The following is a 72089-nucleotide window of genomic DNA, read 5'->3' as shown; positions in this document are numbered from 1 at the left end:
ACATTAAAGTCGTACATTTATCATAAAAACAGGACAAAGACTTGAAAAAGTCGTGTTTTTCCTTCCAGGAACCACGAGGCTTCACTTTTAAAGGTGAAGTGTGAAAGAAATGGACATATTTGAAGTCCAACACCTTTTTCCAGTCACATTATTAAAGCAGACAAACTACAAGCTCATTTTCATTCCAACAAGTCATCTTCTGACCTGGACTAACAACACTGGTCTCTATGTGCAGCTGGGTGTGAGACCAGTGCTCAGGGAGCATTTACAAAGTGCAACACTGAAAGAACATCACACACTCATTTGCTTCCATCATCCAACCTGAAGAGGAAACAGAGACACCTCCCCTTCAAAGTAAAAGCTGCTCCTTTTGGACACAGTATCAAAGAAAGTCTACAGTATAACATAGAAAAGACAGAACAAAGTTTTGGTTGTATTTAAATTGTTCAGAAATGAAACTACACTAAGCTCAATTATGTGACAGACATTTCATCCCATGTCAGTTTGGCCTCATCCTGGGCCGGATTATCCAGCACACACTCTGACCACAGGCCCAGGGGCCACGCACAGCTGGGCTCCATCCAAGAGACAGGAAACAAACCAACACAATAATAAAAAGCACCATGTGATCTTCTTACATCTTCAAGACAAACATAGTAAAAACATGAGCATATTTGTTTCCTGATAAAATGATGTGACAGGTAGAACAGAGTAAAGTGGTGGTGTTACAGCCTTTCTCCCCTCTGCTGCCGAGGCTGTTAGTCTCTCCCAAACTCAGGTACAGGACTTCCAAATGAATGAAAGCAGCAGAAGTGGCTTTACAAATGAAAGAGGGAGAGGAGAAGAAGAGGAGAGGGAGGCCACCCTGACCATCACTCCAGCTGAAAACATCACACTTCCATTAAAGTTGGTGCGAAAATGTTGAGCAGGATGAGCTGCTGGCTAATCTGGAGGCTGTAGCAGCAGCTCACAGTCACAGTGGATTTCCACTCATGAAAAAGCTCTGGCTGCTTCATTTCTCATCTCATATCAGAGACTTTAAAGCTTCACTGAAGCTGTACTGTGATGCTTCCATATTCCAGTGAGGCCTCCATAATGATTTCAGCTGTTCTGTATGTAACCCATGGTAATTTTATTGCCAATTGTATTCTGTTTTTATTTTAATTTGAAGTTTTACTGTTTTGTTAAATGCTGATTTTTTTTCATGTACCGTGAATGCACCATAGCGCGTTCGTGGTGACTTTCTTTCACTGCATCCGCCTGCACGGAGCTAGATGCGCAAAGCTGTGTGGATATTCAGTCTTGTAACGTGTTGCGCTACGGAATTAATGTTTTCTATGAAGAATATCCTGGTGAGTCTCACAGTTGCAGTTTAAGTTGTGATTCATAGTCTAGTTTCTGGGCATAAAACCAGTCAGGATACTTGTCGGAAATGTGATATTTGTCTTAGAACCTGCTAACTATTGCTTAGCTGTGTTAGCCTGTGGAAAGTATGCTAGCATACCCACATGTGCTCCCTGGGCTAATGCGCTTACATGTGAAGTTTTAGCTAACACACCACGAAGACACTTTTCATGCTTCATGATTTGCATTGAAATGTATTTTTGTTGTTGATAAATTGTTATTGGCCAATAAGAACTGTATAGATGTGTGAGGGGGAAAAAAAGGGATAACACTAGAGAAACACGTTTTATTTTACAAGTGAGTGATTGCACTGCAAGTTGTGTGCAGGCTGTTTTTTTTTTTACGTGGTAGGAATCTGCTGCAAGGACCGAGCGGTGCCATCTAAGGACTGGATGCCACTGGAGGTGCCTAGAAAGGACGTTCTCAATCTGAAGGCCACCTGTTTCCTTGGAGGGTGGTAGGATACAACGATTTGCAATTTTTTTTTGGATTAACGTTTTTTCTGAAATCTCAGGACACTTTATGTTGTTACTTTTTTTCTTTTTTTGGGTCAGATCTGATTCTACTAACACAAAAAACTGATGCATCAATTAACACTTACTAAGACCACTGATTACTAAGTGCACTGAACTGAAATGGACAGCCTACCTGATACATTTATGGAGACTTTAAGTGATATATTGTACATTGTTGAGATTTACATGGTTGAAATGGTCTAAATGTTTTGTTCATGTCTATGTTTTGGAGCATTTAAATGTTGAATACACTCAAATCACTTTTCTCCCTTTAAGTTGTTGTCAGTGTCTCATTCTGAGTGGAGGGATATTCCTTCTTTAAGTTGAGTTACCACTGCCAGTCTCCTCCTAACTGAACCCAACGGGAGTAGATTCTCAAATATTGTTTTTTTCCTTGACTTTGTATGACAGATTACTGTGGATTTGACTGATTTTGGACTACTCAGTTAAAAAGGGTGACATGTACACACACTGTGTGCCCTGTATGGCTCAAAGTCTCTGCAGCCTGTTTTTATCTGCTATCATCAGATCTTCATCATCCTCATTCACATCCCTCACACACTCTACAGCCTCATCAGCACTGACTTCATCTTCACTGACTGATGGAGCACAACATGAACCTGTGGAGGCTGAAACACTGTCCTGTCAAACATCTCCCCGTCACCACTCCACTTCTGTCAGCCTTTAAATGAACCCTGCTCAAGTCGGTCACTTCTGTTTGGAGCCAAAAGGAAAAACTGTTGTTCAGTCGTTTGGAAAGACAACATTTCTGAAAGCACTCAAACTTCTTCACATTTGTCTTCAGACACATCCTGAACATTTAGGAACTAAAGAAAGTTTCAAACATCAATCAAAGACCTGAAATATAGAAAAACTACAACAGCCGCAGTCAGTGAACTCACCTCAGAGTCTCCAGTCGACAGTTTGGACTCTCCAGTCCAGCACACAGAAGCTTCATCCCTGAATCCTGCAGGTTGAAGTTGTAACTCATGTCCAACAGTGTCAGATGGGAGGGGTTGGACTTCAGAGCTGAGGCCACAACTTCACAGTGAGACTCTTTGAGTCCACACTGAGTCAGTCTGTGATGATAGAAAATATAAAATGTGTTATTATAAAAGCAGAAAATCTGCATTATAAACACAGACTGAATGTATATGAAGACAAAACAGAGTGAGGTCATAATCTGATGAATCTGCTCTTCACATCTGTGCTTCAGCTCCTCTTACTGTGTTTGACATGACACAACGATTGAGTCTCTCTCAGACCTGCAGACTTTTAATGAGAATCTTTGTTTGGCTTTAATCTGCAGATGAAGGAGGAAGATGGTGTCACATTTAGGCTTCCATAATGTCCACAGCCTGTCACTGAGATCTGATCCAGAGTCAGAGTGAAGACACACATTTGGACTGTTTCCTGTTTTGACTCCAGAACATTTTGAATGAGTTCAGCTCAGTGAAGAGTTCCAGCTGGAAAGATGATCTCTGTTTGCTACCTGCTGTCAGGTACGACTGTTCACGTCCACACGCAGGAAAAACCTGCTGACTGTTACCAAACGGAGCAGAAATCTCATCACTGGACAATAATGATGAATGAACTCAGAGCTGCTGATATCAGATCTGATTTCAGGGGAACTAAACACAGAAATGATTGGCTCATTTGAGCTTTCTGAGCCATTATCTGCTGCTGTGTCGCTAGTTGGCAGAAAATGATTTGTATTCCTGTTCAGGGCTTCAGTGTTTATGAGTCCAGATCCAGGTGACAGCAAGTCAAAATGATGTTACCTGTCTGTGTCCAGCAGCAGCCTGTATTCACTTTGAATATTGTTATAACCTGACATGGATCAGTTTGTCTTTGATTGGATTGTAAATGTCACTGTTTCCATTGGACCTGAGTGACGTACAAAGACAGAGAGGGAGAGAAAGGAGAGAGAGGATGGAGACAGCAAAGAGAGCAAACACAAACAGGTGAGAGTGGACAGGTGACCAAGGTCAGCAACCAATCAGAGAGCTTCTGTTTGACCCACAGTCACTGATGATGACTGCACATAACCAAGCAGTGTGTTACTCTGATATCAAATATGGATCCTGCTCTTATAATAATGATCATCAGATGATATTATTGTGTTATTTTGTAGCTGAATACGATGTTTGTGTGATTATCAGTGAAAGAAGCAGTGAGGAGGATGGAGAGAGAGAGAGGACAGAGGGTGAAGTTAGAAACACTAAAAGGATTTTTCATGGATTTCATGGATGATTTGAGTGATTTCCAGCAGGACACTTAAACATGTCAGTGGACGTCCTAAAGAACATATTCACTGATATGAAACGTGTCATTGAACAGGATTAATATCAGTGGAAACATGGTGGAAACAGCTGTGACTGCATGGATGTGACACACTTCAAATCTGTTCTCCACTCTTGGATTTGGGATCCATGGAGCTGCTGCTGAGTCTGTACAATAAAGGAATGGTGTGGAAGGTTGCAGCGTACGGACACAAACACTTTGTGGTTACAATCTGATTTTATTTTCTACATTAAACTACTAACCTACACTGATCAATGATGTTAGTGATCACATCTGGACTCACCCAGCCTTTCTGCAGTTCCTCACAGCTGGAATCAGTCTCTGTCGTCCCCGCTCTGATGTGTTGTACTTCTGCAAGTCAAACTCATCCAGGACCTCCTCTGACATCTGCAGCATGAAGGCCAGAGCTGAGCACTGGATCTCAGAGAGTTCCTTCTCTGATCTGTTCCCTGACTTCAGGAACTCTTGGATCTCCTGATGTACTGAGAGGTGGTTCATCTCCATCAGACAGTGGAAGATGTTGATGCTTCTGTCAGGAGAGATTCCATAACTGTTCATCCACTTCAGGTTTTTGATGACTCTCTGGATGGTTCCTGGACTGATCTCTGTCTGACCCAGCAGACCTACTAATAGTCTCTGGTTGGACTCCAGACAGAGGCCATGAAGGAAGCGAACAAACAGGTCCAGGTGGCCATTTTTACTCTGGAGGGATTTCTCCATGGCTCGTTTAAGGAAATCATCCAGAGAGGACTCGTTGTATTTTTGTCCCAAGAAGTTCTTCGGCACCTTTGTCTTCCTGTTGGTGTGACAGTGGAACATGTAGACAGCAGCCAGAAACTCCTGAATGCTCAGATGAACAAAGCAGTAGACTGGTTTCTGGAAGATCACACACTCTCTTTTGAAGATCTCTGTACAAACTCCTGAGTACACCGAGGCCTCTGTCACATCCAGACCACACTGCTCCAGGTCTTCTTGGTAGAACATGATGTTTCCTTTCTCCAGATGTTCAAATGCCATCCTCCCCAGCTTCAGAAGAACTTCCCTGTCAGCCTCCGTCAGCTCCTGTGGACTCGTCTCACGTCCCTCATGGTACTTGTTCTTCTTCCTCTTTGTCTGAACCAGCAGGAAGTGTGAGTACATGTCAGTCAGGGTCTTGGGCAGCTCTCCTCTCTGCTCTGTAGTAAACATGTGCTCCAGAACTGTAGCAGTGATCCAGCAGAAGACTGGGATTCTACACATGATGTGGAGGCTCCTGGATGTCTTGATGTGGGAGATGATTCTGCTGGACAGCTCTTCATCACTGAATCTCCTCCTGAAGTACTCCTCCTTCTGGGTGTCAGTGAAGCCTCGTACTTCTGTTAGCCTGTCAACACATGTAGGAGGGATCTGATTGGCTGCTGCAGGTCGGGAAGTTATCCAGATGAGAGCCGAGGGAAGCAGATTCCCCTGGATGAGGTTTGTCAGCAGCTGGCTGACTGATGACTTCTGTGTGACATCAGACAGCAGCTTCCTGTTGGTGAAATCCAATGAAAGTCTGCTTTCATCCAGGCCGTCAAAGATGAACAAAAGCTGAGAGACAGCCAGATTCTCTGCTGTGACCTTCTGTAATGTTGGATGGAAAACATGGAGCAGCTCCAGAAGACTGTACTGCTCATCTCTGATCAGGTTCAGCTCCCTGAATGAAAGCAGAACCACCACACTGACATGTTGGTTCTCCAAGCCCTCTGCCCAGTCCAGAGTGAACTTCTGCACTGAGAAGGTTTTTCCAACACCAGCCACGCCGTTGGTCAGAACCACTCTGATGGGTCTCTGTTGGTCAGGTAAGGCTTTAAAGATGTCCTGGCACCTGATTGGAGCGTCATGGAGGGCGTCCATCTTGGAAGCTGTCTCCAGCTGCCTCACCTCATGTTGGGTATGAACCTCTTCACTCTGTCCCTCTGTGATGTAGAGCTCAGTGTAGATGGTGTTGAGGAGGGTTCTACTTCCTGTTTCATCACTTCCTTCAGTCACACGTTCACATCTCCTCCTCAGACTGATCTTATGTTCATCTAAAACCTCCTGCAGACCAACATCTGCTGAAAGAAAGAAAAACAATGAGACTAAAGAGAAAGAAAACTCTTCAATGTCTGAACAACACAAGAAGTCCAGTTTTCAGAAATGAGTCCATCAGCAGACAGATGTTCAGTCTTACTTTGTACACAGCTGCTCTGACTGGCTGTCTGCAGTCCAGCTCTGCTTCTGGATCTTTCTCCACACTGTGCAGAAGCTCTGATGGTGACACAGAAAAGTCAAAGTGGAGATACTTCTGTCCACCTTTGATTAGACTCATTATAAAAAGGAAAACAAAGTTTTAACACAGTCATGTTTCCTGTTCACTGACTTACATTTATTCCATGGACACTCACTCTAACCTGAACCACAGCTACAACCCAACATTGTTGAGGCCTCATCTCCTCCTTTCCTGACTGTAGAGGTTAAATATGCAACAACCAACAAATTAAAGAATTTGGTTCATTTCAAAGAAATTCACACGGTGACCAAGTAAAGTAACTGTAGTAAAGGAGACAACATCCCGTTGATGGTGGGATTATTTGAAAGATTTGCTTTAGTCACGTCACCAAATGCAGTTGAACCACCCGTGGATCCATGTTTGACCATTCTACCACTCTGAGCTCTGCTTTTGAATCATTTTATTATTATCATCATTCATTTATTCATTCTTTGGAGGGGGGCTATTTCCTAATGCCGCCCTAATAAGCTGATGTTCAAGGGGAAATATAACAGAAACTCTTTCAGTGTTATTCATTAATAAATTAACAGATAAACTGTGAAGAAGAAACAAACTGAGATTTAAAGGAGAGAGTGAGAAACTTGATCATCCATCCTCATAATACATGTTTCTCAGTATCTGCTGTGACCATACTGCAGTAATAACTACAAGTCTACATTTCTGTGACTGTTGATCAATCACAGCAGGAATCTGAGCTCATCTCTGCACACAGAGCAGCTTCAGCTCTGGGATAAACTGCTCGCTTCACGTCCTTCTCAGCTCACAGACACTCATCCTGATATTTTCCTTTAACATTTGATGGTATAATTCATCTGAGTTCACACTTTATCTGCATGAATACAGAAAAACAGACCCAAACACCAGAAACCATCAGTTTCACCATGTAGAATATATTGTTGTTTCCTTGCTTTTAATTCAGAGAAAAACTCTGATTTTGATTTTCTCTGTTCTCTTTGCCACAGCCCATCCCAGCAGCAGCTGAAGCAGCTGACTGTCACAACACTGAATAACACTTTAGGAGGAATTTCAGAGGTCAGTAAAGCTCCAGTTTCAACATCAGTTAATTAATCATAGTTCATCATAAATGTGAACCTGGCTGGCACACATGTTAATGTTAGCCATTTAAATATTATCAGTTAGCTGAGGCCACAAGAAGAAGAGGCCCTAGAAGAACAATGGATGATAAGATTAGATTTTCAAGCCTAGGCAGAGACGTGTTTTCCTTTACTGTCTCTTACAGAGGAGGGAGCAGATACCAGACGAGGTCACGGAGGTACGGGGAGGATTCGCAGCAGACAGCAAGACTGCCACGTCCATGCGAGAGAGCGATGGCTACGATAATCTCTGTTTTTGTCTCCCTATATAATGTTGTACAGCCCATGTGAGGGTCATCCTCTCTGTGAACCAGATGCTTGATTTCACACAGAGGTCCACCAACTGAATTTGATCAGTTATGGAACGATTTACCTCGACAGGCTCCTTCATTCGCTGCTTTTAAACCTCCTTTAAAGCACACTTTTACTCCCTGACCTTTGACCCAGTGTGACATGTTGACTCACTGCCTCAGACAGCTTAAAAATAGTCTTTTTGTTTTTTGGTGCTGCCTAAAAGAACCGTAAAATATCTGTCCTATATACAGTTATGTTCATATATTTTTGTGCTACATCAGGAAACTCAAAAACATAGTTTGTAATATTTTAATCCTTATTTTTAAAACTGTTTTTGTCATTTTTCTTCTCCCATTGCATCAAAAATCATTATTTACACTGAATAAATGAGTCAGCAGCTCTCTTACATTGTTGCTGCAGGTTCATTACTGAAGTTTGGAGGTTTATCATTGGACCAGTCACTCCTCACAGACACACAGCTGGATGCTGCAGATCCTGCTCCATCCTCTTCCTCCATCTTCTTGATGTCAGGGTGGAGTTAGTCTGAGAGGCAAACACACACACTCAGAGGTGCTGTTGTACTGGAAGCATCACACTGACGGGTTTCTAAAGTTCTCATTGATCATTTCATGGAGTTTCTGTGGTAAACACTGTCCTGTGACGTATGTGTTATGGTGAGGGTCATGAGGGCTAACCAGCCCCACTCCTTACTCCTCATATTTCAGCCTGAAGCACAAGAACAGCCTAAACCTAACCAGGAGGCTGTAACCTCAAAGGGACTTCATGGTTACAAATAAAGGTTCAATGAAATGAAGCAGATCATAAAAACATGAGTTCCAACTTTAAAAGAAGCATCCACACGATGACGGCACAGCAGAGGAGCACTTTCTCTAACACACTGATTCAGTTCCACTGAAACAAGGACACACACAGGAAGGCACACACACACAAGCCTTTATAAGAAACAACACAATCATCTGCGCTTGACTTGTCAATCCAAGTCCTTAGCCCATGAGCCCGCGGTATCAGACCACAGATATTCCCTTACTTTGAAAAAATAAAGACAGTTTTCAGAACAGACCTGATGTTTATGCTACAGCCTGTTTACCAATATAATCAATATCAGATATCAGAGCAACAGAAACCTCGGTGATCTGGGCCGTGTTTCAGGAAGCCGGTTTAGAAAACCCAGAGTGAAAAACGATACGCAGGGTTGAGTAACCCCGAACTGTCCAACTCGGAATATTCGGTTTCAGAAAGGCTGATAACAATTAGTTCAGTCAACGCGGAGTTGCTTTAACCCCAAGTGAAGCGCGCGGATGAGGATACATAAAGCCCTGATAAGCGGAGCACAGATTAAGCGAGTCACCATGGAGACGGAGGGAAAGAAGGCGTGGTCAATGTATTTTACAGCGCTTGAGGCCGAAATTCTGATGGCAGCATATGCCGATAACACGCAAATTCCGCGGAAAAAAGTAACACAGCCACAGCTGCAAAAGACAGGGAGCATGCATGGCAAAACATAGCCGACAGAGTCAATGCGTGAGTGTTAATTTAAACATTGATCTAGGGATTTCCACCCATTTAACACGTTATTTTATCATATGTTATTTTATTTGTTATTTTATACATTTTATTTTGTGATGTGATGTGAGCGCAGGTGCAACCCAACAGGCCCCAAACGTGCCTGGCAGCAAGTAAAAATGAAATGTAAAAATATAGTCCAAACAGGTAAGGTGTAATTGTATTATGAGCCATAGTGCTTGGTCTGTTTGTCCCATGTAAATCAATTGCAGTTAGAGGCTACATTAATTTTCTTTCTGTAAGCACTTATTGAAATTATCTGAGCACATTACAAGTACATATTTGCTTACTCTGTATGCTCAAATGTGGCCCGTTATAGCCAACAGAAAAAAAGCGGAGGCCTGAAAAACAGGTGGGGGTCCTCCACCACCACCACTCACAGAGGCTGAGGAGTTGGCCCTCAGCCAAAACAGTGGGCGCCCTGTGGCCGAAGGCATCTCTGCGGGGACATCCTCTGAGTCAATAACCCCGCAAGACACAAGTGCCTACATAGGGGGTAAATTCAAAATAATACATGATGTGCATACATCCTTTCTTCACAGTCACCTTTGCAGTGCTGCTCATTCATTTGATAAACTCTTTACCATAATGGATTATTTTGTAGTGAAGTTATTTTCCGACTGATTTTGCCTTCCCTCAGTCTTGGTTGTCTTTGAGAGCATAATGACAATGAAGTGTAAGGTGATTGGTATGTTTGTTAATTGCCATTTGGTCCCTTGTAAGTTATAAGTGACCTGTATGAACCTCATATTCTATCAGTTGATGGTGGTGGTGTACTGCATCTGGTGCAGCCTCCTGTTGAGCCAGACCAACATGCAGTTGTGAGTAATACTCCACAGATTATATGAGTTTACAGTAGAACAGCAATGTTGTTAATTTCTTTACTACAGGAAAATAATGAAGAAACATTGACAGCTGTTACAGAGGAGGAAGCAACAGAGACACTTTATGAGGTTTACATCTTTTAATACTTTGTGTACAGGAAACACAGGCGACCAATAAAGCCAGTTGAACACAAAATCTGTTTATTCTTCTTTCAACATGTTGAGGTGATGGGTCAAAAGAAATGATTGTGACACATGGTGTCTCTGACTGCGCTTCCATCTTGTATGTCCGTGGGAGGGTCAGGATGTTCATGGTTTGGATCACTGCTGATGTTTGGTTCAGAAGGACAGTGTTCTCCTCTAATTGTGGCAATGTTGTGAAGAATCACACATGCCACAATAATGTCACATGCCCTTTCTGGGGTGACCCTGAGTCTTTGCAGGCACTGGAACCGGGCCTTAAGCATTCCGATAGTCATTTCAATTCTGGCTCTTGTCCTGCAATTAGCCAGATTATATCGCTGCTGTGGGCCCGGTTCAGGGTCAGAGTAAGGGGTAAGCAAATAGGGTAAACATGGATACCCCCTATCACCAAGCAAGTAGCCAGTGAACTCTCCTAAGACAGAAGGATACACTTCAGTTCAAATGTCCCTGAAGCAATTGGTCTTTATATATTTTAAAGTATTCTCAACTCACCATGTCCAAATTTTGTGTACATTCACGGAATATTTGTGAGTCATGGACAGAGCCTGGCCACTTGGCTTCCACATTTGTGATAATGTTGGCAGCATCACATATGATCTTCACAGTGCAGAGAACACAAATTAGCATCCATTACTATAATGAAATAATTTGTTAGTTTGAAATGCTACAGGGAACTATGTACCTGCACATTAATGCTGTGGAAAGACTTCCTGTTCACATAGTCTCCTTCATTTACTGAAGGAGCAATGATTGGAATGTGAGTGCCATCTGTACAGCCAATCACGCCTGGGAACCGTGAAAATAAATGTAGAATTTAAGTAGTAGTTCAAGTATCACCACATCATACATTACGTTTTGGTCACCTTGATACCTGCAGTTTTGTGGCATCCCTCTTTGATAAATCTTGTGGGTCTATGACCGGGGAACACAAACGAGTACAGGAGACGTTTCAGTGCAACTGTAACATTCCTGACTGCCCGACAGACGGTAGCCTTGGAAACGTGCTCAGCGTCACCAATATTATACAGAAAGCTCCCGTTTGCAAAAAACCGAAGTGCAATACAAATAATATGTAATGGACTGAGCGCATGTCCGCGATGTGTCACATGCGTAATATATGGCCTGAGGATGTTATTCAAATAAATTATAGATTGTGCTGAAAAACGGTAACGTTCGCACAGAAAATTCGCCTGACATTTCACCCACAGACACGAACAGCGTGGAATTATTTTATGTCATAAGAAGAAATATATTCATGTAAACACTCACCCGCCTCAGCTCCACCTTCCTCCTCCTGCTGCTCTGAACGGAGGCTCAATACTTTCACTTTCACTGCTGCTCCCTAAACACAGAGGATGCTGGGACTTGTAGTTGTTTCCTTCCGGTGAGGTCTTCCTCTTTGTTTGTTTGTGTTTGTGTTCAAGTTATTTCGATCATGTAAACATCAACAGAACACGTGAAGCCACACAGAGTTTGTGGGTAGGAGGGTTTGAGGGTTTGGGGAGGGGTCAGAGGGAAGAGGTCTCGGCAGTTGCAGGATCTCTAACATTAGAATCTAAAAATGTGTCTCATATAGGTGTTATTTTGGTACTTTACATGTTACACAGTTTCAACAACTCCTTATATGGTGCAAGTTACTCTTTTCTGTCTGGCTTCCTGTATTTATTAATATGCTTGTATATTTCTACACTAACTTCCTGTTTTTCAGTCTGGCTGAGCACTTAGTTTGTGAGTCAAAAGTGGCCTTGCTTTACAAACCTTCATTATTAAAGTACATAAAACAATATAATCAGAAAATAAGCACTAAGAATATATTAATTACATGACAGTTCTCCCGCTTTTCGTGTTTCCTAAGAAACACACATAATTCCTGATTTATCCCATTAAGTTTACCTGCATGTTAAAAGGCTAAAATATAACAAAAGAGATTATGCTAAACAAAATGAAACCTTTCAATTGCCCAACCCTATCTGTCCCCTCAACAGGTTGTATGTTTTCAATGTTTCCTTATTATTCCGTCATAATTTCTTCTATCCACAACAAATAAATCAAGCTCTAAGACAGCACCTGTGAAATGTCCTAAATCTACTTCCTACACCCCCTTTTTTACCCAGAATCCCAGTTTAAACCCACTTCTGAATTCCCTCAGTGCTCACTGTAAACTCCAATCAGGTACAAATACCTTTTCTGGTAAAAGGTCCTAGATTATTTTGTCAATCTTTGGAAACATCCTCTATAGAGTTAACCCGTTTCATCTTCAAAACTTAGTCCTGGTTTCTTTGCCCCCTTTAACGGGTAGAGCATATCCGGCCTGAATACTGTGTTTGGGCAATTTACATAACATAGAAATCCTGCAACTATTCCTAAAGTCCCTCTCATTACTCTTCATTACTTTTATGCTCACATTTAACCTGTGTCTAACGAGCTTTTAATTTCCTAAACGACACGTTTTCTGGAACTATGGTTCTCTGTGCTCTGTGCTTCTTTTTGGGTTCCCCTTTCTCTGGTTGGTTCCGTTCGGTCTGGGGCTTCCAGGATTCTCGCCACCAATGTGGTCGCTGTGGTCCTGAAATCTTCTCCTGTAAAGGATCCTATTCTAAAAATCCTTCTATCCTTTATATTAACTTTACTTAATCTTTAATTAATCTTAATTTACTTGATCTCAATGTTCTTTATGTGTGTGAGCAACACTTTTAATTTTATTAAACACACCCAGGGTAAGATATACACTGTTGTGAATTTTAGCACTACGGTTAGCATTTACAGGATATTGTTTTTGATTATATTATACAAAGGACCCTGTTTCTGCAAATGCCCTTTGTTTTAAACTTCATCCCCTCTTCTTGTGACCCCATGGCAACTTCCTTTGGCCTGCTAGTCTGGAAAATCCAACAGTTCATCTATATGTAAAGAAGGCACTTAAACTGGAACAGGCATAGCTGCATTGATCCTGCCGTGGGACAGTGCATTCCTCAGTGCAGCCTGCTAAAAATCACACACCCTTGATTATGTGCCTTTAGGTATATATGGTTAAACATTTCCTAATGCAAATAACTACATGTAGTATTCTACCATGTGCAAACTTATATCACTAAAGGATTCTAAATGTCTAGTGTTTAATGGACCTGTCAAAAGTATGTTGAGATTATAGAAGGCCCCTTTCAGAGCTAGGGGGAACTTCCTTATATGGTTGTAACTTGTAACTTGAAACTTGTTGACACACGAACCCTTCTGCCTATAAAAACCCTGCACAGAAGAATAAACTTTGAGTCAGTTTGGAATGACAATCTAGAACAGTCTCCGCATCTTCTTGTTCTTCCAAACTGCTCCCGGTACTCCGGCCGGTACCGTGATTAACCGTTGATCATGCTCGAAAATATTTTAATTTTGTTATATGTTAAAGGATGAACTCTGCTTATTGCTGTCCACGCCTCAGGAGGAAACCCGATCTATGGATGATAGAGATTTCCTTCATACACCAATCTTAATTTACTTGATCTCAATGTTCTTTAAGTGTGTGAGCAACACTTTTAATTTTATTAAACACACCCAGGGTCAGATATACACCATCACCATATCAGCATAAAAACAGACAGAGACGTTCCTCTTTCTGTCACATTCTTCCATACATGACAATTTGTTTCACCTTCCAGATGATTCCTGGGGACTTACAATTTCTTGACTCTTCTTCTGTCACTTGTTACTAGGCAGCTCAAATGCAGTTAGAAGCTAAATGAATTCCAGGCCCTCGGCCTGGCCTATGTTTAAATCATTTGTGTTTGTAAGCGTGTATGCGGTTTAACCTTCTGCTGCTCCAAGTCACTTACACAATAGATCATCGGGACATCGCGCCAAACGAAGCTTAAGACCTTGAATAGACTGAGCATCAACTCTTTCATGAGCACAATATGCAATGTGTGTATGATTATAGCTGCACCTTTAATAAAAGTTTTAGTCTAATGCCAGTAGCTTTAATAAACATTTTAATGCAGTGTTAATGATGAAGGCTATATTGTAGCAGTCCACAATAATAATAGAGCCCACTTCTTGCCCATGTTCCAATTAAAGTGGTTGTTTGGCTTACTTTGTTTGTGGCTCTCCCTGTGAGTGTGACAGAGCACCAACTTGGGTCAATCTCTCCCAACTTGTACTTTACCGTATCCGTTGAGAATTTAAAGCATGTGTAGTTGTTTTGTTTGGGCATGAATGGTCCTACTTGTGTTTGCTTGTGAATTAGGGGAAATAAGCTGGACAAGATAGTCCAGTTGCCAGTGCTCACCGCTTCTCTAGTCATCCGTAACATGCAGTCATAGCCCCACTTGTCCTCTGGATACAGTGGTGCGGGCTCCGTGAACAAACGTGGTCTAGCTGAAGCACAGGCAACACAATCAGATACATGTTGTTCTTTAGCATTTTGAGCCACCCAGTCCAGCCAGAGGTTACTGTCACTGAAGCCGGTGGCACACTCAATCAGGTCCTCAGTCCTAGTGTAATCCACCGTCAGGACTGGTCTCCCGTTTGTTTCCTGCTCCTCTTAATGTAATGGTACATTTTATTTTACTTTATCAGACTTACCCAAAATATATATGCTTTCGTTACTTTGCTCCTGTCTCCCTCCAGTACCAGCTCTTTTAATAAGTTACTGTTTAAAAGGGAAAAAACCTTGGTCACTTGGACAAGTCTTTGTAATTATTTTCCTCTATCAAATTTAATTGACTTCTACAGTGGCCTGCTTTTGTTAATAGTAACATGAGTAACATCCAACATTTTCTCCCCTTTAGCATTTGGTATTTCCCCCACTATATAATGTACTACCATAATCTACATCCAGTCAATAAAACAGAATTTTCTCTAAGCAAACATCAGCAACACAAAATCAGCAGCCCCAGAATTAAGTCTTCCGCTCCTCCTGCTCATGGCAAAAGCAAAGCAAAGCAAAGCAAAGCAAAGCATCCCCTTTCTCCAGCCAGCGTGGTGAATTATTTATCAGCATTTATTCATCCTACTCTTGGTCCAGTCTTTATCTCAGTGTCCAGTCAGTCCAACCTTTAGTCCACATCGTCAGTCCAGTCACAGTCCAGTCACACACATTCACACCAGATATTGCTGATAGTGGAGATTCCTGCGCAAATAATCAGATTCTCCACCCTCAGCAACGTGAGCTCATTCATTTGTTTTATTTTGTTTTGTTTTTTGTTTTTTAGGAAAAGAGTTCTTTATGCTCTTGGACTGGATTGACTCGCTGCAATCATTTTAGACAGGGACTTACAACCTGATCAGGTCCCCACAGGTCAGCTTTTCCTCAGCCAGTTGTAATCTGGAAAAGCTCACCTGATATTTGTTCTCCCGAAAAATTTTACAGCGCTGTTAGTTCAATATTTCAGGCCTGCTTAGAACAAAACTGAGAAAAAGAGAGCTGATTATTAGCTCATCAGAGCACAAAACATCATCACCTGACAGGTTTTCTCTAAGTGCACTGTTACCATTTTAAAGGGCCCAGTTCTAACCATGTCCATGTTTAATAAAACTCTATTATAAACCTCTATTAAAATAAGAAAACAACCCAAACCTAACCGACAGAATCAACCCATCACTAAAACAACAACCCCAAAAATCTTAATCACAGAAAAGTTTTGCCTCAAGTTCTTCAGCGTCCTGACAGTCTGAGGTCAACTGACATAGTCTCACCTGCTCAATCCACAGAAAATCTTGTTAAAAGCTGCACAGTTTTGCACACCATTGATATTCTCATTAAGCCCTTTCTAAAGACGTTATAACCATCTATCATCACTAAATTCTAAATTTCTTTTCCAAATCTGGACGACTGCACTTAGTCACAGACCTGACCACTTTATTTAATTATCTTGTCTGTTACCAAGCTTTTCTTCTCACACAGTCACAGTGTGTCGTTCAGTGCAAGCTTCCCTCATCCAGTCAGACAGGAAACACAAGTTCTTCTTTTTCTTTTCCTGTCCCCAGTCATTCAACTCATTTGCATACTGAGTCATATCTCAAGAAGTTGCCGTGACAAGACAAACGCATATTTAAACATCACCACATTATTGAATTATTTTTATTTTCTTTCTACAGTAATCACTTGTTTTGATCAATCTGTACAGGAGCACTTCTAATTCACTATTCTAAAAACTACTTTAAGCTTTAATCACTTTTTCCTTTTCGCAAGAATCACTCTATTGTCATGGAACGTCCCTGAGTTATTCCTCAACTTCAGGGTTTAAGTGTGTTACATTCACACTATTTTAACACTGATGAAAGATAACAAGCTGATTTTCATTGCACGTGTGTTATCAGTCAGGTTTAATCGATGTCTGTGCAGTGGAGCTGCAGATCCACCAGGGCATGTTCTCAAAGCTGCCTTTCCTACACATTTCTCTGCTATAACTGGATCATTTTTAACTACTTTGCTATGAGTCCAATGATCTTTGTATCACTTTTTCATCACACTAAGCGACTTGGACAAGATGATAAACAGACTCACATGCTGAAGATGCTGTCTAATCTTCATGAGCTCTCTTGTATTTGTAAGTGTTAGTAAGGTTAATACATTTTCTGTTTGTGTGTGTGATTTTGTGTAAGTTTCTTTTTGCAGTGTTTCAGACTCCTTCACAATTTTCCCACTTAAGCAGTCAGTTTTCTTTTCCCCAGGTTTGCTAACCCAAATTTAGATTTCCCACATTAAATAACAGCGTTCCTCTGTGTTCTCACCTACTGCTCTCACTCCTTTGTCCTCTCCCACTTCAACAGTCCAATAACAGGAAGTTCTCTTTCAGCTTGTCCTGCATTCTCCACTGTCTGTCTTTAACTGCCGTGTTATTGCTCTTTGGAGCTGCATTCCTCGTCTTCAGTTAGGAGTGAGAGCTCGCTTGTCAGGTTTAGTGACACGTCAGCCACTAATCAGAAGGTCGGTGGTTCGATCCCAGGCTGCCTCCTGGCTGCATGCCAAATATCCTTAGGCCAGATACTAACCCCATGTTTGCCTACTGGTGGTGGTCAGAGGGCCCGGTGGCGCCAGTGTCCGGCAGCCTCGCCTCTGTCAGTGCGCCCCAGGGCAGCTGTGGCTACAATGTAGCTTGCCATCGCCAGTGTGTGAATGGGTGAATGACTGAATGTAGTGTGAAGCGCTTTGGGGTCCTTAGGGACTAGAAAAGCGCTATACAAATGCAGGCCATTTACCATTTACGTGACGCTGTAAACAATTCAACCAGAAACTTGGCCTGAACGTTTCCAGTGATGTTAAACTATAACTTTCTTCCGACTGCTGCATGTAGGAAATTGATCCAGGTCTGCTTTTCACCTAAAAGTGACAAAACTAAGACATTTTCATTATTATCATCACTGCTTAAACAACACACTTCTCTCTCTCCGGCCAGAAACTCCAATTTATGTCATGTATTCACATTCATGAGTGTAAGCGTGTCTTTGTTGCGTGTATGTTGTGTATTCATATTAATATTGAGTGTAAGCTGGTCTTCGTTGCCTTGATGTGTTTTTATAATCAGATTTAATTCCTGCATCTTTGCACTGAGCTGTGGATTCAAACGGTCTCACTTCTGATTCTCTCCAAAAATAATTTCACATGTAACAATTTGTGTATGTGTGCTTTCTATTCATTCATGTAATTATTAGTTTATGCATTTCTTTCTCTCTCTCCCCTTTTTTAAAAAAAAAAGAAAAAAAAAAGAATTACCTTTCTGTTATGATGCTCTGGACATTTCTAAACCTCCACCAGTTCAGCCTCCATTTTCAATCCAATTCCCAACATGCTCTCACTTGAACTCGTCCGGCTTGACCTCTCACTGGTCCTCGTCCCTTTTCTCACAGTTTCCTGTGTGGCCTTCAAATCTCCAGCAAACACAGGCCCAACTCAGCTGTTTCTTCTTCTCTGTTTCTTCTCTCTTGATCTTTTCAGTCTTTTCTTGTCGGTTAACTCCCAGCATGGCAAATATCACGTCCAGTGCCTTCACACAGTCATGTCACTGGTTAAGTTCCCAGCTTGTAATTCAAAGCTCATGTTCCATCAGTGGTGTTCATACATGCTGCTGCCTGACCCTTCAGTGTTTTAGGTCAGTTGCACTGTCTTTTGCCTGCTGTTAACTCTTCAAGTCCACGATGTTCTGTCTGTCTTCTGTCTTCATCAGGAGATTGACTGTCCTTTAAGCTTCTTCTCAGGATAAGGACAGAATGAGAGGTCAAGCTGTCAAATGTTTAAGCCAAAGCCTGTTTGTCGTCCCAAATCTGTTAATCTATCATTTTGCCGCTGTACTCATGTTTTGAGGTTGAGTAAGTCCATGGGCACCTGTATTAACACACTAAAACACTTATTTAATATCATTTTCCCACACATCAGCCAGTTCCTTTTATGGGCATGCAAAGTTGTTCACTTCCTACCAGACACACTGTCATGGTGAAATGGGATTAAAGGACTCAGGTGCGAGACTCCTTGCAGAGTGACAGTGAATTTATTCACAGCGAAAAGGTGAGTCAATAGTTCGAGTCTGTAATCCAGAAAGAGCAGTGCAGTAATACGGTGACTTCTCCCCGCAGTGACAGTGCTGTAATAATCCAAAACCGGTCCTTGTGCCGGCTCCTCCTCCAATCCCTGAATCCTGGGCAGATGAGAAAAGCACACGCACTGTAACACAACCGTTCTCTCTTTCACAAGCTGAGTATAGCTGTATATATATATATATACAGCCACGATTACGCTACCCGGTTTAGTTCAACGTTCCAGCGTTGGTTGTGACTCGACTGCAGCGTTAAATAGGGCCGCTTCAGATTAGTTGTAGCCGGCGAAGTAATTACGCACAGGTGCGGCGATTCCAGCTCCGGACCCTCCCCTCGGGTCAGCTGCCGTGCCGTGCCACGGCTTCCGGAGGTACATGTTCCCGCAGCAAAACACATGCACAAGATGGAGAGGAGAACACGACACAGTCCACACAAACACCCCCAAAAGGTGGCAAGGCGATCGGTGAGGACCGCCTAACCGTGACACACACACTCTCTTCTCAGACTTCCTTTTTTCACGCACTCTGCTATGAACCCATGATCTTCACCCCAGTAGTGTTATTATTACTTATTTGTTATTTTGTACAAATCACACAGAATCACTCAGATGCAGTACCCACAACGTTCACACACTTAGAATCACACACTTGTGATAAACTATTTTCATCAAACATGCTGTTTAGACTCAGAAAGAGGAAGTAGACCGCACCCTGTTAAGTGCGTATACGACCTCAAACTGAAAGAAAAACAATTAAAACCTCTAATCAATTCTCACATTACACACCAAAATCAAAAAATAAATCACACCAGCATTTATTACTGAAATTCTTGCCTAGTTAAACTTGCTATTTAAACAGAGATATTTGTCTTTAATGCCTCAGGGTTTAGGCCTGACACAATATCTGCAGTATGCACAATTCATCCACTATAGACCAAAAAATAAATCAGTTCATCAAAATTCACTAAAAGAAACCCAAACTTTATTTATTATGTTCTAATATACATAAGCCAGCATCTAAAAACCCACAAATTCAGCGATGTTCACAACAATATATTTATAGAATCACCAATGATTAAAAGGATTTCACAACATGCATATTTTCTTTTTTTTTTGTCCCGTTTGAATCTATAGCCATCAGAATTGTTGTCTTAAGGCCAAGAAAGATGCCAAGCGGATTTATTTTACCAAGTGGATCATCATGGCCTTGCCATATTGGTCCATTTGATTGACCTTTATTATAATTATTAATTTATTTTATTTTCAGTTGCTGCAAACGGGACAGACATGACTGGGGGATAGGACAGGGAGAAAGAATGAAAGAAAGAGAGGGAGAGAAAGAAAACCAAAGGGGAGAAGAGACGGTGAGAAGGGGGGGAAGAAAGAAAAAAACAAACAAAAAAGAACAAAACACCTGGATCACCTGTATGGAGAAAAAAAAACAGAAGAGAAAGCAAACAACAAAGAGCAACATAATAAAAAAAACAGCACCATCACAATAAACTAGCTAGCAGTAGATATCAGTAGATACTAAATAATAAACGATATTGTGCAGCACGCAAGATAGACAGCGCACAGTGTGCTTTGAGGCAGCAGCCAAGAAAGCTGTAGTCCATGTCTGTGAATACCCGTGTGTACACCTGTGTGCATACCTGTGTGGATCAGCATGCTTGCATTCCAAAGGTTTCTCCATGTAATGATCTGCTAGGGAGTGTGGGGAGCCACAGCCCTGTCCTCTATGGTATGAAGCAGGTATGGAGGAGATCAAAACTCCAGACATCCAGAGGCCCCCAGAACACAAGAGACCAAGGAAGACCCACAGAGGGGCAGCTGCGCCACTGTTCCAGTAAGAGCTGAGGAGAGTGCCAGATGAGGGCTCATTCAGCAGCCGCGGAGCAGAAGCCAGGGGGAGTTGCAGTGACGCGCCCGTGAGCTCCGCCGGCAGCCGGCTGTGACTGAGTGACCGAGCCCCAGGCCGATAGGCCGGGGGCACCCCACCTCCGAAGTGGCCCGAGCGAGCCCCAGGCTCCAGGCCCCGATAAGCGGCCGCCAAGGAGTGAGCCGGTGTGTACCCGGACGCCCACCCCCAGACACAAAGAACCACCAATGCACCGACACCTGAGGGAGTCCGCCACTGGCAGGGGAAGTGGTGGTGGGTGGAGATAGGCCTCCAAACCTTGGAGGGCCTGAGATGTCCCCAGAGAGGTGGCGTCTGATACCCAACCTGACATATAGACACAGACATACAGGCACACACAGACACAAATATCCATTCCCACCCTCATGCTCTCATATTTTCATTTCAACACACACACCCAGCATCCTTCCAGCCTTAAAAGTGTCAACCAACCCAAACTTTACCCATAGGTATAAGTCAAGGTTCCACGCCCGAAACCCGGTTGGAACCTGGATTCTTTTGTGGCTGAGAGGACAAATTCAGCTTAAGGTGGGTTCTGATATGAGGCAAACAGGAGACCGGTCTAAAAAGATTTAAAGGTAGGCACAGCCTGTTCAAAGAAAAATGCCAATTGTGCACATTGGATGAATTCTAAATTATCTGTTCGCCGAGCTGATGATGTTCACCATTAAATTGGCTCAGTAGTGGTGAAATTAAAGTAAATTATAAAATCTGATAAGTAGATTTCGGGTGACATGTCCATGGTGATTTTGGGTAATTTGTGATAAATAAAAAGTAAAGTCTGGGGAATATTTGATGAAAGCTTATTGTTGTTAATGCTGGGGTGAATTTTAAAGTTGATGTGACGTGTGCTTAAAGTTGATGTGTTATGTGTCAATTGTGTTACATCAGCCAAGAAAAGAGATTAGATTAGGACATTCGGTTAAGGGATTTAATTCCCAAATTGATTATAGGGTTGTACCCGAGCATCAGATAAATAAACTGGCGATTACAGTCCACAGTGGTGCTTCTAAATGTATTTAAATTGATCTAGGACTGGGGTTGGACTCCTAGGAGCGCAGTGTTCAGCGTGTGGCAATGACTCCTGATCGTGGACGCGCAGTCAGGCCTGGCGACGTCCAGTTAGCCCGGGTGGTTCCCGCGGGGATTCGAACTCCCGTTAATAACCAAGTGGTCGAGGATCACTTCTTTCCTGCGCTGTTTGAGCGAAGAGCTTGGCTCAGGCGTGAGCATTTCAATGCGGGTGACAGGTAAAGCTTCAGGCACCAGTTAAATACTGAGACGCTGGTTAAGTGGAGTTTCCGGTCAAGCTGCGGGGAGCACTTTTAAATTAATATAGGGCCTAGAAATTTGACCATTATCGGTGACGGCATTCCCGAAGCGGGTTGATTGACCAGCAAGGTTGGACCTGGGCTTAGAAGCTTTTAAATTTGTCGAAATTATGTAAGAAAGGTCTGGTATCAGTAGAAGGGGGCATAAGGGTTGGACCCGGGCATTGGGCGCCAGAAAACCCCCGTAGGGATCATGGTGTTTGTGTCTGTATGTACTTGGGTTGTCTGATTATTGTGTATTGTACAAGTGTGCAAGAATTCTGCTAACCACGCTGAGGATTTTGATGGATGTCGTTTGGTTAATGTTTGCAAATGGAAAGAGCTTAGTACATGTGTGTGTGTGTGTGTGTGTGTGTGTGTGTGTGTGTGTGTGTGTGTGTGTGTGTGTGAGTGAGTGAGTGAGTGAGTGAGTGAGTGAGTGAGTGTGTGTGTGTGTGTGTGTGTGTGTGTGTGTGTGTGTGTGTGTGTGAGTGAGTGAGTGAGTGAGTGAGTGAGTGAGTGAGTGAGTGAGTGAGTGAGTGAGTCTGTGTGTGTGTGTGTGTGTGTTGCTTTTTTAAATCTTCTACTTAGAGTTCAAACTTGGATAGTGATAAAAACATTGCACTGCTTCATTGAATATTTAATTGAACACATCTCTGGTTGAATTTGAATCTTAAATGTTTTGATTTCAAAGATGTGGTTCTGATATGAAGGAACAGAAAGTCAATTGTTGCCATGGATACAGTGAGACTGATGCCTCAGACCCTTATTTTTTTATTTCTTTGACTTTTTATTTTATTGATTAATTTCTTTATTTTTACATTTTAAAAAGTGTATTTGTCTGAATGAACTAATCCCCATTTTTCATGCTTTGTGTCACTGGTCATACTGGGAACAGCCATAGAAAATGTTTGTGAAGAAGAAATCTTAAACATGAGCAGATTCTCAGGCGATTTCTGTTTCCTAACCATTGTTTCAGTGCACACGTCCCATCACTACATGTGTGTTAAAGATTTCTTTGGGATCAAAATCATCCACTGACAGTTATCAGTACAAACAGGATGCAGAAATCAAAAGTTCAGACTTCAGAGTTACTAAAACAGAGATGTGAGGAAAACTGGTTCTTCACACGACGTTTCATGTGTGAACAGTAGAGGTGGTTTCATTTTCACATGTAGGTGTTGCAGTGAGGATTGCAGGGAGACATTTGCTGAATAGCTGCAGCTCTGCTCCTGTAGACTGCCTCTGAATGTGTGTGTGGTAATAAAGTCACTTTAATTAAATGTCACCTGTGAGGGAAAACTTTGTGTTGACTGAAGAAAGTTCACTTCTCTTTCATTGCAGCTCCACTCTTATTTTTGATGCACTCATTTGTTTAATAAATGATTCAATGATTTTGCCACAGCTCTGCATTGTCAGGTCGGAGCATGTGTGCTTTTGATGAAATGCTGATATGATGACGCTTGATTGGGGAAAGATTTCCACAGGTGGTGTTGTTGGTCTCCTTCTTCCAGTCTTCTTGTTGCTGCCTCTCTCCTCGCCTCAGTTGCTGCAGCTGTATCATGTATGTTGTTATGTTACATACAAAGAGGAATTTGTGACATTAAAGAGTAAAGATTCTTATTCTTAAATGAAGATGAATAGAGGTTTTGTGAAATAACTACTGAGTTCTGGTGCCGTCTCTAGATGCCTCGACGAATAAAAGAACCGGGGTAAAACTGATTTCGTAACAATTTATACCTATATTTCTGTATTTCTCTATTTATCTGAATATTTATTTATCATAACTGTTTCTACACTCACTTTATATGAGTGCTTGTTGTTTATTTGCTGATATGACAACTCAGTTTCCCTCCTGGATTAATAAAGTTTCTCTGATTCTGAAATACAGTGAGCCATTATATTTGTAGTTTCTAACTAACAATATAAAGGCTCAGCAACCGATAGAGCCACAGCACGTCCCACTGGCAGTTGAAGGAACTTTTAAACAAAGGACTTTGTAATTGAAGCTTTATTTATACAGGTCGGCTCATTGAGACTCAATGTCTCATTTACAAGAGAGACCTGTTCCAGACAAACATATTAAAATTACAACAATAAAAGAAAAGTTTGTGTAATGTACTCAGTCACATTAAAAACGAGAACAAGTTCCCAGAGATGGTTTCACAAAAACATGTGTACGTCTTTTGAAGTCTGCAAGTGAAATCAACGGAGAGCCTTAAATCCTTCGGTTATGTTTTCCATGAAGACGGAGCAGAAAAGGAGAACGCCTTCTTCCCAAGCTCTGCATGAACTGATGGAACAGTGAATGTAATGATGTCCTGAGACTGCAGGCTGTGACTAAACTGTTTGCCTAACATGTACTCTGATAAATAGGAGGCAGTAACCCAGAAACAGATTGATAGATAAAATGATACTAATGGACCATCCTGTGTAAGACCAATGAGGACCAGTTAACCAGAGAACACAGAGTACAGTGGTGTGTTAAAGGTTTACAGACAGTTATAAATCTTAATGCCCCATGATGGACAAAATCCAACAGATGAAGAGAGCGAGCAGAGTCATTCATATAAATCATGTCACTGTAATCCAGGGCAGGTAAAAAAAAGGTGGCAGCAACAAGCTTTTTCCTGTGAAACATGATCTGTTCCTGGAAGAGAAGCCCAACTTCAGCCTCAGTGTCTTTATTAGATGTTCAATGTGTGGCTTATAGGAACGACTGTCATCAACCACAATACCGAGGTATGTGTACGAGGCCACAGTTTCAATAGAAATACTTTGAGCAGATACAGGAGAAGGAAATAAAGCCGGACCCTCTTTCTGTTTGTGAACAACATGACTTTGTTTTTTCTACATTTAAAGCCAGTCTGAGCCAGCTGAGACTGAATACTATCAACAGCTGCTGTAATGGTTTGAAAACTATGTTGATGGTATAAAATGAACAGATGCATCTAGATTTTGTGCCACACCATTGACATAAGTAGCCCAGGACAGAACCCTGTGCACTCGTTTAGTGACATTTAAAAAGCTGGAAGAGAGACCATTGAGCTGAACGCACTGCTGATGTCCAAAAGAACATTAGAGAAGCAGCCAGCTGCTCGGTCTGAAAGGCCTATTTCCAGTAACCTATGACATAAAATGCTGTGGTCAGCAGCTCAGCTCATAAACCAAGGGACTGGGAGCAGCTGCTGCTGAGTGTTGCTGGAGTTCCTGTGCTATTAGATCCTCATCCTCTCCACACAGCTTGGAAGTAGGTGAAGTTGTGCCAGAAGATTTTTTGTTGTGGTCAACAGTGTCAAAGACTTTGATAGATCAATAAAAAGAGCTGCACAGTAGTTCTTTGCATCCAGCGCTTCATAGACGTCTTTGAGAACTTTTATCGAAGCAGTTCCAGTACTGTGTAGTTTCCTAAAACCAGACTGGAAGGGAGATAAAATCATATTTTCATCCAGATAACTTTGAAGTTGATTATTTACCAGCCTTTGAAGAACCTTAGATAAGACACAGAGTTTGGAAATTGGCCTGTAATCATTAACTGTTGAAGAATCACCAGCTTTCAGTGGGGGAGTACAGAGGCACACTTCCACATCTGTGGTAAAGCCTTCTGTTGTAGAGAAAGATTCAAAATATAAGACACTGGCTCAGCTATGATATTTGCAGCCAAGTGCAAGAAGGAAGGAGAACGATTGTGAGGACGAGTTTCTGGTGTTGGGGCTATTCAAAGCCTTACAAACCTCTTCTACTGTGACAGGTGTGAAGGAAAAGGTATCAGTAAGCAGGAACTACGAGCAGAGTTGTGTGCAAGAGGTTTACCATCAGATACTGTGCTGAACAAAGAACAAGAAGCAACAAAGTGTTTGTTAAAGCAACATTTCAGTTTTGTGTGACACAGGAGTGGAGTCGATATTTAAGTGAGGAGGAAGCTCTGAGGAGTCACAGCTGGCAGAGACACTTTATAGTTTGCCAAAACCTCCTACGGTCGTTTGGACTGTCAGTCGTTAAAGTAAAAAATAGTTACATTGGATCTTGATGATGGAGGCAGTAATCCGATTACACAGCTAATGAAAACGTAGCCAATCAGCATCAGAGCCAGACTTCCTGCCCAGGCCTGGTTTCTCTCATGTAGGAGATCGGCCGGTACTGAACCAAACCAGGCCTGTCCCGACCTTTCACCCTGACCTGGCAAAAAGGGGCGTGTCTGTCCACAAAGTAGACACAACTCTCCTGTAAATGTTCCCAAACTGACATTGTCAGCCTGTTTAATACGACCCCAGTTCAAACTGATGCGGGCTCGGAGCGTGAGATTTTAGTGTTTCTCACAGCACCAACTATGCAGTGATCACTCAGGTCGTTGGCAAAAACTGCAGATGTGGAAAACTTACGCAGCATATTAGTTAAAAAAGGTCAATAAGAGCAGATTTATCTGGGTGTTTAGGATCAAGGTGTGTGAGGCTTTAAATAATTTGAGTCAGTTTTAAAAACAAGCAGCGTGCCTTAAAATCATCAGACACAGAAGAAAGCCAGTCCCAATGAAAATCATCCATCTGAAAGACGTCATTAAAATGCAGCTCAGATAAAAGTTGAACCAGAGACGGTGATGTGCTGGGGGAAGCAGGTGGAGGCTGATAGCAGCCAACAACAGTCTGATTTCCAAACAGATCAATAGTTAAGGCCAAGATTTCAAATGGCTGAGGTGCAGATGGAGAGAACAAGACTTGAGCAGCAAGACAGACCTTCACATAAACTTCCAGACCTCCGCCTTTTCTGGGACAGTCTGAGTGCTAAATGTTAAATCCATCAGTTGCTACGTTTTTATCCAGTAAAGATTTGGAAAGTCTCAGAAACAACAACGATACCAGCACCGCTTGAACAGCCCAGATTCCAATCATATCCATGTTAGGAAGCACACGACGTGATGCACGTGTAACCCAGACAGTTTTTAACATCTGCTGGTGTTTCACATTCAGCCAGAGGCCCAGGGTTAGGTTGGATACCAGACAATAATAAAAGCATCGTTATTAGACTCTAGAGCTCGTTTATAGCTGACACCACATGTAGAGTTTAAGTTCACACAGAGACGATGACATTTTTCTAAAACCAGCAAACAATAAACAAGAAATGTAACAAGAGTTTCAGAAGAAGCTGTTTTACAGAGAAATGATTCCCTGAAGACAAAATTATTATTATCATCTTTATTTCTCCAGGTGAAAATTTAATTGAGATTAAAAATGTTGTTTTCAAGAGAGACCTGGCATCATGGCAGAAAGAGTCAGAAATACATCATAATTCAAACAAATACAAAATAGGAAAAACATCCTACATAAACTTCATAAAGTTTCATTAACAGACTTTGAACAATGGACTTCAAACTTCCCACCAAAACAACAGAAACACATTTGAAGATAATGAATGACATTTATCCCTCTAAAGAAGGACTTAGACTACGATTTAATATGAATGAGAACATGTTCATAAATGGATGCAACCAAAGATTTCATCAATCCCTGATTTAGAGACAACAGAACATTTGGTTTGATTTCACAAGATAAGAATGACGACTGAGTTGGAAGATTGTTTTATGTTTAGTCAAATCTTTCATCCATAAAGTTGGATTACAAAATCATCCCCTAAGTTTGTTGTTTTATCCAAGGAATTGAAATTATAGAGAAAATCTGTGAAATGACTTAAAGAAAACAAACCACAAAAACTCTATGATGCTCAAAACCCCCTGGTTGGCAAAACTTTCCTAGATCCACCCCTGCACAGTTACCAGCTGTCAGCTACTTAGAAAAGGATCCTGGTGTTATTTGTCTCTCAGAAACAGTTCATAACTTCCCTTCAACACATTCATGTCACCTAAAAGGTAAACCTGTTTCTCCATCACCTGCTCAGCTCTGATGATTCAGTAAGGACATCTCCTGGTTTCATCTTCATGTTTCCCTCTCACCACATATCCAAACCAACATCCTGACCAGCAGCTTTACAGCTGTGGCTCCAGCAAACATCAGCTGATACTAGAAATTAATATTAAATAAATTCTAACAACAGCTGATCAAGCTTAAACGTGCTGCTGTTGTTGTTTAGCGCGACATCCACTGGTTTCCTCTTTCTTGCACAAATTCAGCGATAAACAAACAAGAGAGAAAAGCCGATCAGCTGATCATTGATCAGTTTCATGATTGAAGCAGCAACAGGAGAGGGAGGGGAGAGAATGACAGTGTAAAGACAGAATAAATCCAGCTTTGTGTCTTTTCCATTCTAGCTGAAGTCCGGGACAAACTGCGTTCCTTCTCAGCTCAACACGAAACGCGTAATATTTTCTCTGAATACGAGACGATTCAGTTTTTTACAGGAAGGTTGGAAACTCTACTAAAATAAAGTTCTCTATCAGTAACATCATAGCACCACCCAGCTGTATAGAAACTCCGTCATGCTAGCTAGTAGCAGTACGAGTTATTGTAACTGACTGTAAAAAGTCAGCACAAGGAAAATAAACTCCACCTAAACTTGGTGAGATCAAATATATTTTCCTTTGGCTTTGTTTTCTTCCCATTTGTGGCTTTAATGTAGTGTTACATCCTGTTTGTTTGCTTCCATCTGTATACATGTCCAGATTCACTGTTATGTTTCTATTCTTACATTGCTGTGTGATCACTGTTCCCTCTGCTGACTGATGTGACCTTTTGTATCTTACACTGATACTTGTCATATTTGTATCTGCGCCTAAAAGATAAAAAGTTTTCCATGCTAAAACACAGCTCCACCTCCTGCAGTTCTCCCTCTGAACCACTAGATGTCTCTGTTATCTAAATGAAGACGTGCAGCACAGCAACCACAGCAGCGCTCAGATCACACGTGTCCTGTTATTATGTATAAAAGCATGAAACAGGTGAGACAGGTGGGATCAATATTAATGTTGTGGAAATATATGAAAAAGCAACAGAAGAGTGAAAACATTTCCTTTTTCTAGAAAGATCTTTCAGCTCACAGCTGCTCACAGACTGTATTTACAAGTGACAAACTGCAACTCTACAGTACATCTACAGTATATATCAAATATATTCTGTATTCAAATCTATTGAGTGATGTTTGAAAGTCTTTCCAGGTGAGTTTGATCCAGGAGGGTCTGAAGCCAGAGTCAGACAGAGACTGTGCAGAGACTGTAGAAGGACAGAGCAGCAGCAGAGCAGTCCAGATACACTGATGATCCTCTGTCAGATCTAGAGGGACACACAGGGATGATGCTGGACTCTACATTGTGTCTGACAGAAGAGCAGAGGAGATAAATGAGTGTTTCCAGAGACTCTTCATCAGCTGTCAGTCAGTGATGCAGCACATCCAGTATAAAGAGCAGCAGGGACTTCAGTGCTGGGACTGTACTAGGACTCATTATTGCTTCACTTTTTCTAATCTTTGGATTTTTATTGAAGTTGATGAAAATGTTTATCCCTCCTAGTTTGAGTTTGGACTTTCATTCATTAGAAGAACCTTGGTGTGTCCACTCTGAGCTCTGTAGGAACCCCAACAACAAGCCCAACAATCCAGATGGATGGTTCCAGCTGTTAACTGGAGGAATTCCATCCAAACATCTGCTCTCACTAAATTCTTCCTCACCTACAGACTGTGTTCTTCACTGCTTTAAACTTGGAAATGAATGCAGTCACTGGTCTGCGTGATGCTTTGTTCAGAGAGCTGATTGGCTGTTGACAGTGTTTGATCAGAGCGTGTCAGCCGTTACTATGGTGACCATAAAGGTCAGAAACAGGAAGTGTTTGTGTCCAATCCTGAAGCCTGTCACCATTCTCCTCTCACAGCTTCACTGAGAAGCTGCAGCTTTACAGGAAACACTGGATCTTTGTTTCATACTGACTGTGTTTAGTACAATACTGCTGACAGCACCACCCACTCACTCCATCACTCTACTTACAGCAGAGTCTCCAGTCTGTAGTCTGGACTCTGCTGAAGATCAGACAGCTGCTTCACATCTGGATCCTTCAGGTTGTTTCCTCTCAGCTCCAGCTCTCTCAGATGGGAGGGGTTGGACTTCAGTGCTGCTGCCAGATAATCACAGCTGATCTCTGACAAACCACAGCCCCTCAATCTGTATAAAGAATGAAAGATGTAAGTTTATTAGACAAAGTGTGAGCTTGAAATCATTCAGTGTTTCATCATCTGTTCAGAGCTGAAGAAGGTTCAGAATGTAGAAGTTTAGAAAATGGAAACTCCAAACTTCCAGTCTGGACCAAAGACTCTATACTGGGACTGAGGGACTGCTTTGACTGCACCCACTGGGACTTTTTAAAGGGTCATGTTCTCACTTAGATCATCGATTTCTACTTACATTTCTTCCTGGGAAAAATGGGGATTACTTTGAAAACAGGAAGTATTTTCCCCAATAAGCAGCCCTGGATTAGTAAATCACTCCAACATGTTCTCAGGTAGAAGAAGCTGTCTTGTTATGAGGGAGAGAAGAAAAAGATTGAGGCACAGAAACTTGTTGAAAGAGAGATAAAGCAGCTAAAATCAGGTGTAAAAGTAAAGCAGAGGATGAGCTGAATAAAGGACACTCAAGGCTGGCTTGGAAAGGAATGAAGTCCATGGTGGGGATGCAGAACAAGGAGCAAAGATGAATGTGATGCTGAATCAGCAGAAGACTTGGACTCATTGGATTCCAGCTTTGATATCACTGATTTCAATGAAGAGCTTTGTGATTGTAGCAAAGGGCTGGTAGCTCTGAGAGTCCCACTGATGAGGTGTTTGTGTGGAAATCTCTTAGTGGGACCAAAGAGAGAAAAAGCCCTGGTCCTGATGCTGTGGGAGGGAAAGGATTGAAGTGTGCTGTGAGGAACTGACTGGGAGATTTTCACATATTTCCCAGTCCTCCTTGGAACAACAGGAAGTTCCCAGCATATGGAAACAAAGGTTAAGTGTCCTATGGCACTCAGTGATGATGGTGCTGTGGCCCCACCACCTCCACCTCTTTGTAAAGGAACTAACTGTAATCTGAAACTTCAAATGGAACTAAGACTTCCTCCACTAGGTGGCAGTGTCTGATGAGAAAGTGTTAGTGGAGCTGGCCTGGAGTCAGAAACAGGAAGATGCAGGATTTGGGCTGAAATGGGGAAAAGTGGTTCGCACTAGTGCCTTAAAGCAAGAAGGTTGTAGGTTGAAGCTTGTTGGCCTTTCTGTGGAGGTTGGATGTTCTCCCACAGTCCAATGAAATGCTGCTTAGGTTCATTGTTGCTTCTAAATTGGCTGTAGGTGTGGATGTGAGAGAGTGCTTCTCTGTCTCTCTCTGTTGGCCCTGTGATGGACTGCTCACCTGTGCAGGTGGACCACACCTCTTGCCCTATGACAGCTAGGGCACAGGCTGCAGCCCTGTGAGCCTAAGCTGAATAAACAGTTAGCAAAAATGATCCATAGATGGCCTGAAATCCCCCAGTTAGCAGTTTGGTAGATAGCTATGACATGCTAATCCCATCCAGCAGTTGTATTCTACCTGTAAGCTGATCCCTGCTGAGCCAAAGCACTTTCTCATATACAAATTACAACCTTTAATAGAAACCTATTGGTCAGCATCTCATTAGCCTGCTGTTAGCTTCATTCCACAGAAAACTGAGAGAAACTAACAGAGTTGATAAAGAATAAAGAGAAATGTGCTGATTTAAAGCCTTTGAAGTGCTTCAGATGATCTCTGTCCACTTCTGTCCACTCATTCATTCATGTAAACTTTCTAATGCAGCTTTGATCTTCACAGTCTGCTTCATGAAACTCATTCTAACCCTGAATGTCAGAGTGTTCCTCCTTCTCTTTCCCATCATTCATGCTGGCAGTGGAGGAGATTTGGATGTTGGACTGTGTTTTGGATGATGTGTGTATGTTTGTGTTGGACTGCTGTCTGTAAAGCAAACCCACATTTTGCTTTGGATTTCAGTGTCAGACAGACTTTAAGGTGGAATGAAGAGTTTGAGAGTTTCACAGTGAATTATCCAGTGGTGGATTTTTCTTCTTCTTTGAAGGTTTGAAATGTGAACATTGTTCTGCTGCAGTCAATGGACTAAACCAGAGAAGAAGAAAACAGACTTTACCATGAAGATCCTCAGTGTGGATCAGTATAATATCAGCCTGATGTCTGCAGTTTAGTGTCAGCACAACTTTCACATCATATTCATCTCAGCACAACTAAAACATGCTGACTGACCTCAGAGTTTCAAGTCCACATCCTGGACTCTCCAGGAAACCACACAGATGCTTCACTCCTGAATCCTGCAGCTTGTTGTTCCTGCTCAGGTCCAGCTCTCTCAGATGGGAGGGGTTGGACTTCAGTGCTGCTGCCAGATAATCACAGCTGATCTCTGACAAACAACAGCCCATCAATCTGTATAAAGAATGAAAGATGTAAGTTTATTAGACAAAGTGTGAGCTTGAAATCATTCAGTGTTTCATCATCTGTTCAGAGCTGAAGAAGGTTCAGAATGTAGAAGTTTAGAAAATGGAAACTCCAAACAGCTGAAGCCAACAGGAAGCAGCTTCAAACAAACACAACAAGAGAAAAAACTCTGAATGTTTCACATTAAAGTCGTACATTTATCATAAAAACAGGACAAAGGGGGGGTCACGTGGCCAAGCATTAAGATGGCAGCTTAGCGGGGTCGCTCTCAGGACAGTGTACAAACTTTCTATAAAAAAAAAAAACCCTTGTATATGCTGTTAGTGTTGTCTGGAATATACGGCACTGACATGTCAAAAGCTTCATCTGTGAAACAGTGTGACATCTTTACCCGAAGACGCAAGACAGGCGCTATACCATCAACGTCCGACACAGATGCTAACATGGCTAGCATAGCCGAAGTTTTGGATGAACTCAAATCACTCTGGTCGGATTTTGGAGCCAAGTTGGACAGCATCGATATAAGACTGACTGGGATGGCGAGCGCAGTGACTGTACTGGAGGGTAAAGTTTCGGAGGTAAAGCAAAACATATTGAACCAGGGGGCCCATATCGAAGAGGCCGAAGCCCGCATTGCCGAAGTTGAAAGCACACTTGAGAAAACAGAAATGTCACTGAACTCGGCTATCAAACGAATTGCACTTCTTGAAGCCAAAACAGATGATTTGGAAAACCGCAGACAACGAAAGAACCTGCGCATCTTCGGCATAAAAGAGGGAGTAGAGGGGCAACAATCACTCTTCGACTTTATTAACATCATGCTACCCAAGTGGCTGGGGCTAGCGCCCAACAAGTCATTCACACTGGAACGAGTGCATCGCACGATTGCTCCGGAAAACCAAACCAGAGCAGAGCGGTACTTATTCGTTTCTTAAAATTCCAAGAGAAGGAACTGGTATATCGGGAAGCAAGAAAACAACAAATTACACATGATGCGGCCAAGATCACATTTGCACAGGATCTGTCTGCGGAGACAGTTCGGATCCGACAGGGATTTCACCCGGTTGTCAAACTGTTTATTGATATCAATGCCTTCCGTGGATTCCAGCACAACCCATGCAGACTCAGAATCCTGTACGGTGGAAAGATCCACCTCTTCTCAACACCTCAAGAAGCTGAAAAATTCTACAAGAATCTGCCGAAGGAAACTGTCACAGGCTGGGTCTCTGACCCAGCGCTCTGAACTCATTTTTGTATTTGTCTCATTTTAGATATTTGATTAGTTTGTGTCATTTCCTATTTATCTTTAGTTTAGGCAGTTATTATTTATTGTTTTCTTGGTTTCTATGTTTGAGTTCTTGTATCGCTCATCACTTGTTAGGTCTGTTAAGTTTGTTGTCATGTCTAGTTTCAGTGTTTCCTGTTTGATTTTGAAAGGAGTCGTGTGTTCTTGGTTCTTTTTATTTAGCTTCACTGCTCCTGTCATTAGGTTCATGTTAGTCAGCTGTTTCCTCATGTGTCTCCACTTCCCCTGATCACCTCATGTGTGTATTTAAGTCCTCTGTTTTTGCATGTCATTTGTCGGGTCGTCTGTTATCCCACCATAGTCATAGTCATAGTCATAGTATTTGTTTCTTAGTGTTTTTTAGTTTGCTTAGGGTTCCTTGTTTAACCCCTGCAATCATCCAAATAAAGGATCGCTTTCTGTTTAAACTTACAACTCCTCGTCCTCATCTGCTTTTGGGTCCTGTTTCCATTACACACCGGCGCACCCCGCCGTGACAGAATGACCCGACCAGTATGGACCCAGCGGACATCTGTGAGGATTTTTGGGAGTTCAACACTCAGGTGACCATTCTCCGCGGACAGTGGATTTGCTACTCCGCGTGCAGACAGGAGAATGAGAAGGAGTCAATCGGAGTTCAGCTAAAAGAGATTTTGTCTGCATATCCTATATTTCGGCTGAGTCTTCCACGGACCATCCTATCCCTTTGCAAACTTATCCCGCTTCTCTGTGCATTGATCATGCCACGAACTATGCTTCTAAGAAGCATAATTATGAGACTGTTTGCACTGGAAATGCTAGCCATCAGGCTCAGCTAAGCTGCTGTGGGACTGTAATCCAGGCCGGGTTGGAGCCAGGGGCGGAGGTGCAGTTTGTGCAGCCTTTTCCAGTGTCAGCTGGAGGGCCCGAGGAGCCCGTCCAGTCTCACGCCTCGTCTGCTGGGGGTTCGGGAGGACCCAGCCAGCCTCAAGTTTCGTCTGCTGGAGGGCCCGAGTCGCCCGTCCAGCCTTACGCCACGTCAGCTGGAGGGCCCGAGGAGCCCGTCCAGCCTTACACCTCATCAGCTGGAGGCCCCGAGGAGCCCGTCCAGCACCATGCCACATCAGCTGGAGGGCCCGAGGGGCCCATCCAGCCACCTTCTGCTTCACCACCTGCGGCTCCCGTGCCGCCGCCTGCAGTACCACCTCCTGCAGCGCTACCGCCTGCTGGTTCCGACCTGTTCCTGCCAGAGGCCCGTGTGCCTACTGGTTCTGATCTGTCCCTGCCTGATGCCCGTGCGCCTGCTGGTTCTGTTGCGTCCCTGCCAGAGGCCCGTGTGCCTGCTGGTTCTGACCTGTTTCTTCCAGGGGCCCCGGTGCCCACTGGTCCAGAGACTGTTTTCGCTGGGGGGCACGAGGAGCCCATCCAGCCTCCTGCTTCGCCTGCTGGGGGGCCCGAGGAGCCCATCCAGCCTCTTGATCGCCTGCTGGGGGGCCCGAGGAGCCCGTCCAGCCTCCTGCTTCGCCTGCTGGGGGGCCCGAGGAGCCCGTCCAGCCCCAAGACTCGTCAGCTGGGGGGCCCGAGGAGCCCGAGGCTTCGGCTTCGCCGGGTCCGGCTTCAGCCTGTGCTTCGCCGGGTCCAGCCTCGGCCTCAGCTCCTGCTTCTGCCTCGTCTGGTCTAGCCTCGGCCTCAGCTCCTGCTTTGCCGTCGCCTGGTCCAGCTTCAGCCTCTGCTTCTGTGTCGGCCTCGCCTGGGCCTGCGGCTGTGTTGCCGCCGCCCAAGCCACGTTTTGCCCCTCGAAATCGCCGGTCGCTTTCCAGGCCGTCAGCTGGACATCGTTGCCATCGGGGTCGGCCGCCTGAACTGTTGAACTGTGACCTGTGGTGCTCTCGACCTCCGGGTCGGCCCCCTGAACCTTTGAACTATGACCTGCTATGCTGTCGACCTCCGGGTCGGCCCCCTGAACCTTTGAACTATGACCTGCTATGCTGTCGACCTCCGGGTCGGCCCCCTGAGCTAGTGAACTGTGGACTACTGGACCGTTGGCCTCCTGGTCGGCCGCCTGAACCATGTGAACTCTTGTGCTGCTGTCGTCCAGGTCGGCCACCTGAGCTGTTTGACCATGAACTCCTGTGCCGTCGGCCTCCGGGCCGGCCCCCTGATCAAATGAACTATGAATTTCTGGACCGTCACCCTCCGGGTCGGCCCCCTGAGGAGTTATGAACTGTTCCCTGCGCTCCTGTGCTTTTGGTGGACATTTTGTTTTTGTGGCTTTGTTTCTGGCCCTCTGTCCTGGGCCCCCGCCGCCCGCCCTGGGTGGGTTGTTTTTGGTTTTTGTTTTGTTTTTCAGGGTTTTTGGGCATCTGGAATCCGCACTTGAGGGGGGGGCTCTGTCACAGGCTGGGTCTCTGACCCAGCGCTCTGAACTCATTTTTGTATTTGTCTCATTTTAGATATTTGATTAGTTTGTCATTTCCTATTTATCTTTAGTTTAGGCAGTTATTGTTTATTGTTTTCTTGGTTTCTATGTTTGAGTTCTTGTATCGCTCATCACTTGTTAGGTCTGTTAAGTTTGTTGTCATGTCTAGTTTCAGTGTTTCCTGTTTGATTTTGGAAGGAGTCGTGTGTTCTTGGTTCTTTGTATTTAGCTTCACTGCTCCTGTCATTAGGTTCATGTTAGTCAGCTGTTTCCTCATGTGTCTCCACTTCCCCTGATCACCTCATGTGTGTATTTAAGTCCTCTGTTTTTGCATGTCATTTGTCGGGTCGTCTGTTATCCCACCATAGTCATAGTCATAGTATTTGTTTCTTAGTGTTTTTTAGTTTGCTTAGGGTTCCTTGTTTAACCCCTGCAATCATCCAAATAAAGGATCGCTTTTTGTTTAAACTTACAACTCCTCGTCCTCATCTGCTTTTGGGTCCTGTTTCCATTACACACCGGCGCACCCCGCCGTGACAGAAACAGCAGAGGATGCTCATCACCAGTGAGTCGGTTAAACAACAGGTTAACCATTAAGACACTCCAAGACTGCCTCTGCTTCAACATAACCGACCAGTAATTGAGTCACTGATAAGAGACAGATAAAATTTTGAGCTCGAATTTATGTGGGACTTATGTTACCATAACTGGGCGTTTTTAAACGCATATTCGTTCTAAGTTTGATTGCAATCGTTTTTGGGTTGTATATTAACAACTGAACCTCAACTAAGTCTTTTTTTTTTTGGTTTTGCTTTGTTTTGTCCTACCAAGGGTAAACTTTACTTTATTATGGGGGAAAAATCAGTATCATTATATGGTTAGTGTACACTGTCTGATTTATGGGGTTTTGGAGAGGTCGCGTTGACTAGTTACTCCTCAGTGATGTGGATTAACACCCTCCAAATAATTTGTTCACGGGAGGTGGGAGACATTTCCAACAAGGAAATGCAAATGTTCAATCAGAAATTGTTTACAACTTCTTTATCTGGTATGTGTGAGTGTGTGAATGTATGTGCAAACCTGCTTCTTCAATTTTTCCTTGACTTTGTTTATTTAAGTGAACAGTCTGACAATATTTTATGGAGAGGACAACTAAAGCAAACATTTTGAACGTTAACATTACGACCTGGAACGTTAGGGGGATACGGAAGTTAGCTAAACTGAAACAAGTATTAAACCGACTAAAACATTTTAACTCTAGAATTATTTTCCTACAGGAATCTCATCTTACTGCATCAGAGATACATTTATTAACCAAAAGATGGCAGGGTCAGGTATATTTCTCTTCTTTTACTAGACATGCCAGAGGAGTCATTACTCTTATACATAAGTCAATCCCATTTCAAACTACGGGGGTGATTACAGATCCAAACGGGAGATATGTAATTGTGCAGGGCCGTATCTCCATGTTAGAAATAAACCTGATAAATATCTATGGCCCCAACGAGGATAACCCATCCTTCTATGAAAATCTATTTCTCACAATATCAACCTTGGAGGGCCTTTATATCATAGGAGAGGACTTCAATTGCGCCCTGGACCCTAACCTGGATAGGTCGTCTCAAACTGACACTACTCATACCCAGACTAGAAAAATACTTTTTAACTATATGAAAGATTTGAGATTAAATGAGGTCTTGAGAACAAGGAATCCAAATAACAGGGAATTTTCATGTTAAAATGATGACAGATTACAAACTCTCAGCTGTGTCTGTAATCAAACCTCTGTAACGTTGCTTCACTTCAGCAGCATCAGGTCATGTTCACATGTTGATTCATGGTTTGCTTCAGTTTTTGATGGACTGCAGAATATTTTGAAGGTTATCTGATATAAAAAGCCAGAACAGGAAAATCTGCTTCATGTGTTTCTGTCACGGCAGGTGAGGAGAGCCGTGTGAAAATAATAAATGAGGGAGGATCCAAGCGCATGCAGTCGTGAGGGTGTTAAGGTGGTTTATTGAGCATGAAATAAATATGGACAAACAGCAAACGGAGCTCGAACTAAACTAGACTGGAGAACAACTAAACTACAAAGCACAAACCTGAATGAGAACGAGCAGAGGAGAATGACGATGGACAGCAGGGAGAACACACGGGTGAGACATGGTGGATACACAGACGGACCAGCAACTACAATGACGGAGGACACGACTTAAATACACACAGAGAAACACGGGAATTACACACAGGTGGTGGACACAGCTGGGAATAATCCGTAAGACGAGACAGAGGTAAAACTGAACACAATCACATGAGACGCAGATCTTCACAATAAAACATCACACGCAGGCTCGACATAGAGAGACAGACAGGAAATGACATATGAAACTAAACCCACATCTTAAACCCAGATAAACAGAAACATGGAACTCTAATAATAGACATCATAAACATTACCATAACACGACAAGAGAACAAGAACACAATCCCTGATGCAAACTTAAATCAAAACACAATAAACTCAAAATACTGGGTCCAACAGACCCAGAACCGTGACAGTTTCTGTTTGATCCTCAGTGACTTTGACACAAAGGCCTCTGCTGTGATGATCACACCTCTGATCAAGTCTCACAGTGTCAGCTTTGTTTTTATACATATGGATATGTGCTGATAAATGATCAGAATTATAATATTTCCCACTGTCTGCTGTGTGCCGTGACCTTTGACCTGCTAAAGACAGTCAGCTGTGGATTATTCATTGTTGTGTCTGATACTTAGAACTGTGAGGAAGAACACTACACAGTTAATCAGGGTCCCCTCTCTCTGAATCAGGGAAGGTGGGCAGGCCGCGTGTGGGCCGCGGGCCATACGTTGAGTCTCACTGTATGAAATGTGAACATTGTTCTGCTGCAGTCAATGGACTAAACCAGAGAAGAAGAAAACAGACTTTACCATGAAGATCCTCAGTGTGGATCAGTATAATATCAGCCTGATGTCTGCAGTTTAGTGTCAGCACAACTTTCACATCATATTCATCTCAGCACAACTAAAACATGCTGACTGACCTCAGAGTTTCAAGTCCACATCCTGGACTCTCCAGGAAACCACACAGATGCTTCACTCCTGAATCCTGCAGGTTGTTGTTGCAGCTCAGGTCCAGCTGTCTCAGATGGGAGGGGTTGGACTTCAGTGCTGCTGCCAGATAATCACAGCTGATCTTTGACAAACCACAGTCCATCAATCTGTATAAAGAATGAAAGATGTAAGTTTATTAGACAAAGTGTGAGCTTGAAATCATTCAGTGTTAGAGGAAAAATGATTCTATGTTTCTTTACCTTCTTTTAAATGTGCAAAGATACCCTTTGTCTGTGTTTAGATTAGTGTAGAAGTGTCTTTTAGACTTTCCCAGCAAAGACATATTGTTTCTGGGACATATTGTTTTAGATTGTTTTATCTCTCCCAGCTCTCTGCTGACGAGACTAGCACCATATATGGAGTTGTTTATTTTATCTGTTTATTATTTTCTTATCCTGTTCTCACTGTCTCTGTGCTCTGTGCCTATAAAAATTGCCAACCCACTGTGCATGGTGTGAGTTGTTCTTCGCAGCTCACCTGTGTACACGTTTGATAAAGAAAGTAACTTTGTCTCATTGTGTCTTTATTTTTCCTGGGTTTTTTGTAGAGTTTTCTCCCAACATTCAGTGTTTCATCATCTGTTCAGAGCTGAAGAAGGTTCAGAATGTAGAAGTTTAGAAAATGGAAACTCCAAACAGCTGAAGCCAACAGGAAGCAGCTTCAAACAAACACAACAAGAGAAAAAACTCTGAATGTTTCACATTAAAGTCGTACATTTATCATAAAAACAGGACAAAGACTTGAAAAAGTTGTGTTTTTCCTTCCAGGAACCACAAGGCTTCACTTTTAAAGGTGAAGTGTGAAAGAAATGGACATATTTGAAGTCCAACACCTTTTTCCAGTCACATTATTAAAGCAGACAAACTACAAGCTCATTTTCATTCCAACAAGTCATCTTCTGACCTGGACTAACAACACTGGTCTCTATGTGCAGCTGGCTGTGAGACCAGTGCTCAGGGAGCGTCTACAAAGTGCAACACTGAAAGAACATCACACACTCATTTGCTTCCAGCACTTTCACACAAACATCTACTGTCATTATTGTCACCAAACTCTGTGGATCCTTTAGTGCAAATTCAAATGGGATCAAACGGTCAGACAAAAGAGGCTTATGAGGAAATATGATGAAATGTTGTGTATTACCAGCAAGTTATTGAATCATTTTCCTCAGAAACCAAACAAAATGATTGACAAACATGTTTTTAGAAATTCAGTGTTGGACTTGGATCAGCAGGATAAGCTGATGTTTAAAGGCATTTGAGTCTCGCTGTATGAGAGTCCAGTTATTACTCAATATTTATGGATGATGTTCTTTCAGTGTTGCACTTTGTAGACGCTCCCTGAGCCTCACAGCCAGCTGCACATGGACCAGCTGACATTACCCAGCATTAGAGGCGGCTGTAAAAAAATGGATTTTCCTATTTAAATGGTTTTACTTTGAATAAAGCGATGTTGATTCATTCAATCCCGAATCGATTTTTAATATAAATGTATTTTGCCAGAATCTCAGGTTAAAGCTCCCAAAAGTATTTCAACAACAAGCAAACAGACAAAACAGTAAATGAGAGCAGCTAAACACACAAAGATGGAAACGCAGAGCGTGGATCGTTCACTCGACGGCACGTACACGGACACGCCGTCGGGGCTGAAAGTGGACAGCTCACAGATCCTGAAACTGCAGGTTTCATCTGTCTCCAACCAAAACTGACTGAACCAGCAGCAGAAGAAGATCCAAACTACGCTTTACGTTTGATGAACATCGTCATGAATTCTCTCTGACTTTGACGTTTACTTCCTGCACAGCTCTCTCTCTCTCAGTGTACTTCAAGAACAGTTTACCTTCAAAAATCTGTTTCCTGCATTATTCACTGCTTATTACGCACCAGTCTGCTGTTGTGTTCACTGCTGTCGGCCTCCGAAAACAAAGCCTCATTTCTGCTGTTCAATACTGAAGAAATTTAAACCTTTTAAAATGATGACAGATTACAAACTCTCAGCTGTGTCTGTAATCAAACCTCTGTAACTTTGCTTCCCTTCAGCAGCATCAGGTCATGTTCACATGTTGATTCATGGTTTGCTTCAGTTTTTGATCGACTGCAGAATATTTTGAAGGTTATCTGCTATAAAAAGCCAGAACAGGAAAATCTGCTTCATGTGTTTCTGTTTGATCCTCAGTGACTTTGACACAAAGGCCTCTGCTGTGATGATCACACCTCTGATCAAGTCTCACAGTGTCAGCTTTGTTTTTATACATATGGATATGTGCTGATAAATGATCAGAATTATAATATTTCCCACTGTCTGCTGTGTGCCGTGACCTTTGACCTGCTAAAGACAGTCAGCTGTGGATTATTCATTGTTGTGTCTGATACTTAGAACTGTGAGGAAGAACACTACACAGTTAATCCGGGTCCCCTCTTTCTGAATCAGGAAAGGAGGGCAGGCCGCGTGTGGGCCGCGGGCCATACGTTGAGTCTCACTGTTTGAAATGTGAACATTGTTCTGCTGCAGTCAATGGACTAAACCAGAGAAGAAGAAAACAGACTTTACCATGAAGATCCTCAGTGTGGATCAGTATAATATCAGCCTGATGTCTGCAGTTTAGTGTCAGCACAACTTTCACATCATATTCATCTCAGCACAACTAAAACATGCTGACTGACCTCAGAGTTTCAAGTCCACATCCTGGACTCTCCAGGAAACCACACAGATGCTTCACTCCTGAATCCTGCAGCTTATTAGAGCTCAGGTCCAGCTCTCTCAGATGGGAGGGGTTGGACTTCAGTGCTGCTGCCAGATAATCACAGCTGATCTCTGACAAACAACAGCCCCACAATCTGTATAAAGAATGAAAGATGTAAGTTTATTAGACAAAGTGTGAGCTTGAAATCATTCAGTGTTTCATCATCTGTTCAGAGCTGAAGAAGGTTCAGAATGTAGAAGTTTAGAAAATGGAAACTCCAAACAGCTGAAGCCAACAGGAAGCAGCTTCAAACAAACACAACAAGAGAAAAAACTCTGAATGTTTCACATTAAAGTCGTACATTTATTATAAAAACAGGACAAAGACTTGAAAAAGTCGTGTTTTTCCTTCCAGGAACCACAAGGCTTCACTTTTAAAGGTGAAGTGTGAAAGAAATGGACATATTTGAAGTCCAACACCTTTTTCCAGTCACATTATTAAAGCAGACAAACTACAAGCTCATTTTCATTCCAACAAGTCATCTTCTGACCTGGACTAACAACACTGGTCTCTATGTGCAGCTGGCTGTGAGACCAGTGCTCAGGGAGCATCTACAAAGTGCAACACTGAAAGAACATCACACACTCATTTGCTTCCATCATCCAACCTGAATAGGAAAGAGAGACGCCTCCCCTTCAAAGTAAAAGCTGCTCCTTTTGGACACAGTATCAAAGAAAGTCTACAGTATAACATAGAAAAGACAGAACAAAGTTTTGGTTGTTTTTAAATTGTGCAGAAATGAAACTACACTAAGCTCAATTATGTGACAGACATTTCATCCCATGTCAGTTTGGCCTCATCCTGGGCCGGATTATCCAGCACACACTCTGACCACAGGCCCAGGGGCCACGCACAGCTGGGCTCCATCCAAGAGACAGGAAACAAACCAACACAATAATAAAAAGCACCATGTGATCCTCTTACATCTTCAAGACAAACATAGTAAAAACATGAGCATATTTGTTTCCTGATAAAATGATGTGACAGGTAGAACAGAGTAAAGTGGTGGTGTTACAGCCTTTCTCCCCTCTGCTGCCGAGGCTGTTAGTCTCTCCCAAACTCAGCTACAGGACTTCCAAATGAATGAAAGCAGCAGAAGTGGCTTTACAAATGAAAGAGGAAGAGGAGAAGAAGAGGAGAGGGAGGCCACCCTGACCATCACTCCAGCTGAAAACATCACACTTCCATTAAAGTTGGTGAGGAAATGTTGAGCAGGATGAGCTGCTGGCTAATCTGGAGGCTGTAGCAGCAGCTCACAGTCACAGTGGATTTCCACTCATGAAAAAGCTCTGGCTGCTTCATTTCTCATCTCATATCAGAGACTTTAATGCTTCACTGAAGCTGTACTGTGATGCTTCCATATTCCAGTGAGGCCTCCATAATGATTTCAGCTGTTCTGTACACACACTGTGTGCCCTGTATGGCTCAAAGTCTCTGCAGCCTGTTTTTATCTGCTATCATCAGATCTTCATCATCCTCATTCACATCCCTCACACACTCTACAGCCTCATCAGCACTGACTTCATCTTCACTGACTGATGGAGCACAACATGAACCTGTGGAGGCTGAAACACTGTCCTGTCAAACATCTCCCCGTCACCACTCCACTTCTGTCAGCCTTTAAATGAACCCTGCTCAAGTCTGTCACTTCTGTTTGGAGCCAAAAGGAAAAACTGTTGTTCAGTCGTTTGGAAAGACAACATTTCTGAAAGCACTCAAACTTCTTCACATTTGTCTTCAGACACATCCTGAACATTTAGGAACTAAAGAAAATTTCAAACATCAATCAAAGACCTGAAATATAGAAAAACAACAACAGCTGCAGTTAGTGAACTCACCTCAGAGTCTCCAGTCGACAGTTTGGACTCTTCAGTCCAGCACACAGAAGCTTCACACCTGAATCCTGGAGGTAGTAGTTTCTACTCATGTCCAGCTCTGTCAGATGGGAGGGGTTGGACTTCAGAGCTGAGGCCACAACTTCACAGTGAGACTCTGAGAGTCCACACTGAGTCAGTCTGTGATGATAGAAAATATAAAATGTGTTATTATAAAAGCAGAAAATCTGCATTATAAACACAGACTGAATGTATATGAAGACAAAACAGAGTGAGGTCATAATCTGATGAATCTGCTCTTCACATCTGTGCTTCAGCTCCTCTTACTGTGTTTGACATGACACAACGATTGAGTCTCTCTCAGACCTGCAGACTTTTAATGAGAATCTTTGTTTGGCTTTAATCTGCAAATGAAGGAGGAAGATGGTGTCACATTTAGGCTTCCATAATGTCCACAGCCTGTCACTGAGATCTGATCCAGAGTCAGAGTGAAGACACACATTTGGACTGTTTCCTGTTTTGACTCCAGAACATTTTGAATGAGTTCAGCTCAGTGAAGAGTTCCAGCTGGAAAGATGATCTCTGTTTGCTACCTGCTGTCAGGTACGACTGTTCACGTCCACACGCAGGAAAAACCTGCTGACTGTTACCAAACGGAGCAGAAATCTCATCACTGGACAATAATGATGAATGAACTCAGAGCTGCTGATATCAGATCTGATTTCAGGGGATCTAAACACAGAAATGATTGGCTCATTTGAGCTTTCTGAGCCATTATCTGCTGGTGTGTCGCTAGTTGGCAGAAAATGATTTGTATTCCTGTTCAGGGCTTCAGTGTTTATGAGTCCAGAACCAGGTGACAGCAAGTCAAAATGATGTTACCTGTCTGTGTCCAGCAGCAGCCTGTATTCACTTTGAATATTGTTATAACCTGACATGGATCAGTTTGTCTTTGATTGGTTTGTAAATGTCACTGTTTCCATTGGACCTGAGTGACGTACAAAGACAGAGAGGGAGAGAAAGGAGAGAGAGGATGGAGACAGCAAAGAGAGAGCAAACACAAACAGGTGAGAGTGGACAGGTGACCAAGGTCAGCAACCAATCAGAGAGCTTCTGTTTGACCCACAGTCACTGATGATGACTGCACATAACCAAGCAGTGTGTTACTCTGATATCAAATATGGATCCTGCTCTTATAATAATGATCATCAGATGATGTTATTGTGTTATTTTGTAGCTGAATACGATGTTTGTGTGATTATCAGTGAAAGAAGCAGTGAGGAGGATGGAGAGAGAGAGAGGACAGAGGGTGAAGTTAGAAACACTAAAAGGATTTTTCATGGATTTCATGGATGATTTGAGTGATTTCCAGCAGGACACTTAAACATGTCAGTGGACGTCCTAAAGAACATATTCACTGATATGAAACGTGTCATTGAACAGGATCAATATCAGTGGAAACATGGTGGAAACAGCTGTGACTGCATGGATGTGACACACTTCAAATCTGTTCTCCACTCTTGGATTTGGGATCCATGGAGCTGCTGCTGAGTCTGTACAATAAAGGAATGGTGTGGAAGGTTGCAGCGTACGGACACAAACACTTTGTGCTTACAATCTGATTTTATTTTCAACATTAAACTACTAACCTACACTGATCAATGATGTTAATGATCACATCTGGACTCACCCAGCCTTTCTGCAGTTCCTCACAGCTGGAATCAGTCTCTGTCGTCCCTGCTCTGATGTTTTGTACTTCTGCAGGTCCAACTCATCCAGAACCTCCTCTGACATCTGCAGCATGAAGGCCAGAGCTGAGCACTGGATCTCAGAGAGTTCCTTCTCTGATCTGTTCTCTGACTTCAGGAACTCTTGGATCTCCTGATGTACTGAGAGGTCGTTCATCTCCATCAGACAGTGGAAGATGTTGATGCTTCTGTCAGGAGAGATTTTATCACTGTTCATCTCCTTCAGGTTGTTGATGACTCTCTGGATGGTTCCTGGACTGATCTCTGTCTGACCCAGCAGACCTGCTAAGAGTCTCTGGTTGGACTCCAGACAGAGGCCATGAAGGAAGCGAACAAACAGGTCCAGGTGGCCATTTTTACTCTGGAGGGATTTCTTAATGGCTCGTTTAAGGAAATCATCCAGAGAGGACTCGTTGTATTTTTGTCCCAAAAAGTTCATCAGCACCTCTGTCTTCCTGTTGGTGTGACAGTGGAACATGTAGACAGCAGCCAGAAACTCCTGAATGCTCAGATGAACAAAGCAGTAGACTGGTTTCTGGAAGATCACACACTCTCTTTTGAAGATCTCTGTACAAACTCCTGAGTACACCGAGGCCTCTGTCACATCCAGACCACACTGCTCCAGGTCTTCTTGGTAGAACATGATGTTTCCTTTCTCCAGATGTTCAAACGCCAGCCTCCCCAGCTTCAGAAGAACTTCCCTGTTAGCCTCCGTCAGCTCCTGTGGACTCGTCTCACGTCCCTCATGGTACTTGTTCTTCTTCCTCTTTGTCTGAACCAGCAGGAAGTGTGAGTACATGTCAGTCAGGGTCTTGGGCAGCTCTCCTCTCTGCTCTGTAGTCAACATGTGCTCCAGAACTGTAGCAGTGATCCAGCAGAAGACTGGGATACTACACATGATGTGGAGGCTCCTGGATGTCTTCATGTGGGAGATGATTCTGCTGGACAGCTCTTCATCACTGAATCTCCTCCTGAAGTACTCCTCCTTCTGGGCGTCAGTGAAGCCTCGTAATTCTGTTAGCCTGTCAACACATGTAGGAGGGACCTGATTGGCTGCTGCGGGTCGGGAAGTTATCCAGACGAGAGCCGAGGGAAGCAGATTCCCCTGGATGAGGTTTGTCAGCAGCTGGCTGACTGATGACTTCTGTGTGACATCAGACAGCAGCTTCCTGTTGGTGAAATCCAATGAAAGTCTGCTTTCATCCAGGCCGTCAAAGATGAACAAAAGCTGAGAGACAGCCAGCTTCTCTGCTGTGACCTTCTGTAATGTTGGATGGAAAACATGGAGCAGCTCCAGAAGACTGTACTGCTCATCTCTGATCAGGTTCAGCTCCCTGAATGAAAGCAGAACCACCACACTGACATGTTGGTTCTCCAAGCCCTCTGCCCAGTCCAGAGTGAACTTCTGCACTGAGAAGGTTTTTCCAACACCAGCCACGCCGTTGGTCAGAACCACTCTGATGGGTCTCTGTTGGTCAGGTAAGGCTTTAAAGATGTCCTGGCACCTGATTGGAGCGTCATGGAGGGCGTCCATCTTGGAAGCTGTCTCCAGCTGCCTCACCTCATGTTGGGTATGAACCTCTTCACTCTGTCCCTCTGTGATGTAGAGCTCAGTGTAGATCCTGTTGAGGAGGGTTCTACTTCCTGTTTCATCACTTCCTTCAGTCACACGTTCACATCTCTTCCTCAGACTGATCTTATGTTCATCTAAAACCTCCTGCAGACCAACATCTGCTGAAAGAAAGAAAAACAATGAGACTAAAGAGAAAGAAAACTCTTCAATGTCTGAACAACACAAGAAGTCCAGTTTTCAGAAATGAGTCCATCAGCAGACAGATGTTCAGTCTTACTTTGTACACAGCTGCTCTGACTGGCTGTCTGCAGTCCAGCTCTGCTTCTGGATCTTTCTCCGCACTGTGCAGAAGCTCTGATGGTGACACAGAAAAGTCACAGTGGAGATACTTCTGTCCACCTTTGATTAGACTCATTATAAAAAGGAAACAAAGTTTGAACACAGTCATGTTTCCAGTTCACTGACTTACATTTATTCCATGGACACTCACTCTAACCTGAACCACAGCTACAACCCAACATTGTTGAGGCCTCATCTCCTCCTTTCCTGACTGTAGAGGTTAAATATGCAACAACCGACAAATAAAAGAATTTGGTTCATTTCAAAGAAATTCACACGGTGACCAAGTAAAGTAACCGTAGTAAAGGAGACAACATCCCGTTGATGGTGGGATTATTTGAAAGATTTGCTTTAGTCACGTCACCAAATGCAGCTGAACCACCCGTGGATCCATGTTTGACCATTCTACCACTCTGAGCTCTGCTTTTTAATCATTTTATTATTATCATCATTCATTTATTCATTCTTTGGAGGGGGGCTATTTCCTAATGCCGCCCTAATAAGCTGATGTTCAAGGGGAAATATAACAGAAACTCTTTCAGTGTTATTCATTAATAAATTAACAGATAAACTGTGAAGAAGAAAAAAACTGAGATTTAAAGGAGAGAGTGAGAAACTTGATCATCCATCCTCATAATACATGTTTATCAGTATCTGCTGTGACCATACTGCAGTAATAACTACAAGTCTACATTTCTGTGACTGTTGATCAATCACAGCAGGAATCTGAGCTCATCTCTGCACACAGAGCAGCTTCAGCTCTGGGATAAACTGCTCGCTTCTCGTCCTTCTCAGCTCACAGACACTCATCCTGATATTTTCCTTTAACATTTGATGGTATAATTCATCTGAGTTTACACTTTATCTGCATAAATACAGAAAAACAGACCCAAACACCAGAAACCATCAGTTTCACCATGTAGAATATATTGTTGTTTCCTTGCTTTTAATTCAGAGAAAAACTCTGATTTTGATTTTCTCTGTTCTCTTTGCCACAGCCCATCCCAGCAGCAGCTGAAGCAGCTGACTGTCACAACACTGAATAACACTTTAGGAGGAATTTCAGAGGTCAGTAAAGCTCCAGTTTCAACATCAGTTAATTCATCATAGTTCATCATAAATGTGAACCTGGCTGGCACACATGTTAATGTTAGCCATTTAAATATTAGCAGTTAGCTGAGGCCACAAGAAGAAGAGGCCCTAGAAGAACAATGGATGATAAGATTAGATTTTCAAGACTAGGCAGAGACGTGTTTTCCTTCACTGTCTCTTACAGAGGAGGGAGCAGATACCAGACGAGGTCACGGAGGTACGGGGAGGATTCGCAGTAGACAGCAAGACTGCCACGTCCATGCGAGAGAGCGATGGCTATGATAATCTCTGTAATCCACCAGTGTGCTCATGCTTTTTTAAGTGAAAACATATTTTCAATGATCAAATCTAATTCTGTTTGTTATTTGTGGATTTTAAATGTCCTTGACAGAGACAGATGATAATCATTATCCTGCACTGTGGTCTCAGGTTTGGTCGAGCTAGCACAAAGAATGGCTATGTTGAACTTCCTCCTGGGATCTACACTAAGAAGTGAGTCCAACATTAGCAGGGTCTCTTTCCTTTATCTGGATTCACTTTAGCATTCACAGTCACGTGAAGCTTGTTATTAACTCGATAAGTCAACCCAGGCTTTCAGCTGAGCGCTCACATGAAACACACGGTGTTGGCAGCATCTGATCAATCATATTCATGGAGACGTGTATCAGCAACAGAGCAGCTGAGTTTGCAGAAGGAAGTCAAACTAAACCACAGGAACAATATGAGGAGATTACACACATAATAAAATACTAGCAGTAACACAGCTGCTGCAGACAAATCAGTCGTGTGATCGTGTGTGAGAGGAGAAGGACTGTAAAGGAGTTTGGTGTTAAAAGCTCTGTATGAATGTGGGAGACTTTGAAGGGCTTTAAAAAGGCCAATATAAAATAAAAGGCAGCAAAATTGCTGAGTGTGAAAGTCACCAGACTTATCAGACCTCTGTGATTAAGACCTGTAAGAACACCTATTTGTACTTGTTGGCATTATATCAAACACACACGTATATTAAGCCTTTGTTTGAACTCTGGTTGAATTTGTTACTTTCAGACTGTGAAACATCACAGAGGCTGCAGCTGCAGATCTTTTATTCACCTGGAAATTTACTTTAAATGTTAGATGGAAAATGTATTGCTCAGTTTAACCAAAGTAAGAACAAGAATCCATAAACCTTCATAAAGACAAACATCTCCCAGAACATTGAGCTGCTGAAGTGTCACTGAAGGGAAAAACTATTTGTCCTCCTCCATCCAGCAACACCTGAAACACCTGAGTGGAAGCTCCTCCCTACACTGTGTTTGAAGCAAAGCACAAAGGAGACACCTGCTGGAGCAGCTGGAGTCCTACAGACACTCAGCCTCTTCACTACACAAACACCTCCTACAACATCCACTCTTTCCACTCTGACTGCTGTGTTTGTGGAAACACTCCAACACACACCGCTTCACATACCAACATAGAAATGTGTGAAAAAGAGCTGAGCTGATATTAAACATGAGGATTTATTCAGAAATACAGAGTCAGGAACAACATCTGGACACACATTACCTCTCAGCAGCAGAAGAACAGCCTTTAAAGTCAGCAACAATACCCTTCGACACGTTGCTCTTTAAGGAAACACAGCTGGGTTCAGGTCCAGGAGATTCTGGCCTCTTATTGATCCTAAAAGAAAAACAATAAATGTCACAGCTTCATGAGATAGGAAGGAAAAACTGGAAATATTAAATTAAAGACATGATGAACAATCTCATAAAAAGATTGTACTTACTCTTTGTCACATAACAGTCTTTTGTTAAAGTTTACACGAATATCCTTCGACTCGTTGCTCTTCAAGGAAACACAGCTGGGTTCAGGTCCAGGTTCTGGATTAGTTTCAGGGTTATGTCCAGCTGAGCCTGGTACGCCCCACAGCTCTGGGCTTTAAAACAACACACACAGAGGTATGAGTGTGAATAATGATGGAGCAGTGATGTGAGTGCTGAGCTGTGACATGGAGAAGAGTCATGGACAGTTAGAGATGGTCATCTCACCTCTGAGCTTTGGTCTGGCTCTCATGTTCCCCACACAGAGTGCTTTTAGAGGGAGGGACTCCCTCCTCTCTGTCCTCACACTGATCCATGCTGCTCAATTCACATCAGCTCACACACACTTTCTACCTTCACCTGCAGAGGAAACACAAATCATTCATGTGCACATCAACTGAGAGCTGCAGAGGTCGTGTCTGATGTGTTGGACTAACATCCATCTGAGACGCAGCTTTCATCAGTTCACTACAAAAAGTGTCACAGAGCCCAGTTCAGCCTCCAAATCCTCCATTACTGTAGTCCTACAAAGCAGTAGGTCAAACATGGCTACAGAGAGCAGCTTTATGTCAGTAACCATGTCCAGGACCGAGCTGACTGCTTACAGAGTTCATACTCTAACTGCTAGCTGCTCTGCTAGCTAAGCTAACTCAGTAACAGTGACTCTGACAGCAGTTACTGTGGAACAGCGGCCGAGCTCAGGACACATTCAGTGTGTTTAGTCTGAGTCCTGGACTCTGATTCAATGGATTCAATCCAGCTCAGAGTTTCATGTGTTCCTCAGAATAAAATACATGTACTAATATAACAGAAGTAATGCTCTGAATGCAGGACTGTAATGGAGGATAAATAAGGTTTTTACAGCCTGAAAGAAACATTCAGTTCATGTATTTGTAGACAGTGAAGCAGTTTTTAATACTGCAGCTGTTTCCTTCACCTGTGTGTGTGTGAGCCACACCTGCATGTGCTGCTTTAGAAATATGTGGTCTGACTGCTCAGACTGAGTCTAGGAGGAAAGTTCACACGCTGGAGAAAGTTTTGTTCCTAACTTTGTCAGAGTTCGGCTCCAAAGACAAAGAAGACGGAGCTCACAGTCTGTAGATGGTCCTCAGTGTGTGTGTGAAGCCAAGAAAGCACACAGGAGTGTGTTTATGTCAGCAAATCAGTGTGTGTGAAGAGTCTGAGGGAGTGTGTGAATGAGACTCAACACTGAAACCAACAGTCCAAGAAAAGCGTCTGGATTTCTTTAAGTTTAACTTAAAGAAATCCAGACGCTTTTCTTTTTGTCTCCATAATGTCTCCATAATGCTGCAATGTTATCTGCCCCAGAAACACTGTGCAGAAGCTCTGATGGTGACACAGAAAAGTCACAGTGGAGATACTTCTGTCCACCTTTGATTAGACTCATTATAAAAAGGAAAACAAAGTTTGAACACAGTCATGTTTCCAGTTCACTGACTTACATTTATTCCATGGACACTCACTCTAACCTGAAGCACAGCTACAACCCAACATTGTTGAGGCCTCATCTCCTCCTTTCCTGACTGTAGAGGTTAAATATGCAACAACCAACAAATAAAAGAATTTGGTTCATTTCAAAGAAATTCACACGGTGACCAAGTAAAGTAACCGTAGTAAAGGAGACAACATCCCGTTGATGGCGGGATTATTTGAAAGATTTGCTTTAGTCACGTCACCAACTGCAGTTGAACCACCCGTGGATCCATGTTTGACCATTCTACCACTCTGAGCTCTGCTTTTCAATCATTTTATTATTATCATCATTCATTTATTCATTCTTTGGAGGGGGGCTATTTCCTAATGCCGCCCTAATAAGCTGATGTTCAAGGGGAAATATAACAGAAACTCTTTCAGTGTTATTCATTAATAAATTAACAGATAAACTGTGAAGAAGAAAAAAACTGAGATTTAAAGGAGAGAGTGAGAAACTTGATCATCCATCCTCATAATACATGTTTATCAGTATCTGCTGTGACCATACTGCAGTAATAACTACAAGTCTACATTTCTGTGACTGTTGATCAATCACAGCAGGAATCTGAGCTCATCTCTGCACACAGAGCAGCTTCAGCTCTGGGATAAACTGCTCGCTTCACGTCCTTCTCAGCTCACAGACACTCATCCTGATATTTTCCTTTAACATTTGATGGTATAATTCATCTGAGTTTACACTTTATCTGCATGAATACAGAAAAACAGACCCAAACACCAGAAACCATCAGCTTCACCATGTAGAATATATTGTTGTTTCCTTTTAATTCAGAGAAAAACTCTGATTTTGATTTTCTCTGTTCTCTTTGCTGCTGATTCTCTATCTCATCTTCGCTCTCAAACATTTAAAAAGCTGCGAGTCTGCAGCTGAGGGAACACAAACTCAAACTGTCGGAACAGGTTTGATTGTATCTTGCGTTTATTAATTTGGTGATTCATCAAATGTAACTGTCAGGGTCCTGGGTCTCCTGACCCAGCGTTTTAGTTCTTTGTGGGTTTTGTATTATTGTACTTGATGTGAGTTTCTATGGTTTCTAGTTTCAATCCCTTGCCCTTCATGTTTCTCTATGCCCCCTCTGTTCTGTGTAAGTCTGTGTCTGCATGTTTGAGTTCCCCTCTGTGTCTCTCGGTTCTTAGAGTCCTCTGCCTTATGGTTTATGTCTGTGTTTCTTAGTTGCTGTCTCCACTGTGTTAAGTTCGCGTCTCTGTGTGATCCTTCCTGTTTTACTTTGAAGGTCCGTGACTTATGTGAATGTGTCCTGCTTTGCTTGTCTCGTCAGTTCTCATTTCCCCCAGCTGTGCTCTCCTTCTGTGTCTCATTCTCCTCGTTACTTCCCAGTGTATTTAGACCCTGTGTTTCTCTGTGTCAGTGTTGCGTCGTACCCTCAACTAGCTGTGTGTGTTTTGCCTCCGTGTTACCAGTGTTTTGTTTCCAGCTCCAGCTCCAGCTCCAGTTCAGTATTTCTGCTTCAGTGTTTTAGTCCACCAGCGTTTTTGTTTGTCTTTTGGTGAGTTTAGTTAGTAAGAGGTTTTCCAGCAATAAAGCTGCGCTTTAAGTTGAACTTCTGTGTCTGAGTCCTGCATTTTGGATCCACCACTCCTGCTTGCCCGCCTGCCACACAGCCAACCATGACAGTATAACTGTCATAATCTGCTGCTGAGTCTCTTACGCTGATGAAAATGCAGAAAACACAGATCACGAACACCAGTTCAACCAATCACATTCATTCCACTTTGATCTGTGACAAACTGATGCATTCATCTCTGTTAAAGTGTTGCGTTAGACTGCTATATATTTTTGTGTTCTTTATGCTGTAGATTTTCATGTCTCTGGAATAGTTGCAGCAATAAGGATGATTTTCTGTAAAATAATATTGATATGAGCCGTGAGTTATTCGTAGATGAGCGTTAGATTAGTTTGATGGGTTAACTCAGAGCTGAAGATATGGTGAACATGCTGACCTCGCTCCGTGGTGTACAGGGCCGTTTACCCTCATGATTAATATTCACAATAAAATATGAGGCGAACGTCATGAAGTCTGTGTGTGTTTCATAGTGTCGAACCACCTTTGTACAGTGAAACCTAACAGTTACTACATGACGGAAACACCAACGTTGTTTCTTTTATGCGTTTATCAGGTCACGCTGATTATTGAACAGAAACCCAAACATCAGCTGTTAATCGAATTTTTTTGCTCTCTCTCCTCCTTAAACATGTTTTTAATGTTAGTTATAATTCAGAATTGGCGACTGGAACACGTATGACACATACGAACATCAGGAAATAAAACCTCAGTAAATGAAGTCAGTGTACAGCGGGGGTTATGGCAGCTGTGTACCGGGACATGCGCTTTGTCGGTGGTAATAACAGCTCAATTGCTTGCGAGGCGAGCGGGTCTGTCCCACGCTTTGCCGTGAGCAGGGTTTATACGCCTTTTTCAGAGTCAAATTCAAGCACTTTTTAAGCACTTTCAAGGTCCCTTTTCAAGCTTTTCCAGCACATCAGCCCCCCCCCCCCCCCCCAAAAAAAAGAATGCATGTTTCAATTCGCATTGCCTCAGTAAGACCATGTGAAAATGAAAACAAATTATCCTACGTGAACTTAAATACCTTTGTTCAACTTTTGCTAACAAATAGAAAAACGCACCACACAAAAATACAGTGGAACCCCGACTTACGAATGCCCCATTTCACGAAAAATTCAGGCACTGAATGGCAATATTTCTGCCCGTGTTATGGCAAAATGCCCGAGTAACGAAAGCTTCGATTGGCTGAGCCTACAACGCCCACAATGCCTTCCGAATCATGTGACAACCCCTTGGTTTCCGCACTTGCGCTTCGCTGTTCGACTTGAACGACGAATTGTTGTTCTAGTTAGCAATTAGCCTATAGCCTATCGTTCAGCATCGCCTCACTTAAAACGCGCAACTCAATTACGAAAGACCCTCGGGAATGAATTCATTTTGTAAGTCGGGGTTCCACTGTACTGTACTACCTTATATACATAGTGTATAAACTCTAAATGCCCATTTCACTTAAAAATTAAGATGTGAAAATGTGAACAAAAAAACAAAAAAAGAAAGAAGTCTGCTCATCAGATATTGATGCTTCTTTCCTGTGTGACAAGAATTAGGAGACAGATATTTGTTTTTGTTTTTTTAAGTTAATTCCCAATAAAACTGTTTTATTGCTAACTACATTGCTGTCTGTATTATTGCTGAAGTCCTAAAGGATCACCTTTAAAGTGTTTGTGCTAATAACATGTACAGTCAGACAGGCATGGAGAGCAGCACTGACTGGGAGGCTTTGAACAGATCAAATAGTTCAGTTCAACATATAAGACTTTAAGAATGCACAAGCATCTACTTGAAATCTATTGAATTTGTCATCTGTGATATTATTTTGTACAATTCCAGTGTATTTTGTTCATCTCCCTTAAATAAACAGGCAGTCTTAAAGTATGAAATATTCATATACAAACACATATAAATGTGTGAACTGTCTCAGTGGCTGATTGTGCCCCACAGGCCTCAGTGTGAGCTTGAAGACATTTATAATGTTTAAGTAGTTTAATGTGTAGGTGCTGACGATAAACACATTTTGAATGAAAGCCGGGGAACTTTGGTAGCACAGAAACAAGTGGCTATTCTTTGTGACCATATGGATCACTCATATTACCGTTATTTCAAATACTCCAGAAAGCTGGTGTCCAGGGTGTAATTGGCCGTTTTTGACTACTTTTGATGTGGCCTCTGTATTTCACATTTAAAAACTGTTTATCTTGCCAATCTGTTATTTTCTCATTTTGACAAACTGTATCAGCACAATTTATCTAAATTCAGACAAAATTTAAAATACAAGTAGAAAGTGATATTTTTGACTGTAAAATGGTAAATGGCCTGCATTTGTATAGTGCTTTTCTGGTCCATAGGACCCCAAAGCGCTTTACACTACATTCAGTCATTCACCCATGCAGACAAACATTCACACACTGGCGACAGCAAGCTACATTGTAGCCACAGCTGCCCTGGGGCGCACTGACAGAGGCGAGGCTGCCGGACACAGGCGCCACCGGGCCCTCTGACCACCACCAGTAGGCAAACACGGGGTTAGTATCTTGCCCAAGGATATTTGGCATGCAGCCAGGATGCAGCCTGGGATCAAACCACCGACCTTCTGATTAGTGGCTGACCTGCTCTGCCACCTGAGCTACAGCCACCCATAAAACGTAAAAACCACAAGCATGTTTAACAAATCATTTTCATAACTTGAAATGCAAACAGAAATTGTACATTTTTTAAAATACACAAACGTTTTGCAGACAACAAAGTTATATTTACCTAAAAATGCAGCCAAGGCTCAGACGCTTTTTATGTAACCATTTCAAACTATTTACAGAACAATCAGGCGCAAGGCAGCCCAGGCGGGGAAATTTTGCTTTTACATTTTGCGACGCATTTTATTTCTCTATCTGATATGAAAACTATTCAATCAGATAGTTTGTGGTGAGCAATAATAAACAATGGATAATCCGTATACAAACAAATTCAAGCTTTTCTCCTCAACGGAGAGCCTCCCCCGATTGAACAACAACGCGTCAACAACGTGCTGAGCTGTGACTCTTCTTCCCTCTAAAGTCCTGGTGTTAACACTCACCCTGCATCAGCTTCACCTATTTTTAAATTGTTTTTACTTTTCGAACCGACGGATCATTTGAAGCCAACCATCCAAAAACTGCTTCAGCTGTGTTTGATGTTTATGCTACAGCCTGTTTACCAATATAATCAATATCAGATATCAGAGCAACAGAAACCTCGGTGATCAGGATGCTGGGACTGAGAACAGGAAGTGGCTCAAACGTCACAGTTTCATAACGTCACCCTGAACTCCACTCACGGAGTTTCTGTCGCCATTGTAGTTTTTAAAGTCCCGTGATAAAGGCGGGGCTTTCTGTGAATCCGCACGCTCATTGGCTAATAGCTCGAGATTGACACATCGTTATCCAACGAGCGTGCGGGAACTTCCGACATAAAGTTGTTTCCTTTGAAAAACCAAAGTCTGATTATTTTTGCCTCCACTGACGGAGCCTGTTGTTCCCGCCACAGAGACACAGTAATGTCAGAGCGGTGTTAACACTCACCCTGCCTCAGCACAGCTCTCACTCTCCTCCTGCTCTCTCACACTAAACGGAGGCTCAGCTAAACTCACTTCCTCTCTACTTACAGGAAACCAGCGCTCAGAGGAGCCGACCGGCCTCACATTTCACCCACAGACACGAACAGCGTGGAATTATTTTATGTCATAAGAAGAAACATATTCATGTAAACACTCACCTGCCTCAGCTCCACCTTCCTCCTCCTGCTGCTCTGAACGGAGGCTCAATACTTTCACTTTCACTGCTGCTCCCTAAACACAGAGGATGCTGGGACTTGTAGTGTTTTCCTTCTGACGCGGTCTTCCTCTTTGTGTTTGTGTTCAAGTTATTTCGATCAGGTAAACATCAACAGAACACGAAGCCACACAGAGTTTGTATGTCGAGGTGGGTAGGAGGGTTTGGGGAGGGGTCAGAGGGAAGAGGTCTCTCAGTCTGTATATTTCAACACTAACTTCCTGTTTTTCAGTCTGGCTGAGCACTTAGTTTATGAGTCAAAAGTGGCCTTGCTTTACAAACCTTCATTATTAAAGTACATAAAACAATATAATCAGAAAATAAGCACTAAGAATATATTAATTACATGACAGTTCTCCCGCTTTTTGTGTTTCCTATGAAACACGACATAATTCCTGATTTATCCCATTAAGTTTACCTGCATGTTAAAAGGCTAAAATATAACAAAAGAGATTATGCTAAACAAAATGAAACCTTTCAATTGCCCAACCCTATCTGTCTCCTCAATGGGTTGTATGTTTTCAATGTTTCCTTATTATTCCGTCATAATTACTTCTATCCACAACAAATAAATCAAGCTCTAAGACAACACCTGTGAAATGTGAAATGTCCTAAATCTACTTCCTACACCCCCTTTTTTACCCAGAATCCCAGTTTAAACCCACTTCTGACTTCCCTCAGTGCTCACTGTAAACTCCAAACAGATACAATCAGCTTTTCTGGTAAAAGGCCCTAGATTATTTTGTCAATCTTTGGAAACATCCTCTATAGAGTTAACCCGTTTCATCTTCAAAACTTAGTCCTGGTTTCTTTGCCCCCTTTAACGTGTAGAGCATATCCGGCCTGAATACTGTGTTTGGGCAATTTACATAACATAGAAATCCTGCAACTATTCCTAAAGTCCCTCTCATTACTCTTCATTACTTTTATGCTCACATTTAACCTGTGTCTAACGAGCTTTTAATTTCCTAAACAACACATTTTCTGGAACTATGGTTCTCTGTGCTCTGTGCTTCTTTTCGGGTTCCCCTCTGGTTGGTTCCTTTCGGTCTGGGGCTTCCAGGATTCTTTCCACCCCTGTAGTCGCTGCGGTCCTGAAATCTTCTCCTGTAAAGGATAGAAAACAAAACGCCTCTCTCTGTTGCACCTCATTAATCTACTGTGTGCATCTATTGTTCCCTTAATTATTCAAAGTTGGTTCAAAATATCATGTTCTGGGCTCTATCCTTTATATTAACTTTACTTAATCTTTACTTAATCTTAATTTACTTGATCTCAATGTTCTTTATGTGTGTGAGCAACACTTTTAATTTTATTAAACACACCCAGGGTCAGATATACACCATCACCATATCAGCATAAAAACAGACAGAGACGTTCCTCTTTCTGTCACATTCTTCCATACATGACAATTTGTTTCACCTTCCAGATGATTCCTGGGGACTTACAATTTCTTGACTCTTCTTCTGTCACTTGTTACTAGGCAGCTCAAATGCAGTTAGAAGCTAAATGAATTCCAGGCCCTCGGCCTGGCCTATGTTTAAATCATTTGTGTTTGTAAGCGTGTATGCGGTTTAACCTTCTGCTGCTCCAAGTCACGTACACAATAGATCATCGGGACATCGCGCCCAACGAAGCTTAAGACCTTGAATAGACTGAGCATCAACTCTTTCATGAGCACAATATGCAATGTGTGTATACAATGATTATAGCTGCACCTTTAATAAAAGTTTTAGTCTAATGCCAGTAGCTTTAATAAACATTTTAATGCAGTGTTAATGATGAAGGCTATATTGTACCAGTAAAGTATTTTCTTTATTCCCACATTCCCTCTCTTGACCTTTCAAAAAGAAAGGTCACTACACTTCGTGTTGTGTCACTCCTCGGCCCATTCGGCCGCTTCTAAGTCCATCAATGGCATCATGGCCACCAGAACCACCGTTCCGGGGTCCACTGCCCTCGTTATTACCTTTTCCAGCAGTCCTGTGGCGCAAAGAATGAGACAACAACCGCAGGTGACCAGTATCGCTAAAAAGTGGCAGTAGAAAACATTGCAGACATGAAAAACCCCTTCCATTTCCCAAACACTGAGGTCATCCAGCTGTCCAGCGGATTGTCAATTCCCGAGTGCTCATGCATGGTTTTAGACAGAGTTTTCAGCCCCTCCAGAGCTCGGGTTACTGAGCCATCTGGAGCAGTGTTGTTGGGGATAAAGGTACAACACACTGCTCCAAACATGGCACACACACCCCCTTTCTCCACCAACAACATGTCTAGGGCCATTCGATTTTGCACTCCCATCAGTGAGGTCAGACACAACTGTTCTGTGAACCCCTCCATGGCATCTCTGGTCAGGTTAGAGAGTCTCAGCACATTATAATGGACGTAGTTTATCAACATTCTTATTTGGAGTTATCCATATGAACATACTTTCAAATCCTGAAGCTAGTTGGTCCACTAGTTTATATGTAGCCGCTAAGACTGGTGGACCTAAATCTTCACCACCACCTCGTCTGGTATACATACAAGTGAAAAAGGGGAGTGGGTGGGTCAGAACTCAGGGCACAGAAACTAAGCTGGCTTCCAACACCATTTATTTCCAGGATAAAAAAAAAACACAGCCAGAGTCACAAATACAAGATCAAATTCCCCGTATACATTAAAAAATAGTGTTGCAACCCGCTAAAAACCCTGCCGGCAGAAATAACTATACACCATTAAAACAAGGCTAAAACATGTTTTCCATATACTAAAATTACTCTCCCATAGTCCCATAATCCCACAGTCCAGCCACACATGGGCGAATGGTCCTTATATGAAAGAGACAGGAGAGGAACTTCTCTTCCAGTATGGTAAAACTCGTCAGCAACAGACCATGGAGGGGGCTCCTATCGCAGACCTGTCTCCTGACAGCGCGTCGCCGCAAGGTCCCGCCCCACTCCACACCTGAACACGGCCTCCCTCGTCTCACCGTCAGATGCAGGCAGAGGGGCATCCCTGCCCTGTCGTGCATTGCAGCCATCGCCACCCACTGTTGCCGTTCCTGCCGTTAGGACTGGATCGCCGAACAACTCGCGGCGCCCCACAGTCAGGTAGCAGTTCGTTCCACACACGTGCGGGGTTGCACGCGTTCCTTTTTCGCCTCCTCACCCTTCGTGCGTCACTCCTCTCTCCTTTTGTCTCTGCGCTCACCATCCCCTTTAACAGGTCAACCTGGTGGCTGATAGGCCACCTTGGGGAACGCCCCCACCTCACAGGTGCCTACAATTATCTGTTTAGTCCACAGTGGGTTAAAGGAACATGGTACAACATTAACACAAATATAAATATGAGGATAAAACCATGCAGTATAAATATAAATAAACAAACATGCAATATAAATATCACAATATAATCATGCAAATAAAATCAACACTATGTATCAATACACAGATTGATAAAACATAAAAACACAAATTTCCACTGTGTGACATATACTCATCTGGAACTCCCCTGGGCACTCCTATTGAGTCAGTCCAGGTAGGCGAGTTCATTCTAGGGTCATAAGCATGTATCCCCTGTGTCCCTCTCTTTGCCAAAATGTGTCTCTTACGTCTGGCCGCCAATGTGCGTGTGTTGCATTGTCGTATGGCTTTTACTTTGTTCCCGATTAGCATGAGTGGAGCTCCAAGTCGCACCATTGCGCAAGTCCCTTCACTTCCCATATGGGCACGAACCAAAAGGGTGTTACGTCCACAATAATAATAGAGCCCACTTCTTGCCCATGGTCCAATTAAAGTGTTTGTTTGGCTTACATTGTTTGTGGTTCTCCCTGTGAGTGTGACAGAGCACCAACTTGGGTCAATCTCTCCCAACTTGTACTTTACCGTATCCGTTGAGAATTTAAAGCATGTGTAGTTGTTTCGTTTGGGCATGAATGGTCCTACTTGTGTTTGCTTGTGAATTAGGGGAAATGAGCTGGACAAGATAGTCCAGTTGCCAGTGCTCACCGCTTCTCTAGTCATCCGTAACATGCAGTCATAGCCCCACTTGTCCTCTGGATACAGTGGTGCGGGCTCCGTGAACAAACGTGGTCTAGCTGAAGCACAGGCAACACAATCAGATACATGTTGTTCTTTAGCATTTTGAGCCACCCAGTCCAGCCAGAGGTTACTGTCACTGAAGCCGGTGGCACGCTCAATCAGGTCCTCAGTCCTAGTGTAATCCACCGTCAGGACTGGTCTCCCGTTTGTTTCCTGCTCCTCTTAATGTAATGGTACATTTTATTTTACTTTATCAGACTTACCCGAAATATATATGCTTTCGTTACTTTGCTCCTGTCTCCCTCCAGTACCAGCTCTTTTAATAATTTACTGTTTAAAAGGGAAAAAACCTTGGTCACTTGGACAAGTCTTTGTAATTATTTTCCTCTATCAAACTTAATTGACTTCTACAGTGGCCTGCTTTTGTTAATAGTAACATGAGTAACATCCAACATTTTCTCCCCTTTAGCATTTGGTATTTCCCCCACTATATAATGTACTACCATAATCTACACCCAGTCAATAAAACAGAATTTTCTCAAAGCAAACATCAGCAACCCAAAATCAGCAGCCCCAGAATTAAGACTTGCGCTCCTCCTGCTCATGGCAAAAGCAAAGCAAAGCAAAGCATCCCCTTTCTCTTGCCAGCGTGGTGAATTGTTTGTCAGCATTTATTCATCCTACTCTTGGTCCAGTCTTTATCTCAGTGTCCAGTCAGTCCAACCTTTAGTCCACATCGTCAGTCCAGTCACAGTCCAGTCACACACATTCACACCAGATATTGCTGATAGTGGAGATTCCTGCGCAAATAATCAGATTCTCCACCCTCAGCAACGTGAGCTCATTCATTTGTTTTATTTTGTTTTGTTTTTTGTTTTTTAGGGAAAGAGTTCTTTATGCTCTTGGACTGGATTGACTCGCTGCAATCATTTTAGACAGGGACTTACAACCTGATCAGGTCCCCACAGGTCAGCTTTTCCTCAGCCAGTTGTAATCTGGAAAAGCCCCCCTTATATTTGTTCTCCCGAAACTTTCAGGCCTGCTTAGAACAAAACTGAGAAAACGAGAGCTGATTATTAGCTCATCAGAGCACAAAACATCATCACCTGACAGGTTTTCTCCAAGTGCACTGTTACAACTTTAAAGGGCCCAGTTCTAACCATGTCCATGTTTAATAAAACTCCCTCTATTAAAATAAGAAAACAACCCAAACCTAACCGACAGAATCAACCCATCACTAAAACAACAACCCCAAAAATCTTAATCACAGAAACGTTTTGCCTCAAGTTCTTCAGCGTCCTGACAGTCTGAGGTCAACTGACATAGTCTCACCTGCTCAATACACAGAAAATCTTGTTAAAAGCTGCACACTTTTGCAGACCACTGATATTCTCATTAAGCCCTTTCTAAAGACGTTATAACCATCTATCATCACTAAATTCTAAATTTCTTTTCCAAATCTGGACGACTGCACTTAGTCACAGACCTGACCACTTTATTTAATTATCCTGTCTGTTACCAAGCTTTTCTTCTCACACAGTCACAGTGTGTGTTTCAGTGCAAGCTTCACTCATCCAGTCAGACAGGAAACTCAAGTTCTCCTTTTTCTTTTCCTGTCCCCAGTCATTCAACTCATTTGCATACTGAGTCATATCTCAAGAAGTTGCCGTGACAAGAGAAATGCATATTTAAACATCACCACATTATTGAATTATTTTTATTTTCTTTCTACAGTAATCACTTGTTTTGATCAATCTGTACAGGAGCACTTCTAATTCACTATTCTAAAAACTACTTTAAGCTTTAATCACTTTTTCCTTTTCACAAGAATCACTCTATTGTCATGGAACGTCCCTGAGTTATTCCTCAACTTCAGGGTTTAAGTGTGTTACACTCACACTATTTTAACACTGATGAAAGATAACAAGCTGATTTTCATTGCATGTGTGTTATTAGTCAGGTTTAATCGATGTCTGTGCAGTGGAGCTGCAGATCCACCAGGGCATGTTCTCAAAGCTGCCTTTCCTACACATTTCTCTGCTATAACTGGATCATTTTTAACTACTTTGCTATGAGTCCAATGATCTTTGTATCACTTTTCATCACACTAAGCAACTTGGACAAGATGATAAACAGACTCACATGCTGAAGATGCTGTCTAATCTTCATGAGCTCTCTTGTATTTGTAAGTGTTAGTAAGGTTAATACATTTTCTGCTTGTGTGATTTTGTGTATGTTTCTTTTTGCAGTGTTTCAGACTCCTTCACAATTTTCCCACTTAAGCAGTCAGTTTTCTTTTCCCCAGGTTTGCTAACCCAAATTTAGATTTCCCACATTAAATAACAGCGTCCCTCTGTGTTCTCACCTACTGCTCTCACTCCTTTGTCCTCTCCCACTTCAACAGTCCAATAACAGGAAGTTCTCTTTCAGCTTTGTCCTGCATTCTCCACTGTCTCTCTTTAACTGTCGTGTTATTGCTCTTTGGAGCTGCATTCCTCGTCTTCAGTTAGGAGTGAGAGCTCGCTTGTCAGGTTTAGTGACACATGACGCTGTAAACAATTCAGCCAGAAACTTGGCCTGAACGTTTCCAGTGATGTTAAACTATAACTTTCTTCCGACTGCTGCATGTGGGAAATTGATCCAGGTCTGCTTTTCACCTAAAAGTGACAAAACTAAGACATTTTCATTATTATCATCACTGCTTAAACAACACACTTCTCTCTCTCTCCGGCCAGAAACACTAATTTATGTCATGTATTCACATTCATGAGTGTAAGCGTGTCTTTGTTGCGTGTATGTTGTGTATTCATATTAATATTGAGTGTAAGCGTGTCTTTGTTGCGTGTATGTTGTGTATTCATATTAATATTGAGTGTAAGCTGGTCTTCGTTGCCTCGATGTGTTTTTATAATCAGGTTTAATTCATGTATCCACTACAGAAGGCCTAAATACCGTGGCTATACATTTATAGCCCATAATTCTTCGGGTTTTGACAGCTATATTCTCCTGGAATACCTCGTTAAACAGGGTATTGCTCCGGGTGTAACAATGAGAGGGAGTCGTGTCGTTCTAATGTATGACAAACCCTATGATCAGAGATGGATGGACTCATTTAGCTCTCTGCCCATGCGTTTGGCCAAAACACCTTCTGCCTTGGGATTCGAGGACCTTGAAAAAGGCTTCTTTCCACACACATTTAACACAAGGGCTGACCTTATCCTGCCCCGTCTTTTTACAGGTATGAAAAAATGTCTGAATTTGAAAAGGAGAAATTTATGGTGTGGTACAAGCCTGCCTGCTAGAAACCATTTGATTTACAGGCTGAAATGCGTAAGTACTGCATTAATGATGTCGACGTGTTGAGAATGGTTTGTAAAATATACTGCGAGACCTTGATGGAGTGCACGCAGATTGATCCATTTTCACACGCCACCCTGGCATCATACTGCATGGGGATTTTCAAAACCTTGTTTCTTCCAAAAGACACCCTGGCACTGACTCATCACGGTGCGTATGTTGATCAGAATAAGACATTTTCAGACGTGTCTCTTGAATGGCTTCAATACGAAACAAAACATTGTTATCAAGCATGCTCTCAGAGGCGGCGAACAAAAAGTAGGACCTTATTTTGTGGATGGATTTGATGCTTCCAGCAGAAGTGCATATGAATTTGTTGGGTGTTTCTATCACGGTTGTCTCCGCTGCTACCCGGAGAGTGATGTTAACCCTGCCGCCAAGCTGTCATATGGCGAGTTGTATGATGCAGGTTGTGAGAAGGTGAATGCTCTAAGAATGCATTATGGTCTTAATGTCGTGGTCATGTGGGGGTGTGATTGGTCATCATTAAAGTCGACTGATCAGTCAGTCAAGGACTTTATGCACAAATACAAAAAGCCTGAGCCTCTGGACCCTAGAGACGCGTTGTTTGGGGGGAGGACTAATGCGATGAAACTGTACCACAAGGTTGATGATGGTGGAGATGAAAAGATCAGATACTATGATTTTACAAGTCTTTACCCCACTGTTCAGTGCACGAAACATTATCCAATAGGTCACCCTCAGATCATATCCAATCATTTTGACAGAGTTTAAAATTATTTCGGGTTTGTTAAGTGCACTGTGCTTCCTCCAAGGGGTCTATTTCATCCTGTTCTGCCCTACAAGTGCCACAATAAGCTGATGTTTCCTCTCTGCAGAACGTGTGCTGAAGAGCAGCGCCAGCACAGTGATTGTGTGCATGCTGAGAGTGAGAGGCAGCTGTCAGGTACTTGGGTTTCCTTTGAGCTTGAAAAGGCTATTGAGAAAGGGTATCAGATTGTCTGCATCGCTGAACTTTGGCACCTCCCTAATAAGACTGACACACTGTTTAAGCCGTATGTCAAAACATTTTTGAAATTCAAGCAGCAGGCATCTGGATACCCAAAAAATGTCAAAACAGCTGAGGAGCAGCAGAAGTTTGTTCAAGACTATTATGAGAGAGAAGGCATCAGACTTGACCCTGCTAAGATTTGTGTAAACAAAGCAATCAGAAGTTGTAATAAACTGCTTCTGAACTCTCTCTGGAGGTGATTCTGCATGCGAACAAATATGCCATCTTGCGAGCTGATCACAGACCCTGCCAGATTCACACAGCTGATGTTCAGTGACCATTATGACGTTCGCCAGTTTTGTTTCATCTCTGATGATGTTGCAGTGGTTCAGTGGTGTCACGCTGATGGTAGAGGGTCGCGGGTGAAGGATGTGAATGTCTTTGTTGGTGCTATGACTACGGCCTGTGCGAGGCTCACTCTGTATGACTTGTTAGACAAGCTGCAGGAATGCATTCTTTACTGCGACACAGATTCAGTTATCTTCACCTCTCATCCCGGGGAGTGGGTACCCCCTTTAGGACCATACCTCGGTGAGCTGACTGATGAGCTCAATGATGGCGGGTCTGGAGAGGATGATCACATTACTGAGTTTGTCTCTGGAGGTCCAAAATGCTAATGTTATTACACAAAACAGGCCAAGACTCAGGTTAAGTGTAAAGGTGTAACACTCAATGATGTTAATTCTAAAGTTGTTACCCACGAATCGTTGAAAGGCTTAGTCAAGGCATTTGTGGCCAACAGGGATGCGCGTTTAGTTGCAGAGTCTGACACCATCAAACGCAATAAGAAGAGGTTTCATCTCAGGAATGAAACAGTTGTAAAAAAAAGTTCAGGTGGTTTATAACAAGAGAAGGGTGCTGCCTGACTATATGTTACAGGCCTTCGATGGGGTCTGTTTTTAAACAGTTTTTTTAACAGAAAAGCAGAGACAGGAGACATCAGTTGCATTCGGTCTGCAGGCTCTTCCTCGTCTGGTTTATTAACAGAATTTAACAACGTCCTTTTCTTTCCATTTAGACACACACATTTCTCTTTTAACAACACAAACATTCAATTAGGTCCATAGCTCAAATCCTTTAGGTTACCTTGCACTCTCGCAAGAATAAACTTACAAAATAATCATTGTATCAGTGTCCTTATTTACAATAAATCTGTAACCAATTCTACTACTGTTCAGCATCAAAAACATTTCTGTGTAGCACCACTAACACTGCAATTAACCCGCTTATATACCATAATACATTCTTTATACTTTAACAGATTCAAACAATATATTACATTTGTAACCAATAAACAAAAATATTCTTCCATTGCTCACAAACAGTTCACAATCATCCACAAACAGTATACATCAGACTATTTACATTTGACACATAAGAACTGGGTAGGTCCTAATCAACTGTAACTTCCAATAATGTCAGGATAAAAGAAGCGTCTTAAGAGCTGCATTTGTCACAAAATAAAACAGGTAATAAGACCAGCTGCCTATTTAGACTACGAGTGGAATGGCGGCTTCCATTACAAATGGCGGTATAGTTAGCTTTCTCTCAGTCAGTGAAAACACACTCTCGCACAACATTTACGGTCTTTAAACTAAGACAGAAAAAGGTTTCTTGCCTTTATATGTACATTGCAGTGAGCAAACTTGAACCACTAACCTGTTTTTTTAACAGAAAAGCAGAGACAGGAGACATCAGTTGCGTTCGGTCTGCAGGCTCTTCCTCGTCTGAGGCAGAGACACGTTGCAACGGCCTATCGCACTCACCACTATCTCCCCCTTGTGGCAATGCCACGCAATTACATTTTCCATAACTCTAAATGAAAAGTGCAATATCACCATAAAATCAGGTCTTTTACATCAAAAACAATTCACAAAAAAAATTACAATTCTGACCATACACCTGTGGGCGTCACATATACAACACTCCCTTATGGATACTGATCAGGATCAAGCCTTTGATGGGAGGCTCCAGCACCCTTTTAGTTTAGTTATTAGCGGGTCGAGTAATTGTGGAAAGACTTTCTTTGTCAAAAGCATCATTGAAAAAGCATCTACTATTATTTCAGAAAATATTGTTTACATCTACTCCTGCTGGCAACCTTTATACAATCAACTTCTTCAGATAAGAAAAATCAGCTTTGTGAATGGTATACCGGAGTCTCTGAGTGACGATGTCCTTTTACCTCCGGATAAGAACAACTTGCTCATTATCGACGATGTGATGAATACTGCGTCTGACAGCATAGAAGTTCAAAATGTGTTCACACAATACGTTCATCATAGGAACTTGAGCTGCATGTGTTTAGTTCAGAATTTGTTTATGCAACAATTTTGTTGAACACTAATTATTTAATTCTGTTTAACAACCCGAGGAATAAATATCAAATTTCAGTTTTAGGTAGACAGATGTTTCCAGGTAATACAAAATACTTCTTAGAAGCTTTTAATGATGCCACATCCACCCCATATGGGTATCTTCTAATCGATTATAAATCTAAGACGCCTGAGTATTTAAGACTCAGAACCAATTTGTTGTCAGATCGTCAAGTTGTTTATATCCCCAAAAAACGGCTAAAGCAGTAAAAAGGATGTCGTATTCACAGATGCAGAGAAACATTGCACTGTTGGAGTTGTTGTTGTATAAATCCCCACCCAGCGTACGGAGGAATATTATTTGTAATGCAAGCATGGATTTTATTAATGCTCTGTGTGAGATATCGCTCAATGTTTTGAAAGGTGTTATCCCGCTGACTGATCAACAGTACAGAAAACTAAAAAAGAAAAAAGTAATCAGGCTGGTTGCAGACAAAAAGGTCAAAAGTTTGAAAAAGAGAAGATCCATCAACCAATCTGGAGGATTTTTGCTACCATTATTAGGGGCTGCCATACCCTTCATCACCAGTCTTATAGCAAACAGGTGAAAATGGAGCACACACAGAAAATGTTTTTGGTCCCACAGCATCAGTTGGACATGTTAAACCATCAGCAGCAACAACATACAGGCTCCGTCAGACATGTAGAGCAAAACGAGCGAGACAAAGCTATGGTTGAAGTGCTGCAGCTGCAGATTTGGATGTGTATGAGAAGGCTAAAAAGTATTCTGCCATTCTTCAGAGATACCGTTCACTTGTGAAACAAGGCATGAGTGAAAAAAATGTGCTAACACTATCTTTGCCTTCTGAAACCGGTCAGGATGCATCTGACCGCCAAAGCAATGTTGGTGGCGACAGACAAAAAGACATGTTTGGGATGAGATTTTGTCCTATATGGCAAAAAGGAGCAGAAAAAATGCAGAGCTTATTTTAACAGCGCTCACTCGTGCGTCGGGAGTTTCTTGGAATGATAGGGGTGAGATTATTATTGACAACCAGAGAATCAGAGGTTCGCATCTCTATGATTTGATCCAAAGTGCAACAGCAACACGTAGAGCAACAGATGTTTCATGGCCTGCAGGGTGGTCGACATTTTTAAAAACACTCGCCCGCTTAAATGTTCCTCTGTCTGCTTTTCCTAATGCTGAGGTGAGGAGGACTATTAGCCAATATAAAGGCGACACTGGCGACCCGAGTGTGGAAACAAATGGTTTGCACAAGAAGCGGTCATTGAGCGATCAAAGCTTATTTACCACACATAAAAAATCAAGGCAGAGTAGAAGCGGGTGGATCGATTTTTAATGAATTTTAAAATTATGTTTGTTTTTCTTATTCTTGAAAAAAAGATCATTTAGCCTCACATTTGTTTCCCTTTTTATAAACTACTACTTATGTGTTTTTTTCTTATTTATGTCTATATTGTTTTGTTAAACAGATGACAGTTTTCCCCTTTTTACTACTTTTTGAACTCTATGCTGATGTTTAAAGATTGTATTTTTACTAAATAATGTTTTTAACCATTAGGTGAAAATAAATACCAGATGAAACGATATTCTCTTCTGTTATCTTTTATTATTTGTTACTTGAATCAGTATCCGCGCTGCACACAATCAAAGTTATTTTCAAAACATGCAGAAACAGGTCTTATTTTGTTAACAAAATGACAAACCATTGCATCGTTACAAACAAGGTTATCACTGTACATATTAATTAGTCTTGAATAAGACGCTCCTTTTTGGACATGATATAGAAAAAGCACACAGTGTTGTCCGCAGGTTACCGAAAAGTCCTTCTGAACCTGTCTCCCAGAATACGATATCCGAGCAGTGTTTTTAAAAGAAAAAGTTTTATCTCGGGTGAAAACGTATCAGGTGAGTTACCGAAGCTGTCAAAAAAGTACCCTTGCTTGTCTTTTGTGATATAGAACGCCAACCAGTGCTTCCCAGGTAAGTCTGATGGATCTGTATTCACAATGCCCATGCATGGATATCTGATGGGCTTTGTTGGCAGCTGGTCACATGCTAAGACGCCTAGAAGATGAGCCCTGTTACTAATCCTTTTAACAACGCTGGTTAGTTCTACTGTATTCATTTTGAATCTTTAGTAGTCGTCCAGCAGCACTTGTCTCATATTAGATATTTGGATGACTGAATCAAATACAGAGTAACACACCAGGTTCATTGTTCGGGGTAGCGGATTTCTGAAACGGGTTTCCAGCCTCACGTTCCCTGTTTGAACTAACGATACATTCCCTGAATGTCCTTCATCAGCTTCCAGATTGAAACAGAATAATGTGTAGCCAAAGTCCTCACGTGTTATGGCCAATGGTCTATCCTTTAAATGTCTTCCAGTGGTTTGTATCAGCTGATAAAATTCTCTGGTGTAGTGTTTTCTCTGAAAATTTGGCTGGAATTGTTTGGCCGGATACGACTGTCCATCAGCGTATAAACACATGAATTCTATATCACAGTTTTAAAATTAAATGGATTACGTGTAAAAGAACCAGGATAAGCTTCGTTATCCACGAAGGCGATGATGACAAATTTAGGCAACCTGCCCATAAATAAATTAGTTGATATTCTTGCCCCAGCAGGTGTGGAGGTCTTTAAAGAAACTCTGTCTACAGCATATTTTGCATTTGCATGATGCAGCGCCTTGCCGTGTGCCAGCCTGACACTTGGTGAGACACTGATTCTTTTCACAAATAAGCTGGCAGAGACGATTTTAACTTTATACGCGGTGTTAGCTCCAGTCATGAGAGCAAATTCGTCTTTAGAGCGCACAAATTTCAGCGACAGATCGATTCCATTAAGTAATAATTTTTCTTGAAAAACAGGTCTGCGTGTACTGGAGCAATCAATTCAACAATACTGCTATTCGCTGTATAAGTACCTCTGGTCACCAGACCCTGGCTCTCCCCTTCTATACATGTATCATTCATGTGCGAGGCTGTGTCTGTACAGAATAAAGCACTGCTGAACTGTGTGTCGAAAGTCTCCTTATTATAATTGATAAGACGTTCTATTATGCCTCTGTATGGATACGTGTTGGATGATTGGCTCATCAAGCGATCCCCCAAATTTACATCTACCTGACTAAATAAGGTGCAACCTGGATAATTAACAAGTCCCACGTTTGCATCCCTGCCTAAGTTTGTGCCGTCAGCATCTGTGATTCTTACTCGTGTGTAGATATAGTAATCGTTTAGATCCAGGTAATCCTCTCCGGACGATGAGATTTAAACTCGATTGGACCTCCGTCTGTGATTGCAGAAACTGGCGGAATTTCAATAAAGGTCGTTTTCTCTATGGACGTTTGTGTGTATGGGACAGTAAAAAGATCGAGCTCTGTTTTTAGACATTCTCTGATTGGTTGTGTAACAGAGCCATTTAGAAGATGTCACATGCTATAGTTTTTGAACGACTGGTTCTGGGTCATTTCACTCCGCGTGGTTGTCTCCGTTTGGTGGCTTTCCTGGCAGGTTTTGTCGTTTTACACTTTTTAGGCGGCGGCGTATCACGCATGCGTGCAGTGGGAGGGGTCTTAGAAGGTTTGGGTGTATACACATACACGTTGCCATCCTGCTCAGTAGATGTTGGCTTGGTTATGTTGGATATCACATCAGACACTATGCCTGATGCTGCTGTTTTTAGGTGGGGTTTGACTATGCTGACTCCTTTTTTAAACAACGGTACAGCAATTCTAAACAGGCTGCGGAACAAACCTCCCAGACCTGCGCCACATTGCATGCTGGTCCCAATATAACCATTCAATTCTCCACCAGCCTGATTTAAATAACATCTTACATATTTTGCTTCATC

General features: G+C 42.4%; 2 protein-coding genes and 2 long non-coding RNA genes across 4 annotated transcripts in view; 1 reads left to right on the top strand and 3 right to left on the bottom strand.

The window, feature by feature from the left end:
• The window catches only part of LOC145425217 (uncharacterized), a 300454-nt gene extending 292190 nt beyond the window's left edge, over positions 1–8264 (top strand). The window contains exons 2-3 of the long non-coding RNA XR_013905885.1: positions 7476–7545; positions 7754–8264. This is a non-coding gene — a long non-coding RNA (uncharacterized LOC145425217). The remainder of the gene's footprint in view (positions 1–7475; positions 7546–7753) is intronic.
• The window catches only part of LOC113034063 (protein NLRC3-like), a 9177-nt gene extending 533 nt beyond the window's left edge, over positions 1–8644 (bottom strand). The window contains exons 1-4 of the mRNA XM_080298108.1: positions 8309–8644; positions 6415–6491; positions 4507–6298; positions 2822–2998 (exon numbers count right to left, since the gene is read on the bottom strand). Of these exons, the coding sequence (XP_080154234.1) occupies positions 2822–2998; positions 4507–6298; positions 6415–6491; positions 8309–8418 (2156 nt within the window). The 5' untranslated portion in view covers positions 8419–8644. The remainder of the gene's footprint in view (positions 1–2821; positions 2999–4506; positions 6299–6414; positions 6492–8308) is intronic.
• Positions 8645–10430: 1786 nt separating this feature from the next.
• Positions 10431–11323, bottom strand: LOC145425200 (uncharacterized). The gene is made up of 2 exons (XR_013905865.1): positions 11196–11323; positions 10431–11110 (listed from the first exon to the last, which is right to left on the bottom strand). It is a non-coding gene; the product is annotated as an uncharacterized LOC145425200 (long non-coding RNA).
• A 16119-nt stretch (positions 11324–27442) lies between these two features.
• On the bottom strand, positions 27443–57523 carry LOC113011577 (NACHT, LRR and PYD domains-containing protein 12-like). The gene is made up of 11 exons (XM_080298174.1): positions 57448–57523; positions 50831–50962; positions 50569–50718; positions 50349–50462; positions 47650–47726; positions 45742–47533; positions 44055–44231; positions 42137–42310; positions 39404–39580; positions 32467–32643; positions 27443–30366 (listed from the first exon to the last, which is right to left on the bottom strand). Exons 2-11 carry the CDS (start codon positions 50917–50919, stop codon positions 30189–30191), a joined length of 3105 nt encoding a protein of 1034 aa, XP_080154300.1. The 5' UTR covers positions 50920–50962; positions 57448–57523; the 3' UTR covers positions 27443–30188.
• Positions 57524–72089: the final 14566 nt, after the last annotated feature.

This window comes from Astatotilapia calliptera, chromosome 3, assembly GCF_964374335.1.
Source record: "Astatotilapia calliptera chromosome 3, fAstCal68.1, whole genome shotgun sequence".
NCBI lineage: Eukaryota > Metazoa > Chordata > Actinopteri > Cichliformes > Cichlidae > Astatotilapia > Astatotilapia calliptera.
Note: the sequence above shows the minus strand (reverse complement) of the source record. Positions and strands in the feature narration are given on the sequence as shown.

Coding starts and splice junctions, on each gene's coding strand:
- LOC113011577 (XM_080298174.1), bottom strand. CDS start 50,919: ATGGATCAGTGTGAGGACAGAGAGGAGGGAGTCCCTCCCTCTAAAAGC. Junction 44,232..45,741: donor AGGAACTGCAGAAAGGCTGG/GTGAGTCCAGAT, acceptor CTATCATCACAG/ACTGACTCAGTGTGGACTCT. Junction 39,581..42,136: donor TGTGGACTTGAAACTCTGAG/GTCAGTCAGCAT, acceptor TTCTTTATACAG/ATTGATGGACTGTGGTTTGT.